The sequence below is a fragment of the Ischnura elegans genome, chromosome 6 (genome assembly GCF_921293095.1).
Source record: "Ischnura elegans chromosome 6, ioIscEleg1.1, whole genome shotgun sequence".
In the NCBI taxonomy this organism is placed as follows: Eukaryota; Metazoa; Arthropoda; class Insecta; order Odonata; family Coenagrionidae; genus Ischnura; species Ischnura elegans.
Window position 1 is genome coordinate 12344759 of NC_060251.1, and position 72089 is coordinate 12416847.

General features: G+C 37.8%; 1 long non-coding RNA gene and 1 pseudogene across 1 annotated transcript; both read left to right on the forward strand.

Moving 5' to 3' along the window:
- Positions 1 to 6870: 6870 nt before the first annotated feature.
- LOC124160259 lies at positions 6871 to 8963 on the forward strand. Its single transcript, XR_006865130.1, has 2 exons — positions 6871 to 8822; positions 8906 to 8963. It is a non-coding gene; the product is annotated as an uncharacterized LOC124160259 (long non-coding RNA).
- Positions 8964 to 15697: 6734 nt separating this feature from the next.
- LOC124160256 lies at positions 15698 to 22145 on the forward strand (annotated as a pseudogene).
- The last annotated feature ends 49944 nt before the right edge of the window (positions 22146 to 72089 follow it).

The window sequence follows — 72089 nt, forward strand, 5'->3', positions numbered from 1 at the left end:
AATTTTTGTAAACAATATTTAGTCATAATCTTCCTTTCATCTCACCGACGAAAATTATTTTCGTATTTCAAATGCAGTCAAAATACATAAGCTAAACGCAGTTGAATAATATTTTTATCTTTTTATTATTGTTTAAACTTAATATTTACATAATGCCGTTTTAACTCATAACATACTTCCATAACATATTTGCAACTCATTTTCTAAACGATCCTTTCAATAGGGGTTTGATTATATTGGTTTCGGAAAAAGAAATAGATTATTTCGACTTTTTCTCATTTACTTCGTTTGAGTTTGTTAAAGTTACTAGGCTCGAATAATTACGTCGACCTATTCGTTATTCACGGGAAATATTGAAGGTTCTAGGAAAACTTCTCTATTTATTTCATTTTGAATGAGAAATTAGAATTGGTGAAATCTTTGGGGAAAAAATGATCAAATTTCGGGGCTCACAAAAAAAGAGTCGTTTTATGTCACCGCGGAATAGACTACAAGTCACTCTGTGTCTCCTGTTATCTCTATTTTTAGAAGTATTTTTGCCATTCCTATGAGAAATGCATGCAAATGCAAAGTATTCTGTTATGTGCATGTGGTGGAGAAGGTGAGCTCTTCCTGCTCAGTTTTTTCGACTCTCGCCATTAGTACAGTCTCTACTTCGGACATCTTTCTATTGCGTGCATTTTCACTCCCCTACAGAGATTTTATTTTTTTATAATATTACCGTATAGCCTTTTTCTATTGGAAATTTCAGTATTTTACATATATTTAGCCACTTACGTGGAATATGGGAGAAACCTTTATTTTTAATTTTATTCCTATTCTCAAACCCCAAGGACCTTTTATGTATCAGCCTATGGTGAACTAGGCTTAGAATATCTCCTCGCAATTAAACTACCTCTGGCACAATTTACTTAAGTATATGCATGGAAAACTGCATTGGGTCTTCTCCGCGAAGGATTTTTTAACTTTGTAGCAATTTACATATTTAACTTCAACCAAATAGAGCTATTATAATTAGAAAAGACCGAGCATAGGGATCTTACTCGTGGGGAATGGGAGATATTTTTAATCTGGTATACCTAATGTATGATTGTATTAAGTATTACAAGATGGCCATCCATTCCAGATTATTGGAAAATGTAGGAAAATATCTTCGATGTTTCTTGTCTTCACACCACTTTTTCCAGGGACCGATTTCAACTAATTTTCCGTTGCATGCATTTTGGCAGGGACCCTGGAGTAGATGATCCGATACCAAGAGACCCCTTGCATAAAATTCGACCCCTTTTGAATTTATTCACTCAAAGAATGAAATAAATTTACTATCCGGGTAAAGAACTCTGCTTCATGAGTCCATGTTGCTTTGGCGCCACAAACACGGCATAACATTACATATGCTTTCAGGGCCTAATGGCGTCTTGCAAGATGCTATAATTTACACAGGGGCGAAGGATCCTGATGTTGGAGGCAGGGGACATGCAAACAAAGTCGTGCGAAAATTAATCGATAGATTCCATCTCTGTGGACACAGTTTATACAGTCGCGAAGCCACGATTTTGAAATGAGGGGTTTTTGCCGGAGATTTTAGGGCCCTTCCGGAGGGTGCGGGGGCCATCTTACCCGTTTTTGGCGCCTCAACGGGGGTTGTAACCCATAACCCTCCCTTCCGTGGAAACACTGCATAGTTTACGCATGGAAAATTATAATAATCCTTGAATATCTATTGAGTTACTCAAAAAAGACACACCTCTGAAACTCTAAGGACAAACAGAAAAATAATACTCCTCACGTTCTAAGAACGACTAAAAAGTGGCTCTGATGATATATGATGTGCAGAAGCTCCAGGGCTGTGTTTGAAGCCTTTTTTCAAAGAATTCCACAATTAGTTAGTTTTTATAGCATTAACGCAAAAAAAATCTCAAAAAGATAAAATAACTTTCATAAGTTTGCATGCAAATCTAAGTTACTGGTAAATTTAAAAATTTATAAATGTGAAAATTAAACTTCGAAAACTTTTATTTTCCCAAAATTTGATGCATGGAAAGTGGATGATAACTGAGAATATATTTATCTTCTTTTATAATTCCATTCCGCCATCATTTCAGAAATTATTTTAAGCTTCTTAGTTGCTACGTAAAGATTAGTTGCCCGTCGTCACCTAATTTTTGTGTAACGGGTTGCATAAACATCCGGAGCATTTTTTTCACATGGGTGCGGATGGCATCACTGTGATGCCATTAACAAATTGTTTAATAAATAGTGAAATGAATATAAAAATCTTTTTTGTATTGACATTGTTTACATATTTTCGAAAAACAAAGTGAATGAAGTGAAAAAAAATTCTCCGCCAATGTGAAACAACTCTGAGAAAATGTTACGCAATGAAAGGGTTAATAAAATATCCCACAGAAAGCCATAAAACTCACCATTATGAAGGACTTATCTTAAAATTTTTCTTGGCGAGGGCCCCCACATCTCCTGCTTATACTGGCGGGCATACTACACACATGGTCTAATTGCACCTAAAGCCCCCCCTGGCCGTGATTACTAGCAGTGCCCCTGCTGAACACACTCTCTAACAATTTTAACCCTGCACGATATGTGATCCAGACCAGTGGGGTATCCAGGAATTATGTTCGGGTAGGGGAGCATAAAAACAGAGGGGTTAATTTTGAAAAACAGAGTACATAATAATTAGAGGATTTCCAACTAGTTCTAATACTTTTCTTTTAAAAGAACTTTATTTTTGAAATAAATCTTTTGTAAATTCATGAATTTTCAATTTTTTTCTATCTTTAATTTAGGAAAGTAATTGTGTTTTTATGTTTTGGGTGTGGGGAGGCATACCCCCACAAATTCCTCCTCGCTATGTGACTCATCCATTCAATTTCCTGGCATCGACAAATTTTATATATATACATTCTTTTCTGCTTTGGTCCAGGGTGCTGCTGCTGCCCTAAGACGGAGAAGGAGGAGAAGGAGCAATTGGAGGATGAAACGGAGGGGTCCTTGAGACGCCATCCTGTAAGGTGGAAGAAGACCCGGGGGCCTAGGATGCGCATACCTGACATCCACCTTCACCCTCGCATGCCACCCATTCGTGAGGAAGGCGTGGACGAATTGGGGCGGTTGTGCGAGGGTGAAGGAGAAGACCCCGACGGTGCCAGATGGCTGAGGGCCATAGGGAGGTTGTACGAGGGAGACCAGCCAGAAATTCCTGGCTGGTTATTCTCGAGGTAATTAGTTGTTTCTATTTCTTTAGAGCCTTACTTAAAACTTTCATTCTGAATATTGGCCTTTGGTCATGATCATTTTATTACACGATAACTTAAGGCAACTAATTCACTTCACTTATCCACGAAAACACATGGTGTAATGGAATTGCACACTGAAGTATCAATGGTGATGTGTTAAGTTCTTAGATAAGGGAATGTATTTTTTTAAATATTAATCAACTATTAAAAATATTCATTGGAGGGCAACATGGAAGATTATCATTTTATCAATTTTCTGTGGAAATAACTGATAGGAAAGAGGTGGCTTCCTTCCTCCGCCAATGCTTGTATTATACTGAATACATTCATTACAAGAGAGAGAATCCAAATAGAGGAAATTCAACCAATTAATAATTGCATATCCAAAGTTCATATATTGTCAGCTAACCCTTACACACCAAATAATAATGCAACATTCAGTTTAAGCAAACATCCTCATAGTGAATTTCTGGCCTTACGCTCGATTGAACTATCTGAACTACTAATTGAATTGAGGGATCAGGCAGAAGTACACCGTCTCTTGACAGGAGTGAGTCATTACTGCCAGAATGGAATCATGCCAAACAGCTTTCCAGAATGTATAGCACGTATGTTATTGTCCTACAGCCAGTGGCGGCTGGTGAACTTTTATTTCGGGGGTTCAACCGGGAGGTGCGGGTAGTCTACCTTCCAACCATAGAGGGAGAATCCCAGGAAAATTTTATATTTTTAGAGCTTAAAAAACTATTTTAAAACTATTTTGATCCCAATTTGGTTGCTTTGAAAAATATTTAATTATTTGAAAATAAGTATCTACAATTACATTTTTATGCAATTAATTTAGTTTACTATGGATTGTCGTTTTATAAAAGTTGTACCATGGAAAAGGAAAAATAAGAATGATATTATTTTATTTAAGTTTTTGTGAATTCACTAGCATCCTACAAATGCTTGCATATTGAAATATTTTATACTTAGTTTTTAATGGTAATAGAACCCCAGCATATTTAATTTGATGTACACACGATTTAGGCAATTGCAAATTCACAAATAGCTATATGAGGCAGGCTCAATGGCGTCTCCCCCCCCCAGATTTTTCCTCGCAGGGACATCATGAAATAAAGAAGTTGCATGAAATTTGATATTTTTTAAACTCGAATCAATTCTCAAAATGACACTTTCCCATCCTCACTCTCGAAAGCTGAGCCAGGAGTTGAGATTCTTGCTGTAATCAGAATATCAAGTTGCAATTAATACTTTGGCAATTTTTTTACAATTGTATATTTTAACTAATAAAATCGTACAGCTACAGATATTCTACACAGTTAAGTTACATTCATTGTTAAAATGAGACTTAAACCACACTAATTTTAATAAGAACCTTTAAGCGACTCCTGCAGTTGTTGTATGTTTAAACATGAAGTCCATTCTTCTCTCCTTTTTTGCGGCAAAATGGTCAATCACCTTCTCATTAAAGTCCACTATATTGCGGGCCATCTCTTTTTCAATTGATATCATGGTAAGTGCTGTAAGCCGGTCTTCGTCCATTGTGCTTCTGAGGAAGGTTTTAATTCTTTTCAGACATGAAAAACAACGTTCTGCTTCTGCCGTTGTCATTGGTATTGTGATCAGTGCTTTTAGCAGTTTCACCGTTTCACTGAAACATTCTTCTAAATTGTTTTCAAGAAGGAATGACAACAAATGAGTGGCCTTCTCAACTTCTTTAAAATCTTCCCTGCTGTAAATAAGCTGAAGCTCGCATCTTAGTTTATTTTTGTCAAGAAAACCAAATGATTCTATTGTCGTGTTTAGGATATCATCAGGAAACCTTTTTCTATAGCCGGACATATTTTCGTTGTCAAACAAGTTTGCTGCAACTAGATGACCAGTGAATTCGAATCTGCGTTCTGCCTCTGCTGCTATAGCGTCACAAACTTCCTTGGCAGCTGCATTTCGCAATGTTTGCCAGTTTTCGACCTTATTTCTCTTTGGTCTAGGCTCTGCTGATTCATCTGCTGTGGCCAGGCTTTCCACACTCTCCCTTACTTTCTGTATTTCTCTTTTGAAAGAGGAAATTGCTTCCTTTGCCCAAACAGGGTTTATATTTTTCTTTTGCAGTGAGCTATACAAAATATCTACATGAGGCATAACCTTTGAAAAGAATTCGAGCCAGTATTTAAACTCTGGTTGCTGCAGTTTCAGTTTAAGTCCTTGAGCTTTATTCAAAGTAGAAGTCATTTTGCTTGTTTCTTCAATTTTTTCAAAGCATTCTATTACCCAACTAGCACAGATTTTGCCTTATCCCTAAATACGAGGATATTATACATATATGCCGCGACGAAACCTATCTGAAAGCAGAGATAAAGTATGAATAATCCACGCCGTTTTTTGGGATAAATCGGAGATGCACTTCCGCATTTTTGGAGATATGCCTATCCTTACGCCGTATAATTGCCGCTAGGTGGCAGCTGTTTCGCGTACGATCGCTGCGCTGCCACGCGAGATTCATGAGAACTACGTGAAAATAATGTAATAACCGTAATAACATAAATTGGCTTTCGATGAGGAAAGATTCAATGCATTATTTTTCATCATTGTATTTTATTATATTACGGTATCCCATATAGCATCAAATATGCCAGAGACATCTCACGAGGCATATATGACCACTCTGTCTATGAGGTCTGTATGCCTATGAGATCATATCTCGTGAGATTCCTCTGAGATATTTGATGCTACATGGGATACTGCAATACAATACTGTATAATAACATACATGATGAAATATAATGCACTGAATCATTCACCATCGAAAGCCAATACCGCACTAGTCTCCACAATGAGGTTTTTTTTCACTATGAAACACATTCACGCAAGTTTAGGAACATCCCAAAAAATCCGTTAGAAGAAGGTGGAAAATAAACAAAATTATTGCTCTAAAAACGATATATTTAATGAATGATTCATCTTGAAACGATATACAATACACTAGAACGCGGAGCAGTCTTTATACCTTCATCGGTAAAAAATAAATCTTACTGTTCAATTCCTTACATCAAATTATAGAGGAGACTGGTGAATTACCTTACGTATGGTTTCTAAAAGCACAAATTCGAAATCCATTACCGTTATACCCTAGAATTTGGCAATTGCGATCACTAATACCTCGCATTTGTTAACAAATCACAGCACTGTCGATGATTCCTTCATTAATATCCACGGCAATCCGGGATGTTTTGATGTGTCGCCACAACTGTACGTACCGGTGTAGCCCACATCGAACTCAGGCACACAAAAAGGATGCTTAGGTCGCATTATCACTTTAACTATTATTGTATACACAAAATAATCAACGATTTTTACTCACAAACACCACTATACACAACACCAAAAATGTAAACACGAAGCCACTATAATGGCTTTAACGGTAATGGAGGACTTCAGCGCTACTCTGCGGCCAATTTTGGCAATATGGTACCATGACATCCCCTCCCCAAACGCTTGAAATCGTGGAAAAAAGGGATATTACATATGGAGGATAAGCTTATCCCCACAATATCTGATTTCTCCAAGGATAAGTTCAAATCTGTGCTGGCTGGGTAATTCTTGAATATTTTGGTGAACTACTAATACGGATCTTAAATTGTAGTTCCATCTTGTTGAAGAGCCAGAAGGAAGTCGTTTTCCAACTATTTCATCCAAAATGTCAGCTCTCTGTGAGGACTGGCTAAAAAAGGTACACACCTCTTGAAGATTTGCAAAAAATACCCTCACTTCTTTGTTTTGACTTGTTGCTTGAACCATGACCAAGTTGAGCTGGTGCGCGTAGCAATGTACAAAGTGTGCATTTGGATACTCCGCCTTGACACGTGTCTGAACACCATTGAATTGGCCACTCATTACATTTGTACCATCATAGCTTTGTGAGATAAGTTTGTTTTTGGCATCTCCTAGCACTTCCACAAGAACACGTTTTATGCAGGCGAATAATGTTTCAGCATCATGATGTTTAGGGTTTAGAAATGTCCAAAATCTCTCGATAGGCAACCCACTTTTGAGAACAGAGCGAAACACTACAACCATCTGAGCTTTAGCAGACACATCTGTAGTTTCATCAGCAATCACAGACACAAAATCTGCTGAGCGAATTTCTTCAAGAATATGTAGTTTGCAGACGTGCAGCATACAATCTAACAGGTCATTTTGAATTTCCTTGGACGTACCTTTAAAAACAGTGGCAACTTCCAGGTGTGATTTCAAAATAGTGTCTAATGTAGCTGAGAAATTCACTAATCCTTTGAAAATACCGGGGTTATTGGAGTCATCTCTTTCATTATGTCCACGCAAAGCTAGTTCAAACTCTCCACAAAACCGAATACAATCAATTATTTTTGAAAGGACATACCGATTTTTCCTGACTTGGTCGTTATTTTTCTCAACATTAAGCCTAAAAGCTTCACTGAGTTGTTGCCTTATTTCAGTACGACCTAAGATGGATAAATCCAAGCAGGCATTCTTATGATACAAAGATGTTTCATGTTTTTTTATTTTCTGGGTAAGATGACTCAAGTCTGAAACTCAAGTAGTTGTCCATGTTGTGTCCTTTCCTTTATAAAATAGAAGACACGGGAAGCAAAAGAATCTATTGGTTACTTCACATCCACAAATCCACGAATTTCTATCATACAGATGGGACTTGAATATACGAGTGTAGTTTTTGCCTCGAGAACTTTGCTGTAGACGAATGTCCAAAGGCGGCGTCGGTCTGCCTAGTGCTTTGATTGCACATTTTTGTTCAAGAGTTAGGGCACAAAAGTTACTACTAAGTAATGATGCAACACTGTTCATCCTTGACACGTTTCGAAGCACTAAGCCCACACTATACAGTCGCTCACAATCAACTGAAATAATTTACAATCCACGATGACACATTCAGTACGGTGAAACACTATTCGTGATACTGACCAATACTGACTGACAGAGACGTAACTTAAATATTGTAGTAAACAAATGAGTTGCAGCGATATCGTGCGCCAGCTGTTGACAGCGCTGTGCACACTTATCCGCGCGCATTAAAATCAGCTTCAAATATCGCCACTTGCGACGCTAACGAGCAACGGTATCCAGAGTCCTCTATTTATGAAGTGAGGGAGTGGTGCTGAGAATCCAATATAGAGGACTCTGACGAAGAGTAATATAGAGAAAGAGTAGCGTCGAGAACAGCCATTCAGAGGACTCTGAATACCGTTGCTTGTCAGCGCCTCAAGTGGCGATTTTTGAAGCTGATTTTAATGCGCGCGGAGCGAAAACAACTCTAGCGGCGGACATGAGAAACCTCTTGTTGTGCAGTTTACGGGATTGGCAGACTCGTGAACCGTTCGGACACGTTCGGTTACTCTCGGGAGAAGTCGGTTGTCGCTGCACTGTCTTTGCAGCTCCGAGACCATGTTATTCCGCCGCAAGCCCCCCTCCCTCCGGCAACCCCGCGCCTAAGTCAGGAGGTTCATTCTTCCTACTGAACTCAGCACAGCTGAGCACAGCAGTCGACAATTGTAGAGCTCACGCGCGGTAACTTCAGCCCTCTTTCAACAATTTTGAAACGTATTTAATGAAATTTCCAAGATAAATCTTACAATTCCGTTTCCGTTTAGGTAAATGTCAAAGCAGCAATTTATTTTGGGGGTTCACTGAACCAGTGAACCTATAGCACGAGCCGCCACTGCCTACAGCGTACGTGTCCATCAATCCTAAATGATATGAGAGATGATGTTTCTTTAGCTATTACTCTGCATTAGAATCACACTCATGTGTGAACATTGACATTTTCATTTCAGAACCAGAACACCCGGTTCCCCTCCCTAAGGCAGTCCCTGGCACCGAGGGCAGGCCCCCACCCACCAGGACCCCTCCGAACAAGAAACGCCAGAACATCCGGCACCTCCAATGCTACCTCCTCCTCTCCCAGCAGGTTAGTTGCAATCACAAACTGAAATCTATTTTCTATTAGCTTCATATAATAATTGGAAATATAAGGGATTTAAAAGTCAAATACACTATCAATATAAAAATAAGCAATATCTATTTCACCTTTAGGGTTCAATGTTGTAATAGTGAGTGTAGTAGAATAGTGAATATTACTGGAGTGTTAGATAGAGGTAAATGGATTTGTGGAATAGAAAGTCAGAGATTGAGGGCTCAAGGGGAGCCTTTCGAGAGTAGAATACACCGGGACCCAGGAATCTCGCTGATACGCCTAATCACCCGAGGAGGGGGAGGAGAGGATGGAAAAAGGAAAGACGAACCACTGCGATAGGACCACGACGAGGCCTCTAGGGTAGGATAGAGTTGGAAGGGATGGGACGGAAAAAAACATCCTAGAAGGATTTAGGAGGGGGCAGGTGCCCCCCCAAAACACTAAAATATAGACAAACGTTTTTATACATATAACATTACTTTCATTATGTAATGTTCAATTATGGGCCTGAATCAATTAATTTCACATTGATAGCTTTCGTGTTAAAATAAAGAGAATATTTCTTACAGCGACTGTTGTATCTTGTTTTCTAATCTCAAGAATGAAAAGATTGTTTTCCTGACAGACCAATGAGCAAAGCCCCCCCCCCCCCAAACCCAGAAAAAATCCTGGGTCCGCCCCTGATTACAAATATATTCCAAGCGTCATGAGGAAGTGATTATCTCATGAGGAAGTATCTCATGGACTATATCCATGAAAAATGTAAACATATCAGATAGATGACATAAAAATAAGCCCGAGTTATAGGTTAATCATGAAAAGCTCACCCTGGCTACCTCAAGTTGATGTTGATTCAACCCAAAACCTAGTGCTTATGACATGAAATGTGAGTTTATAGTATCTGACCTGGTAATTCAAAAAAGTGAGGAAAAGGAATGTGGTAGCTCTGGAGTGAACTAGTAGGAGAGAATTTCAGGAACTCATGAAATATGTATAGTATCCCAGAGATTGGAGAAAAGTAGACTTTAGAGAAGTGTGGTGTGAAATTGAAAGTGGAATTACCAAAGCATTCAAGATGTTAATTGAATATGGTGACAGTTTGGTGATAAAAACCCATGTATAAAAAATTATGTGAATAATATCAAATATAGAGGACTTAATAAAGTGGGAGGACGTTGAGAGTGAGCAGAGAGAAAAGACTTTTAGGGAAAAAAATGAACAATTACATCCAGAAAATAATAGGACACGGTGGATCATGGAAAAAGCAGAGTACATAATGTAATGGAAATGTTCAGAAGGAAGGAGTGGTATGTGCACTATATGCCAAGGTTTTGTCACTATTGGCCATCCAAGGAGGGCAACTCAAATCAAATATTATTAAGGCTAATGATGGAAGAATGCTAACTGAGCCCCACAAGATTCAAAGTACGTAATTGGAAAGATTTTTCCCAGAATTTGCCCCACCCCAGGAGGGGGCTGAAAATGTTGAACAGAGGTGTTGAGGAGAAGGATAATTTTGGACTTGGATGATAAATAATGATGACAAGAGAGCCCTTTACAGTATGAAGACTGGGAAATAAGCAGACGTTAACAAGCTTGCATTTCACCCATGGTAAGCTTATGAAGAATCAGGGTGGCAGCAGAATGTTTTTCAAACTAGTACTCTGGATCTTTGAGGATGGGTCTTGGCCAGAGGATTTTAGGAATACAATTGTTCTTCCAATTGCAAAAAATGGAAGAAGGTGTAAAATGCAAGAGTAAGGTACTATATTTACGTAATACATACATGTACTACATGTGAGAAAGAGGCATTAAGGGTTCAAAATAGAAAGATGGAGTCAAGGGCAAAGAAGCATTTACGTTACCATATGTTAAGTTATGGACAAGCAAAGTCAACTGGATATACAGTTACAGTGATGAGAACACTTGTCATAAGATACCCAGAATAGAATCAGTACTTGTGATTACCATCTATAGCACCCATTCCATAGTTATATACTTCTGTATTTATCTGTGATCCATTCCTAATGATGAATTTCTAGACAAAATATTTCCTAATAATTTTAACCTAAAGTTTGAGTTAAAATGTTTACACTAGGGTATCTATCAAGTGTTCGCAATTAACACATCTACACATAATATGGAAGACTTTTTGATTACCCACTTCACATTTTTCACCAAAGCATTTTTGGAACAAATATAATCAATTACATATTCCATAAATAATTACTTTTAATGGTCACAGATTTACAGCAATAAATAGCCACATGCAAAAAATAAAAAAATTAATGATTTTTAAAGCATTATTGAGAAACTGATAAAATGGCATTCAGTTAGCTAAAGGATATCTTCATCGCTCACTTTCTTTTCAGCAGCAGCCCAAATGACCCAGAGGGGCCCATCCTTCCGCCATGCCGCTTTTATCCAGGAAGCTTCTTCCCTCCGTGAGGTAATTATATTCTCTATAGTCCAGGATGACATAATGGTCGGCCAAAATAGGCATTGGCCTATGGTGACATTTTGATACCAAATATCCTGTAGCTCACATTTACTTCTTTTCCATGAATTTCCCTGGCAGTTAAAGTTCAGCCATCCTAAGTACATTAATTAAGCAAGGTTAAACACTGATTAACCGACTAATTCTATTTCCTACTGTAGCAGTATGCAATATATGCATTGTCTTTTTATACTTTTTATCATAATTAGTCTTTATGTATGCCCATGAGATCTAGGTAATGTCATCTTTTCTTTCTAGACAAAAAAAATTGAACTTGACATAGGTGATGTCAATATGTGACAATGAAAAAACAACACCATGTGATATTCAAACCTAGGATTACTTCAAGGTTAGCAGGTGAAGAATCTCTTTCCAGCTTAACCTGGAATTTTTACAAAACTTCCTCCTTCTGTTTAAGTGCACATACTTAAGTTGCATTTCATTTTTTTACAATATGAAAATGCACTCAAATATTCGAAGGTGGAAAGGTCACCTCAGATTATGCTAATTTCATGCATTTAAAAAAGAGAAGCAAATTCCTGACCACTGACCACTGCACTGCACACTGGTCCACTGAAGCATTAGTTAGGATAACGAAGAAAGATGCACTTTGTTTGAATTTATGTGCATATTGGGCAAGAGAGAGAGGGGAGAATCAACGGGATGAGGGACGAGAGCGGCCTCAATCCAAAATCCATTTTGTCACAGCTCTTGGGCATTACCAGAAGAGAAGCACGTCTCAATGTTCGTACACTTCTCTGGCTACTTGAGAGGCCTCTTCATAGACCATAGACTCCTGACCTGCGTTCTCCGATCTAAAAATATTGCGAGCAATACGAAAATATGTCATTACTACTCTAAAAGTTGGAAACATCAATTTCCTTTACCCTTTCTCTGCTGTTCAATCTTCGAAAACTTTCTCCTCCCTCGCAGCGAAAAAGTTAAAATGCATTTTGTGGGGCCATGGAGCAGGTACTTCCAGGGTGGGTGTGGTACACCCTCCGAAGGGTCGCAAATCCAGGACCCTTTCCTTGACAACCTCACCCTTGCTGGTCCCTCTCTTTTACCCTGCTAACCGGAGGCCTCCCTCCCCAAAAGTGACCTCTCTGACTGCATTTTTTAATGTTTACATCACAAGAAATAAGAACCTCTTATCCTTAACCTTTTCCCTACTATACACGTATATATACGTGTGGACGTTTCCTGACCCAGGAGACAACGGCCGTATATTTACGTGTGAGATTTTCCTAGCCAGGATAATGAAAGTTGTATATATTCATTTTCTAGCTCTCCCCCTTTTAGGACAATTGCGGGTTTACGTCGTCTTTGTCTCGGGTCCCAACCCTGCGGGGTTTAGGATTTACCCTCGGAATCCGGGAGCAGATACCCGGACCCCTCGTTTTTTATCACCCCTCTTAGGGGTAAGGTCATGCAATTGTTTATCCAGTCAGGTTTCGAAGTAAATATTTGTTCATTTCTCAAGAAAAATAAACTAAGAATTGAATTCTTTGTCTTTTGAGCTCCGTTTACTTTTTTCAAATGAAATTCTACGATAAATATTAACTTATACATATCTTGAGTAATGTGTAAACATCAACATGGAAATTGTTGCTACATTAAATGCGTTAATATTGGCCTAAGAGCTTCGTTTAAAATTTGACAATGCTCAGAAAAAAATGAGGAATTCAATTCAAAGTCTGCAATTTACGTGTAAGCAACAATTATCTATTTGCTAAATACAAATAAGCAATACATAAGTTGACCGCGAACCAATGCCGCAGGTATGGTCGTAAACCTGGAAAGGAGGGAGCACAACTACTCTTGGAGTCCGAGATAATGCGGAGTCCCAGCGTGGAGGGGTCGAAAAAGGTTCAGCGAGACCCTTTTTAACGAATGCCCTCCAAAAATGCTCCGTACCACAAGGAAGAAAGCATCTAGGGACTCAGTACAGCAGTCATGCTAAGAGGAAAACTCCGCCGTCTCGAAAGGGTTAAACCAGTGTCGATTAGCAAAAACCAAATCTTCCCTTTCTAGTCTAGGCACTACGTTAGTTAACCACCTACCCATTAGAGCCAGAATGACCAGTTCGTCTACATTTAAGAGGGTGACTCACAATTGCCTTGTCTCTCATCACATATGAAATTTATTTTTATGTTAATGTAAGGTCATTGCGAGATACATTTTTCATGTATAAGTACTTATTGATAAAGAGGACTTATTCTCACGTGCAACATTCCCATCTCATTTAAATGAAGGAATTTATTTTTCACTTACTTTACCTCATGCAGTATCATGATAATTTTTAAAAAGATTTTGCACTGTGTTACTAAAATAATATATGAACTAGTCTCTTTTACCTTATCCTTTACATTTGCAATCGTCTTAATTTACTGTAGCAGATCATTTTGTTTTTTTAAGATATTCTGCCATATGAAATGAAACATTAAGTTTTAATGATGGAACGGTCTTCTTTTTAGGGTAAAAAATTACGAGAGTGGCGTGTGGATCAGCTCACACGTTAGCGTGGAGCACAAGGAAACCTGTTTCTGATGCTGGCCGGCTACCGGCTCGTGTACCCCTAGAATACGATCTTTGGAGGGACATCCCAATTCCTATCCTTCGCAATTGCCTTCTCCTGTTGCACAATTTCTCTGATCTCTTCTGTCCGAGTGTTGCCATGTTTCCTTTGGGAAGTGATGTGAATCTAGGGGCCTCAATGGATCCTGCAAGTGGACGTGGGAGGAAAAGTGGAGGTGAGGGCAGTGGAGCAAATACCTCAGAAGATGATCCCAAATCTGGAGATACAGAATGGGAAGGACCCCTTCGTGGGAACATGGATAAACTGCGTGGCATTTTTGTTTCTACTGCAAAGGAAACAACTTTTAGAAAGGTAAAGTCTAGGTGTTTTTACTTTGGCATACTGAAGAATGCCAGGGCTTTTTTGGTGAATATGTATGTTTGCACTTAATAATAATAATAATATTTATTAACTTCATTTGGATAATACATACATGAGTTTCATCAAGACAATACAGCATAAAATACTAACATATAATAATATACGATACGAACGAGCTATACAAACACACAGCTATCAGTGGGATTGAGGTCATAGGTTAAAACACAACACCAGTTAAAAATTAAAAAAAAAACTAAAAAATTTATAAATAGCCTGATGGCAAAATCCCGATTATCCGGGCCAATGATGGAGATAGTGGGCACTAATAATCAGGAAACATGGGTAATCCAAATTTTACCTTTCATTTTTTGTAATGTTTATAATTTATGCAAATCAAACAATTTTTTATCATTTATGTGCAAAGTCTGTTATTTTAGATTGCTTCCCGGAGTCATTGAGAGTTTTCTTCACCCGATCACTATCTTTTTTGTGGCAATTACCATATTTATCTGAATGTAGTGTCCTCTAAAGTAAAGGTGGGACTATATTCAAACCTTTTTTTTCCCCAAAACTTAACCCCCTAAAATTAGTGGGGGGACTATATTCAAGAGAAATATGGTATGTAATTGTACTCATATTCCCTGACCTCCTTTACCCCAGCAATTAACTGTTGACTCAGGTGAGTGCTTGGCTACGACTCATTAGGCCGGTGCTTATTTATTTTAAATGATCCGATTTAAGAATTTGTGGTCTAAAATGTTTGAATGGTGAGAAAACAATTGCCTGCCTGAGGTGCCTAAAAGCATTTTTATCTTGAGTATCTCTGATGATTTGGATTTTTTGATTGTATTGCGATAAATTTTTGTGCTTCCAACCAAAAGTTTGCTTGTTCATAACCTCATAGCTGTATTACCTCGTAAGGAAGCAGATATATTTCCACAAGTGCTGTGATATAATCAAATATGTTACACAATATTCCTCACCGTTATGTCTGGTGTAAATAAATTTTTGTGATTAATATTATGTGAATGTAATTAAACTTTGATATTTCATTCCAGGTGGTGCACGCAACAATGGTGAGAGACAGGCAGCATGGCCCTGTGATTGAACTGAATAGAATCCAAGTTCAAAAGTCAAGATCAAGTGGAGGATTGGCTTGCCCTATTGGTTTCCGCTCAGGATTTTGGTCAAATGATATCAAAGATGGAGCTCTAGTTCCGCGGAGATGCTCTTCTACTCCCTCATTGTGTGAGGAAAGTAAAATTTGTCGGTATGTATATTCCCAAAAATGAGAATTGATTCTCAACCTTCTTTGATTTTTAGTCACATCACAAGTAATATTTTTTGATACATTTAGCCAGTTGGTTCAGTTTAATGAAATATTAATGACAAGTCATCAGGCTTTCCATATAATATGCTGTGGAACTGTGCCGGAATTTTAAAATCCCTAGTACTAGAATTTATGGGTAAGCAATTATTGGAAGAGTGATAGATGTTGATTCCACTGTATTTAGGTCATGTACGAAATTCCATAGAGTTATCGTGGGGAAACATACTAACGTCAATGGTTTATGAAAGTGTAGGGGCCACTGTATCATCAATGGAATAGAAATAGTTACATAAAATGGACAATACTTGAGTGTCTTTTGTTTCCAAGTTTTGGGAACAGAATGTATTATACGATTTGAAAATGATGATTATTTTCTTGGCTGCAATGTATTTACATCACCATTGTGTTAAAACATATATGTATCATTATTTTAACATATCATGTGTAGAACCACATTTTAAGTGACATTTTGCCTGTCGTGCCCTCAGGTGAAAGTGTTGATGACTGTGGAGGAGGGTACAGTGAGATTATAGCAGAAATGTATGAGGAATTACAAGAAGGAGCCGTTGCACTTCTGGTACCTACTCCCAATGCACGTGGTGACCATGACTATGCTCCACCCCCAACCTCTGTGAATGCAGCTGCGACTAATGGCAATGCATCATCCGTTGGAAGAGATGCTTGTTTCCTTCTCAATGCACAAGCTAATACTCCCTTCCATATGAGAATGTTCAGGTTTTTAGGTATGCTATTAGGTATATGGTATCTAAGTTTGGATCTCTGGTGTCTTCTTTTCCCATTGAGATAAACTGATCTCATTTTTATCGTTCATTACTTTCTCACTAATTTGGGAAAAAATGTTTTTTGGAACAATATATGATAATTTTTAGTTAAGATATAATAAAATTTTCTGATACTATATAGTATTATTTTCTTGACTTTTATCATTGCTCGTATGGCTATTTGTTATTATCCTTTTAGGAGTCTTAATGGGTGTGGCTATAAGGACTGGAAGCCCATTAAGTCTTAACTTAGCAGAACCTGTGTGAAAGCAATTAGCAGGACTCTCCTTGACGCCTGCAGACCTATCAGAAGTTGATGGTGATTATGTTCCAGGTAAGGTTAAGCATCATTCATGGTTAATTTGGTTCTGAAGATGGTTAAAATTAGTGAAATGGTACAATGAAAATGTACTTGCAAGCCAAGGTAGATGTAGATATTGTAAATTATGAAACATTTTTACATTTTATTTAGGTTTGACGTGTATTTGTGATATGGATGGCGATGAAGCAGCATTTAGAAGTCTGGCAATGCCATTCTCAACTCCATCATCCACTGGCCACGAGATTCCTTTGTCTACCCGCCATCGCAGAATCACGTCTAGTCATCGACATGAATATGTCAAGCTTGCTTTGCATTATAGGTCAGTTGTTATTCTGTAAAGTTTGTTCCCTGTTGTATGGCATATATATTTTCCATTTTTATGATGACGGAATATATGAGCTATAATTTATCAGAAATAAAGATAAGAAGTAGCCACCCATAGTCATAATCTCCCTCATTTTTCTTACCAGACTCATATGATATCTAATTTCCTTTGTTGTCTTTCTTTCGATCTTTCCTGACTCAACAGTATTCAGACTCCATGAATTTGATGATCAAGTTGCAGCTGTTAGGGAAGGCATGGCACGAGTTGTACCAGTGACTCTCTTATCCTTATTTAGTGGCTATGAATTGGAGACTATTGTCTGTGGCTCTCCAGACATACCTTTGAGTCTTCTAAAATCTTTTGCCACCTATAAAGGTGAAAGAAACTTCTAAATATAAGATTATTTTTAATTTTAGCTGGGTTATTACTTTCTTGAATAAAAGTGGTAAAAGTTGATCAGAAACATTTGGAAAATAATCAGGCTTTCACATCATCAATTTTCCAAATTCTGGGAGAAGTTTGTTGCAATGAATGCCAATATGGAGGAAGTTAGGTGGCTCAGTTTGGCTTCCTTTCTCAGGAGTTGATGTGCCTTGTGAATTGCCTCTCTCATAATTTAAAACAGTGTAAAAAGTTAAAACGAAATCATGTAGTATTGATTGTCAAAGTAGTTTCCTAAGTGCTGTGAGAATTCAATGCTTCTGTGAGGAAGTATAAAATCTGATCACCATAACTCATGTATTAAATGGTTATGTCTTGTTGTGCTTCATTTTTGCGCTCGTATTTCATGGATATAAGGATAGGTATTAAAATTTCAGTAAATGATGAAAACTTCAGGCCTGAGTCATTAGATAAAATTTCATTGTAGGAGATGCTTAATGGGATTGTAGCTAAAGTTTTGATACTTTTATAGGTGTTGATGTAAATGCACCTCTTGGTCAGTGGTTCTGGGATGTGATGGAGGAGTTCACTAACCATGAGCGATCATTATTTCTTTGATTTGTTTGGGGAAGGACTCGACTTCCAAGGACTATTGCTGACCTCAGAGGAAGAGACTTTATATTGAAGGTTTGTACACCTATCTTTGTTAGTATCTGAGAAGTAAAGGATGTCCCAATATTTCCACCATTGCTGAGTAAACATTAATTTGTATGATGATCATATGGTTAATATTTTATTCTACACAGGTTTTGGATAAATACAACCCACCAGATCACTTCTTGCCTGAAAGTTACACATGCTTCTTTCTTCTTAAGATGCCAAGGTATTCTTGTAAGGTAAGCTATCAATGTGCCCATAAATTTTTCAAACCTCATACCTTTGTTAAAATTTCTTTTTTGTTTAGGATTTAAATTTCTTGCAACTTTGTTATCAATATTTCAATGGACTCTAATTGGATACTTAATATTGTTCCCTTGCCATTACTCTAGCGTGGTTAACTAACTACCCAGACGGCACAGGAAGTTTTCGTACCTAAATACGAGGGTGGACAATCAAGATACAAAAATCGCGCTTAGGAAGTTACTTAGAAGGTTTTGTTTCTTTATTTCCTTTAATGACGAAAAAAGATGCAAGAGGACTGGCAAATTCATATGCATCGATAAAATTGTATCTCATCGATAAAACTGTATTCGGTCTGGGACTATTTTCTTTCGCGGGTGGTGCCATCTGGTGCCATCGTGCCATATCCTCCTAGAAAGATCACATGCCTTCACAAGCCGTTGGAGATGGCATGGTTTACGTCACGTCTCACCACATTTCAGGGATTTTTGTGGTTAAGTTAGTGAAAAATAGAGTCTGGTAATGGTGAAGTTTCCCTTATTCTTTAATTTCATTCTCTGGGCTTCAGAAACGTGTTTGTGAGATATTTTTGTTAAAAATGCCTTCCGTGTGTGTAATGTCGGGATGTAATGGAAACTCCGGGACATGGCTCAAGTTTTTAGCTTTCCAAAAGATCCTGAGTTGAAGAAGAAGTGCATTTGGGCGATAAGAAGAAAAGATTTCACCCCTACGAAAAACTGTGAGGTATGTACTCTTTCTCGCTGTAATTATTTGGATGTAATTTTAAGTTAGAAGTGGCTTCGGGATGTTGATGCATCAACATCCCGAACTATTCAGTACTAAAAATGGTGATTCAAAATATTGTAGCAGCAATTCTTTTGAAAATTCTTGCATTTTAGTTGTCTTTTTTGTATTAATTCATTCGGTAAACGTGTGGTTAAAGGAGAAACTAGGAATAAGCTGCCAAGTTTATAGGATCGAGTATTGCTTCTTAGCTTGCCCTATGGCGTATTACACGTCGGCTTTCATCATTTCAAATTATCTTATGCTATAGTTTAAAACAATAAAAATATCAGGCATAAAAATATTTACTATATTTACGAGCCTAGTAATTTGATTTCTCATGCAGAAATACCAAAAATTGGAAATGATTTGACCTAATAAGTTACATGGTATTTTATTATTTATTAATTTTAGGTGTGTGAGCTTCACATCGCACCTTGTGATATCAGAAAATAATCTGTGGCCTTGGACGAGAAGACGAGGAGAAAATTCTTGCTGAATTAAAGGTGCCCAGATTGGAGGAAGGTACCATTGCTTCACTGTTACCTGTCGCCAAGAAGACAGACATTGTGGCAGAAGTGACATATTTGTGGATGTGGATTTGATTTGTGCAAGTTGGTGCAGTGATAGTGGACGTTCATCGGAGAAAGTATTGACGATAGTTTGTATGTATCGACCAGTCCTCTTTTAAATAATTTTCTATTCGAAAGAGAATAAGAGTAATTGTTTCGCTAAATTAGATGTGGGATAGAAGAGAAAATTGGAAATATTATTGTGGTTGACAATAGAAAATACATAATATATGTATTGTATTTCTGTGGGTTTTTTATCTTTCCTGCCTCTTTAAAATTTCTTGCGGTGGTGACTTCATGCAAAGTAAGTATAAAATCGGAGGTGTGATCTAAGAGATGCCATGTTTTATTTTACAAGTGTTTATGCTGGTGATTTGGCAGGACTTTCATATTTTTAATAGGTTGATACATTTACTGCAGTGACCTAGGGACTTTTACTCATACCAAATAATTTTTTAAATACTTTAGCGCCTGATATGGGTAAGTTTTAGTAGCTGAGACTGAACTATACGTTAATTTTTGCTTGCATTTTGATGAATTCGATCATACTAATAGCAGATGTGTCAGCAATCCTGTTTCATCGGCAATTTTTATTTAAAAATTTTATTTCGTCAGGCTTTAGGGTAAGCTTTTTAATGCTCGTGGGCTATGTGATGTCTTATTTAGTGTCAAAATTAATAAGAATTTACTCTCATTAACATCTCAAGGTTTCCAAGTAAGTACGAGCCACTTAACAATGCTGGATGCTGGGGGTGCGTGAATTAGCCATGAGAATCTCATTTTTCGCAGAGTTATTTAAGTGGCCGAGTAAGTTTTGTAAGTTCTCAATGGGTAAATAATACTATATCATGAATTCTAATTACCATGAAAAACTCACAACCGACAAAAACTTTGTCGGTCGTGAGTCTTTCATGGTAATTAGAATTCATGATATGGTGTTATTTACCTATTGAGAACTTACAATTCATAATGATTCGTATCAAGGTTCTCGCTACGGTCGGTAGCTATCGATTGTGTTGCGTTCGATACATTTTTCGATCGTGCGAGTTACGATATATCTAATTTCGACCTAATCGATTGAGATTAGCCTGAGTGCCGTGTTCATGCGCGCTTCGTATCCAATCGTACGTGCTTAGTAGCGGACATTCACATGCTGCGTACGCGCTTCGTCGACAGGCCGCGAACGGAAATTATCCATTGACGAAAAGCGACGGAGCGGCATAGTATCCCCTTAGTCAATGGGTACTATGTACATACGAATTAGATACGGAGGGTTCTGTGCCGTCTGGGTACAGTGGCGTACATATTTGCCCTATTTTCTTATTACCTAAATTACAGAATGTACATCATTATCAATCCGTCATGAGTTCATTCTTTATTGTTGATTTTTTGCAGACTGTTCTCCGTGAAAAACTAAAGTATGCAATCCACTTCTGCAAGTCCATTGACACGGATGAGTATGCTCGGGCAGCAATGACATCAAGTACGGCATCCACCACAGTTCCTCTTGGAGTTGGTGGTGGCAGTGGACTTCCTCCAGGCAGTGGTGCTGGAGTTGATGGTTGTGGCAGCAGTGGGATACGAGGTGGTCATGGATTGGATGACACCACCACCACTTCGAGTAATAGTGAGGAAGGTGGTGCTGTTGGAGGTGGCCAGCACATAAGCCGTGAGGGAGGGGGAGTTGCGAGTGGCTGTAGTGACAACAATCCGCTTGGAATAGTTGACATTGAAAGGGATAATGATGACCTCGATAGCAACGAAAGTGAGGGCATTCAAATGTGTTATTTGTAATCTGCTTGAGATAAACTGGAGAAAATTTCTGTGATGGAGTTGGCGCATTGCTAGGGAAATGAAAGCCTCTGAAAAGGAAATAATGGCTCCTTGGGGTAGGTGGTGCACTATTGGCCGTTTGAGTTGATTTTTTTCTTCCTCCTCTAGTCAGTTGTTCATTTGAACTATTCACTTAGCAATAACCTAAGGCAATGAAAGATTCGGTGGAATAGTACTTCAGGTTATTTATTTCAAAAAGGCTTTTGTTTATTTGAATGATGTGAATTCATTTTGTATAGTACTACTGTTTTATCATGAGTACAATGATAGTTGCCTTTTGTATTTTTATTTTAATGAAGAGTTTAGGAAATTGTTTTTCCTAAATAAACCATGCTTAAATGCAGAATATGTATGTGATTTACAAAAGAAGATCCCTAGCAATATCCTCACACTATGCTGTGAACCTGAGTAGTCTCCCAGCCTTGTGGTCCTTTAGTAGACTTTTGCCTAGCAAGGAGACATCACAGGCTTGACAATAGGGATTTTAATAGCAAATATTTTCTGATAATAGTTAATGGAATACTGAAAAAGGCGATCGCTTTTTCTCACACAGTCCCTGGTCTGTGATAAAAATGCTCTCATAAGTATCACCATCACTGGTTAAAATTTTTATAATCAGTTTGATGCAGATGTCACTGCATTTCCCTTATGACCTAACCTTTTCACACTTGCATTGGTATTCTCATTCACATACTTCCTCCCCTGTTCCTTTTTTTTATATTTTAACAGAGGTCTTCCAGTGGCATCTACCATCCCCTTGTCCTACAAAAATGGTCTTTATAAGGCTATCATATATTGTTGCATATTAAATTTCTGTTTTTCTTCAAACTCTTGAAGTTCTTATGCACAAAAATCAGCTTCAGACAAGTTTTTTCAGAGTAATCTAATCAGAGTTTAGGTCTTTTTTCTTTTTTCTTAGGTGCTAGTTAACATGAAACTACTGAATCTGCTCATCCTAAATTTAATTTTGAGCTCAATGTAGCCAAAACATTGAAGAATTGAAGAATTTGAGCTACAAGAGCTCCCTTCATCAGACACCTCGGTTTCTCCAAATAGAATATTCCTTTTCTTCCTCTGACGCAGTCTTCGTCTCCTGCATCCCTTTCACCACAGTAGTAGACATCATGTTAGGATTAGATAACACCTTCAACAGCAATTACATATACATATTATTATATAGCCCAATAAAAATGTTCATACCTTTAATATCAGCCTATAGTTGATCAGAACTCCCTAAGCCAACCATACCTCAATTAGTCTGAGAGACTGTATCATTGATCTCCACAAATTTAACGTCCGTAGTTATTTCTTCAAAAATTATTTGACTTATTCTATCGTCTGGAGATATAAAAATATGTAATTCAGGTCGCTATGATGGTAAAGTAATATCTTTTTCCCCCTCTATAGTCCCTATGGATCACACCATTATTTCCCACCTCCACACCATATTTAACACTGGATCCAGATTAATTCTTTCATAGAAACACTTTGGTATCTCTAGAGAGAATATGCTTCTCACCAGAACTCCCATTATGTATTAGGAATGATCTATAATATATACAATCTATAATATATACATCTATATTATATACAACCCGATGTGTGACACATACCTCATTGACCACTCACTGACCACTGATTCACGTATACAAATTCCCAACCACTTCCGGACGTGCTGGGATGACGAAATTTTTACCGTGGGTGGGGAAAAAATATTGATCGGGGGGAAAAATCCGAAAACTCGAAAAAGTCGATTGGTTTTCGAGATATATCGATCCGAATTAACATTGGAGCCCTACGGGACTAAAACTTTTTCCTTTTATATCCTAATTATAAATGTCACAGGAACATGAATTGTCTCTGACAGAAACTAGATTTTTTGGCTGATTTATAGTTGCAAAATTTTTTGCCATTCTTAGATTTGAAGTATTTTATACAATTATTATAAATTTCCAATGCTTTTCTTATGGGCCTATCTTTGGAATTTTTTAAAACCAACTTGCAATAGTTGTAGGAAAAGGTCCTTAACGTATAAGGTACAAGATTTTTTGGTTGATTTTTTTGTTGTGGTTTTCTTAGCAATATTTTGATTTTAAGCATTTTTTTTAACCTTAAAAAAATTTCCAATGCTTTTCTTACGGGCCTAACTTTGGAATTTATTGACCAACTTGCAATAATCGTAGGCCAAATTCCTTGAAATGCATGATACTAGATTTTTTCTCAATTTTTTGGCTATCTTTAAATATCCATACTTCGAACAAATTTCGAGTAATTAACGATTACCGATTTTCCATTAAAATTGCGACTCCTACAAGGTTTGGTAACTTACAACACATCCGCCGTGAAGTTTGCATTCCCCCAAAACACAATTTTAGATATTTCGGAATTTTTTTTTGCCACTTCCCGACGAGGTAATTGGATCTGGTGGGCTGGACCCATTGATGGCTGTAATGTTGGCATTTACTGATACTCCTTATTAATCCTAAATCCTATTTGCAAGCAGTCTTAGGAGAAAGATTGGAATGGTTGCTGCCTCCTACTCGTCAAGTCACCGAAGAAAAGAATCAAGATGAAGTAACAACAATTTTAGTTTCGAGTATTTTAGGCTGTTTTTTGGGCATCCCCAACTCCTCCAGGAATGTTGGTACCATTTCATTTGCAGATAATCCAATATTTTCATAGGTTGTCTTCTCACTATTATAACCTTGATTTGAGAATTTTCTCACACTATTTTTTGCTATGTGAGTTATTCCGAACTTTTCTTTATTTTTAAATGTATAAATGTATTTTATATCGAAAGAGATATCTTGTTCTCAGATTTTCTCATGTCGACTTTGTGCCCTTATTGAGTTCTATGTGTGAGGCATTGAATTTACTGAGTCTACCTAGGATTGATACATGTGTTTGCTCTTGATCCTGAAGAAAATTACAATATTGAGTACCTACATTTTTTCTTGTAAAATATGCTGTTCTGATGCCTACATTAGTTTATGAATAAGAATATTTTTTAAAGTAGTCATTTTTTATTTCCCCTAATGAGAATATGATGTTGATGTATTGATGGACTCATATGTCCATAATAAAACCCTACGATAATTTGTATGTCAAGTTCTAGTAAATATCTAATATATACTGCTCCTAAATAGTCAAATTTTACACCATTCCCCCATAATGACACTATCATAATGACACTATCAAGTAATCTAGTTGAAAAAATTCCTTTTCTAGATGTACATTTCCTGTAAAGTATGATCTAATGGTAGGTTTTTAATTAATGTCCAAACCATAATTAAATGTATATACACCTAAATCTCTCTAGCATCTGCTGGTTTCCGTTTTTTCAAATGTGATTGAGGGGATGGTAGATTATTTTTCAAAAATGTTTCTCTATATTTGCTAGGCTTGGAAAAATTGTTTCGGTCAATTCTCTGTCAACAGTATTTGAGAAATATTCCATCAACGTATCAACCTATCATTATTATATAAGACCACATTTTCCATTTAAAAGATTTTTTTACCAAATTATATACTCTGTAAACCATATATGTTGCCACAGCATTGCAGAAATATTTCGCAGCAACCTACTGGGAGTTCCTGCAATGTAATGACCATAGAGGCGGACGAGATCTAACTACCGAAGCTTAAGCTCAATTGAGACAAACTCCAGGAATATAAGCCCAATTGAAAATAAAATTAGCCTATGGTATTTGCTGCGGTAAATAACGTCCACGATCACGTTGGACCGTCGGAGTGTTTTCTTTCGGACTCCGTTGCGAGGTATTTCCTATCTTTAGATTCATATTTTCTCTCCTCGCGTATCTCTTACTAATACGAGGCTCCGAGGCCGAGTTAATCTACATTGCGCGCGTTTGTGGCGGAAAAGTTCTGGGACGGTTTGAATCTGTAATTATCATACTTTATTTCACTATCTAACAGAGAAATCCTGAACATTAACTAAATCAAAACAGATGACTATACAAATGTTCATGAAAAAGTTAGTTGTGAATTTTTAAAACCACTAAAGTTATTAAAATGATGACTTTATCGACGTTAGCACATTTCTAAACAGATTCATTCACGGGGAAGAAATAACAAGGGTAGGTAACAGTTGTTGCATCTTTATGTCTTTTCGGCAACTTCAAATCTCTATTGAGTGTAATTGCTATTCATAGTAATTAAAATTCTCACAAAATAATCAGATCCACTTGTATTTGAAATCACTTTGATGACCCTAGAGTTAGAAGATACCGAAAAGTAGGGAACTCTGAAAATTAAAATTTGGTTTTCTTTATGCAAAGCCAAAACTACATGAATGAAAAACATACACGTGAAATATAAGAGCTCAAGATTAACTTTTAATTGAGATAATCAGCTTTAAAAGTCCGCATAGGAGCTTCGGCCATGCCAACTACGACAAACGTATTTCTATTGGCTGATGCGGCGTGACGTGTGAACCTCATGAATGTCGCGTGAGTACAGTAGGGGAAAGAGAAAAAACTCAAGGGGGGGCACAAAATATATCTTGAGTTGTCTTTACTTTTATCGTAATAAAAAATGATCAAGTCATAGGCAGAGTAAAGGAAAATTTAATTCAAAGTGATTATATGCATGTAAAAGACAATGTCATCTTATGGTATGAAAAAGTTACAATTGTGGTTTTGCAATGTTCGGCAATACGGCTAAACCCGCAAGGGAGGGGGGGGGGCGCTTCCCCCATCTGTATCCGCCAGTGCTTGCGAGTAATGCTTGAAGAAGCAGTAAACACATTGTGTTCGTGGAAATAGTGGCCAAAAGTCTATCATCTTGGCGACACAAAACGTTAATTTTGCTCTGGCTGATTCCCGAAATGTACTGACATTATCAAACAAGAATTTGAACAATTTTACTGCCTCAAAACGAATCATTTTATTGAAATTAAACTTCTTAAAATGAAATGTTTACAGTTTTGAGAGAGATAGTAATCACGGCAATCATCGTTGATGCTTCAATTTGTGGACATACCATCGTTAAACCCTTTACTCATTACAGTTTTTTTAATTTCCGGATGCAAATAATGAAATAAATGAAAAAATTGTGCTATAGCTATATCTGTTTTCTTGCCCACTAAAGTGAGGGAATTCGGAGTTTTCTCCGTTTCTTTTAGGCGTAGCGTTCAAATTTCGTTGGAACAGCATTTTCTTAAAGCAGAGGCCGCGCTTTGATCAATTGTATCACTGATAATTCTTCAAGTCAGTTTCGTACAATAAAAAATGTTTAACACGTGTCATCAAAATAAAAGAGTAACTCAGATATGGGGATTTTTAATTGAAAATATCCGTAAGTACACTTATGCATACATCTGAGTTACTCGTACAATCGATTGTACAGTGAATAATCACTTCACATAAGTTTTAGGACAAAGTTTGTGGCACCACTTCTGCTTCTCAAGGAAATTTCAATTCTTTCGTAGTTTTATGCAGCGCTCAGCTAACATTCCGCTTGTGAGTGAACATATACACACTCAAAGGGAAAGTTTGCTTTTTAATTTGCACTTATATCATTCTGCTTCAATTTATGTTGGATTAAATGATTATTTTGTCTGCATTTACTGCATATTTGCCCTGGTATTCACTGTTTAGTAATATCTTGCGCATTTAAAGCCAACCACTGCAACGGAAAGGGTCTTCGACGCAAAGAAGAACATAAGAATCAGGGTCTTCTGAGCACATACGAATTTTTTGCGGTGTGTGGCCAAAGACAACAAAAAAAGCAATGGAAACTAATTCCCTTTGAGAAGCATAAAAGACATTTGAATGACCCTCATAAAATCTATAACAGATTATCTCTGAAGGAATGTGCTGTCTACGTGCAGCATCGTATCACTGTCTTCCTTGGTCTGGGTCGTTTGGCACCATAAAAACAAAATATTTTTCTGGTGTTTAACGAGAGGTAGATTCACATCTCGGTACACAACAATATACATAAGGTTTATTCCCACTCATTTAAAGTTCTCCGTTTTTACTATTTTTTAAACTCAAAATAACGTAAACGACAATGCACTCTAGAAAAATCTTCTCGGGAATGCGCGCGGGTTAGATTATTTAAGAGCGCCGTCGTTTCGGGTACCGACTCGCTACCCATTCTCACGGCTACTGATAGAAAATTCGAAAAGACCGTTGAAGACCAGCGTTAGGAGGAGCCGGATTGGTCGAGATCCGATTGTTGTCGCGGAAGACCGTGGACCAGCGTAGACTTAGCTCAGGCAAGCATAACTCTTTTAAGGGTTCTATTCCAAGAGCTGCTGATCGAAAATCCGGTGTCTCTATTTACTTTCTTATTTTCAAGTTTAATTTCAATCGCCTCTTTGGTTAAACGATCCCAGAAATGATCCGATCGCCATAAAACTCTGGTGTCATCCCACCGTATTTTGTGGTCCTCATCCAAGCTATGCTCGACTATGGCTGATTTTTCCGGTTGACCAAGTCGGAAATGCCTTTGATGTTCTTTGAGACGAGTAGATATTGTTCGCCCAGTCTCACCCACGTAGACATTACCACACTCACAGGGGATTTTATAAACTCCAGGAGTCATAAGGCCAATTGGATCTTTTACACAGACGAGGCGATCTCTTAAACTCGTCATAGGGCGATGGATGGTTTCGATATTATACCTCCTCAGAACCCTAGAAATCTTGCCCGAAATAGTGGAAATATAGGGTAAAAAGGCCCTGGCTGTCGGTTTAGGTTGGTCTTCCTTCATTACCGAGCTCTTTGCAGTTGCGGAGGATTTTCTGAAGGCCAAAGTGATCTGCCGCTCTCCGTACCCATTCTGGCGGAAGGTATTCTTAAGATAGTCCAATTCCGAAGGAAGACTCTCCGCGTCGGAAATTGTTCTCGCACGATGTATTAGGGTGGAAAGAACTGCTTCACGTTGGGAAGGATGATGGTGACTATGGCCATTGAGGTACAGATCCGTATGCGTGGGTTTTCGAAAGACACTATGACTCAATTTTTCCATTATCTTTCCTATGGACGAGGACATCAAGAAAGGCAATCTTATTATTCCGCTCTAACTCCATAGTGAACTTGATGTTCGGGTGTTGGTCGTTCATATGGTCCAAAAAATTGTGAAGAGCGTCCACTCCATGAGGCCATATGATGAAGGTGTCATCAACATATCTGAGGAAGCATTTAGGGCGCAACGGAGCAGATGAAAGGGCTCTCTCTTCAAAATTTTGCATATAAAAATTGGCAATGGCTGGTGACAAAGGGGATCCCATTGCAACTCCATCTGCCATTTCGTAGAAACTACCGTTGTATTTAAAAAAGGTGGATGTAAGCGTATGATGGAATAACGTTACCGTCCCACTGTCAAATTTCTCCTCCAGAAGTTTGAACGTATCAGCTAAGGGTACCCGCGTAAACAAGGAAACCACATCCAAGCTGACCATGATGTCCGTCTTCTCCAAAGTAAGGTTTTCCAAGATCCCCACAAAATGCGAAGAGTTTTTAATGTGGTGTTCACAAACACCTACAAACGGAGACAAAATACCGGTAAGATATTTAGCCAAATTATACGTGGGAGATCCAATAGCACTCACAATAGGTCTTAAAGGAACACCTTCCTTGTGTATTTTCGGTAGTCCATACAATCTGGGAGGTGCCGGAGCATGAGGATAAATACTTTTGGTCACTTCTTCAGAAATGCCTGACTTTTTTATTAGAGTTATGGTCTTCCTCGTAATTGAATCCGTGGGATCACCATTCAACTTTCGGTACGCCCGATCATTAAGGATATCTCCGATTTTTTGCTGATATTCCGAAGTTTTCATAAGAACAGTGGCGTTCCCTTTATCCGCAGGTAAAACCGTAATCAATTTGTTTTCACGCAAAGTACGAAGCGCGAAAAGCTCTTCTCTCGAGATGTTTGGCTTAGGAACGACAGCCTTCTTCAAAATAGTAGAAACTTCGTCTCTCACCTCCTCCGCCAATTCCTTGGGAAGCTTCCGAACAGCTTGTTCCACTCCACCAATAAATTCCACGAAAGGAATGGATCTAGGAGTTGGCGTGAAATTAAGACCTCTTGAAAGAACCGAAAAAGTTGGTTCATCGAAGCACTCATTGGTTAAATTGATAACAACACGATTGCGATCCAACGGAGCGACAGGAGATTTTGAATTGGAAAGTCGAATGAACTTACTTTTTTGCCTTTCGGTTACATTCCTGAGGATAACCTCTCCCATTGCAAATGTTATGCCATCGATATACTCCCAATCCTGAGGTGAGAGTAAAGAAGCGAGGTGAAGATGGAGGGCAAGCAAACTCTTGGCGTTGACATCAAGTAATCTTCGCTTGTGGTGAATACTCTCACGAATCAATGCCACACTCGTCCGTTTCAAAATCCGATTCACACCTGGTGACTTCACTGATGACTTCACTCGGGCGAAGGTAGGGATGGTATCCTCGTCCCGGCATCGTTGTAGAAATGCAAGAGAGCTGAGGAGTTTCGCCTTTTCCTTACGCAGTCCTTCAAATTTACGTACACTGCGATGCACATCCTCCCCGTAGAGGCTTGTTATGTATGATTTTACACTTTCCCGGCGAATAACTTTAGAAAAATCTTCTCGGGATTGCGCGCGGGTTAGATTATTTAAGAGCGCCGACGTTTCGGGTACCGACTCGCTACCCATTCTCACGGCTACTGATAGAAAATTCGAAAAGACCGTTGAAGCCCAGCGTTAGGAGGAGCCGGATTGGTCGAGATCCGATTGTTGTCGCGGAAGACCGTGGACCAGCGTAGACTTAGCTCTGGCAAGCATAACTCTTTTAAGGGTTCTATTCCAAGAGCTGCTGATCGAAAATCCGGTGTCTCTGTTTACTTTCTTATTTTCAAGTTTAATTTCAATCGCCTCTTTGGTTAAACGATCCCAGAAATGATCCGATCGCCATAAAACTCTGGTGTCATCCCACCGTATTTTGTGGTCCTCATCCAAGCTATGCTCGACTATGGCTGATTTTTCCGGTTGACCAAGTCGGAAATGCCTTTGATGTTCTTTGAGACGAGTAGATATTGTTCGCCCAGTCTCACCCACGTAGACATTACCACACTCACAGGGGATTTTATAAACTCCAGGAGTCATAAGGCCAATTGGATCTTTTACACAGACGAGGCGATCTCTTAAACTCGTCATAGGGCGATGGATGGTTTCGATATTATACCTCCTCAGAACCCTAGAAATCTTGCCCGAAATAGTGGAAATATAGGGTAAAAAGGCCCTGGCTGTCGGTTTAGGTTGGTCTTCCTTCATTACCGAGCTCTTTGCAGTTGCGGAGGATTTTCTGAAGGCCAAAGTGATCTGCCGCTCTCCGTACCCATTCTGGCGGAAGGTATTCTTAAGATAGTCCAATTCCTTATACACTTAGATTTTTCTAAAGTTATTCGCCGGGAAAGTGTAAAATCATACATGACAATGCACTCCTTATGCAAACAATGCAGATATCATGGTGCTCACACATCATAAACATGGCGTCGATCAAGAAATACGTTTTTGGCGCGGAATTCAAGTCGAAAGTTCAAACTGCTCAATGGGCGAAATTATTCAGCGTTCAATAGTAAAATTTGTTGAGGGGCTTTTTTACACTCATTGCTTTATAAATAAAAAATAATAATAGGTAGTGTAATCCCTTCTATTGGCTGAACTGATGCTGTTCCTTTTTGGACCAATGTTGGCAAATGGAAAAAAAACTTATTCTCCAAATAATCCTCCGCAAAATTTTCTCAATATTTAAAGTAAAATATAAGAAATAAGTCATGAGTGGAGACATTCGAAATGTCATACAATATAAGAATGATGAAGATACAATTTATTGAACAAGAAAGGAAAGAGGAAGTACCCAGTAAGAAGAGTTGGAGAAAAGAGACGTGTTCTAAAAACCCTACGAAGACAGGACAACTCAGTCGGACACAACATGAGGCATTATATCCTGATGACGACAGCTGTGAAAGGACAATTTAGGAACATCAACCAAAGTGTGTTGGCGAAAGAACATCTCGGATTTAGAAAAGAGAGGTGCTGTGAAACCCAGGAAACTATTTTTTCGTATTTGGCACCCGATAGGCGCGTCTGACAGCAGAGGTAATTTGTGCCATGAAGAAAGAGTATGGAAGGCGGAATAGAGTCCCATTCAACGGAAGGAGCATTGGACTGGAATACATAGTGTGGTTTCCTATTATTTTTTTATTGCCTAAATTGAAAGATTATTGGACGTATTTCACGCTTTTAGATTTTTAAATGATGATATCTATTTTTCGAGATAGAATGAAAAGTGAAAATTTTCAAGCGCGCGAAAACGCGTCGGCGAGGGTATGTGCTTTGCTGCGATGCAGGCTGCTAGCAGGCAACAAAGTACCCTGCTAGTGGGTAGCGCTTGGCTTCAGGGGGCGCCCTAGCGTTTGAATTTCCCAATTTAACCGCTCACGAAGGCCTCAAGCCGCAGCGCCGGGATATGGAGAGGGAAGCCGAAGCGCCGCGAGGGAGAGGAAGGGGGGGAAAGGCAACTTCCTTCCCAACTTCACCCGCGACGACTCCAAGGAGAAAATTGATACTCAGGATAAATTTGATACGGGTCGCTGGAACAGGGGTCGCAGTCGGAGTTGATATGTGACACCTAAGTGGCGGCGAGCCAATTAAAAATATTAGAAGCCAACTTCTGGTTCCTCTCTCATGCGCTGAGAAAGTAGGCCTGAATGCGAAGGTCCTTTTGAGTTAACACCTTTTCCGAAATTGTTGGCGATGATATCTTCATTATGTAAACAGGCATTTCGTCAACATCACGCCACCGACCTCGGTGGCGGCTGGGTAATGTCCTCGCCTGCCATACAAGATATCGCGGGTTCGAGTCCCGCCTGGGTAGGTTTCCCTTATCCAGAGTTTCGTTGTTCGTGTGAATAATTGTTTAACATTTTGAATACTCATTATAAAATGGCTCAATTTGAGCTGTATTCGGTGGTTTGGGAATAAAACAAATAAAATTTCAGCATTGAATGATGGTTTATGATGTTATTTTTACGGAATCCAGAGTCTTTTTACGGAATGAAGATATCATCGCTCGCAGTTTTCGATACGGAAGGAAAAAACGGGTGGCAAACGAAAAATGGAGACGTTTCTGATTTGATATATACTTAATTACGTGAAATATATCCAATTAACATAATAAATTATTAATAAAATGTAACAACATATATGTAGGTAGCTTGGTTAAAATCACACTTGGATGCGAAAAGCAATTGTTACTTAAGTTAGAGCTAGAAATATTTTTTTATTAACACCGATGAAAAGAAGCAATAAAAGAGAACATGATGAAAAAACTCTGTTGGAGAGCCGAAACCTGCATTTCAAGACAAAAGTAGTACTTAATTAATAGCTGAACTTTGTGTCATCATTTTTTCTGATATAACACTCATCAGAAATCACCTCGCAAGCATTTTATATTTTGAAAATGCAATGGAAAACATGTAAATAATTATATTTGAACCGTTATAAATTAACAAAAGCATGTAAATCATAAGAAAACATCAAGAATAAGTTCACCAGCTCCACAACTAGTTTTCATTTGCATGCAATGGAAAAGTTGACCCCGTGATCATCACTGAATCTTGGCATTGATGCTATGATGCGCGAGGCTGTGTGGTTCAGAAGCCCTTGAAGGTCCACTTGAAATTTGTTTCTTCCACTGAAGTTCCCTCTGGGTATGAAGATTTTTTTTTTCGTCCAGCCCTTTCATAACTAGGATAAAGCTGGTGGCCGCAGATCTTGGCAGTCTTACGAATAATTTTGGATAGAAATTTTGTTGAATTGCCGTCAACAATCAGCGAAATAGCTTCTTCTGGCGTCAGTTCCTTTTGAGTTGTAGGTAATTCCCTCCATTTCTGTAATATCCGTTTCCCTCGGGTGGGGGTGGTCGTGGTCATTTCCGTGATTATCTTCGCTGCCGCATCATTCCCTTGCTGGCGCAGTGTCACAGATGTGCCTAGCGATAGCTCAGCTGCTGTTGCTTTCTCAAACCAGTCACTTTTCTGCTCTTATTGTTAGACCTATCACTAGAACCTTTAAAGTCTTTCTTAGGCCTTTCTTTGCTGCTTTACCCAGAAAAACCAGGAATTAGATAGCAATAGTGATATAAAATCGCCTAGGAGGAAAGTAAAGCCAATACGAATACGTTAAACAATAATAGGTTACAAACTGTGCAAGGAGTCTCAAGGAGGTTATCATGCATGTCAGGTGGATTACCCTTCTCTAACCAACACCGACGTTTTTTTCAAACCTGTCGCTGCTTATCATCCATTCGTCCCATTTCTGTAAATACGTATTGAAAAAGTATTTGTTCATGACATTCTGCATTACTTCCTTCGTCTTCACTTCCTGCTCCCAGTTAAACTAATTGAGAAGGTACTGAACGGCAAATTTACTTTTGAGGACAACGAATTTCCACTTCCATTAACAATAACGTCATGTATTTCTTTGCGTTTTACTTTCATTCGCTCAATTTTTCTTATCCGAAATATCAACAATCTGAATCATCAAAGATGAAAATCGAAATTAGAGTATAATACCCTGCATAATACAACACCCGAAATCAGTGATATATTTATCTTGGAAAGCATAGAAACCTATTTATCGTGCGAGATATCCTGCAGTAGTGGTAGTTCGTCCTCAATGCTGAAATCTCACCCTCTAGGGAAAATAGACCTCGCTTCCGTAGCACAAGCAATGAGATCCTTTGACACTTGCTAGTAAAAGTTGAATAATTTAGTTGAACGCTAGATAAAAATCGTGAGACTGAGGCAGGGCTAACGGTCACAATAGGGGTTACCAGGGTAGGGAGGGTAGTGCCCGCCGCCACTCTTGAGCCCTTTCCAATGTTTGAGCTGATGGGAGCTATGAAAGACCTAGGTGAATGTGGTTAGCAAAATGCGGGTGCATTGCGGTAAGATATGGGTTCTCCAAGAATAAGAAACTATTTCCTTGCCGCCGCGCGCTTTCCGGGACAAGCTTCTGACTTGCCAGCGCAATCGTTGAGTCCGTTACATATATATCACGAATAAAATCGTAATTTGCACATTAAAAATAAAAAAATAACACTTATATGGAATTTATAATGTATTCAAGTGTAGAAAACTGTAATGTCGTCTCATCTTTAGAGAAATATCCTCAACTATAACTAATGCTGAACAAATTTCCGCATCTAATCACCGCGTCGGGTGGTTGGACACTCGGGCACATAACTTGATAGAAGAGGTAGGGTGGCAGGTTGGTGCAAGATTTCTCTTTTGAGAATCAAAGTTGATAATTTTTTGTTATGCAGTGTAAAATATTATGCGTAGAAATGTGAAAAAACATTATTTTTTCCCCTACCCATATTATCAAGACGTGAAAAATAAAACATTTTAATCGTTTCACAATAAAATAATAGAAACTATCAATAGAAAATAAATTTTCACTACTACGGAATCTAAACATATTCATTCTTCTTATGGCATCCTTAAAAATTACTCATTTTAAATTAAAACGCAACTGTAGACATATACTTCTGACAATTTTATCAAAAGATAAGAAAACATTATTGAGATCATTTTTTGTTAATTTGACAGAAGTTTCTGTTTGTTGGGCGTCTCAGCTCTGTGCCTCCTGCAAGCATTGGTAATCTCAGACGATGTAAAATTCCTGACTACTCGTATAGCATCTCGGACCTTGCGACGTAACGTAAAGTGGCATCGCATGGGCGCCAATCTGGCCTTTTTCAAATGCGGTTAAAATTGACCATTGCCATTCGTCTAAACTGAGATTTCTAAAACCAAATATATTGTATGTTATGAATAAACTGATGGTGAGTAACGAATCGCAATCAATGCCATTCGTTTTCTTTGGTGAAGGAAACCACCCTATTGACTTTCACAACCCACGCAAGCAGGAATCGGGCAGTCTCTGATAATTCTCCGCAACCGATGGGATTCCAACCCGAGTCCACGGAGTAGAAAGTAAACACACAGGCCACCGTAAAACCCTATGCCCATGTTCATGATAAATTAGCCGAGGGTGACAGGTATGGTCAATTTGACGCTATATTTCTAGACTTTGAAAGTCCTTGTCGCTCCGCAATCAAAGCCGATTCTAAAGTTGGAAGCATACGATATAGGTTAACACGTGTTTGGTTTGTTCAAGAATATCATAAACGATCGCAAGCAGAGGTTTGTTATGGATAGAATTAGTTCGGACACTGTACAAATTGCATCAGTTATACCGGAAGGAAGTGATATGGGTTCTCTTTTGTTCCTTCTTTACATTAATGACATTACCACCGCGGTCACGAGCAAAATCCACCTCTTCGCAGATTATGTGATTGTATATGTAGAGAAATTGATGGCCATTGCAATTAGGAGAAGGATCTAGCTGCCACGATTGAATGGCTCAGTGCTTGGAATTTATAATTAAATCTTGTTAAGCTTATGGTGATGAATTTTTGGGAGAAGGATACCTCTTCAGGAAGATGTTACTCTGATAATGGTTTCCTACCATGGAATGCTGAATTCGCAATATACTAAGGGGTCAAAATTACTCGGGATGTTTCGTGGAGTGGTCACGTACGTGAATGATGCGGGAAAGCCAACCTTAAATAGGATTTGTAAGGAGAATACTTGGAAAATGTCACAGATAGGTGACAGTGATCACCTTGGTAGCTCACTACAGTGAGACCCTACTGGGAATGTGCTCCTGGCGTCAGGGGCCATAATGAAATAAGTAAATTTAGAGCTGATTTCGGGTGAATTGTAGTTGGAACCCCTTATTCGCCGATTGTTAGTTTCCTTTATCAAAGAAAACGAAAGGCATTGACTGCGATTCGTTACCCACCATTCGTGTATTCATGAAATACAATATAATTATTTGGTTTATGAAATCTCAGTTTAGACGAATGGTAATGGGCGATTTTATCCTTATTTGAAAGAGGCCAGATTGGCGACCATGCGATGCCACTCCACATGACGTCACAGCGACCTAGTTTCCATAGGAGTAGATAGGAATTTTACATCGTCATTGATTACCAATGCCACTATTTAAGCCAAGCGCTACCTGCTAGCAGGGTACTCTGCCACCTTCTAGCATCCTGCGTCGTATTATCGCTCAAAGCCTCGCCCCAAGGTCACATCACCTGCGGCAGCGGAAACCAGAACGACGTCACACGGGGTTTTCCCAGCATTCATACTTAGCCGTTGCGTTATCGCGCGCTTGAAATTTTTCACTTTTCATTTAATCGCGGAAAATAGATATCGTCATTTAAAAATCTAATGGCGTGAAATGCGTACTCCAGGAGTAATAATCTTTCCATTTAGGCAATAAAAAATCATAGGAAACCACCCTATTGGCGGCGGTGTCTAGAACTATTTTCTGAATAGTTTCTTCTATGTGATTGGCTAATTTTAAAGCTTCAGATTCCGCGCGTTACCGTCACTTCATTTCTGCTTTTCGATTCACGGTGACTGCACCTGTTCAAGCACATCATCCAATGTTCAGTTTATACCGCTTGGGACAGAGGTCGTGAAGTGGATGATGACATTCGTCCAAAATCGAAGGCAAATTAATTGTTTTTTTTCAGCGATTTTTTTGGTGTAACTACAGATAAAATTCTGTATTACAATTGCATTTTCGCTGTAATTTCATATATTTTTCAAAAAGTTTACCTTGCGCCGACCAGCACCCTGATTATGTAACTGTGAGAAGGGTGAGAGTGAAGTCGTTGCCAGGGGTAACGCGATTCCCACGACGGAAGGTGATAGCAGCGATTATGAAACCGTGATCGCTCTCTTTATCACGCTGCGAGCGTCATCGGCCTATCACGTTTGAAACCCATGGTGACAAGCATATGCTGACATGAAAACGAGCACGAAATGCATATATTAGCAAACAATTATTGTTTATTTAATTTAAAAATGCCCTATAATCGATTAAAAACCAATATAATTCTTAATTATTTCAACTGGAGTGCTCTGTTGACTTTATAGTTGTCCACGTTGTTCAATTGTTACATGCGCATGGTGGTGAATTTGATTGAGCAGCTTTATTTTCACACAGCAAATTGGAAAGTACTGCTAATTGAAGTACATCAGTGATTCAAACGTCAATTACTTTATATCGAAGTTAAATTATCAACATTTGCCAAGTACGTTCTCCAACATATCAACATCGTTAAACTCATTTTCGATTTTTAATCATCATAAATCAACTATTAACTACTTACATTCAAATCGCTAGCGCGATTACACTTCCATTATTATTTCAACATTAATTAGTTTCAATCCAAGGTCACGACTTTTCGACCATTCTCTACGATATAGCAAGTAATTTTCAGCATCTCCCGGCGAGCATTTGCATAATAGATTACGTTATCACACATCGAAAAGTAATACTACACTTTCCCCATAACTTTACCATAATACGAGTACTTAATTATAATATTATCTATTGGCGAAGCGAAGTAATTGGCTTTGAACTGCCTCCATTTTATGTTTTAGTTGTTTGTTATTGTTATTTCAAACTCTCCGCAGACGACGTATTCTCGGACAGAGATGTGTCGAAGGATTTCATTGGCTCTTCAGATTTCTCAATGATACCAACCTCACGCGCTCGTACCTGTATGATACGCGCGATGACGGTGGTTTACATGATCGCGTGATACAGCAGAACGTGATAGGAGAACGTGATGGTCATCTATCGCCGTCGTTGCTGTCACATTTACATAATCGAGGTGCAGGGTGTCCAACCACGATCGAACCCAGATTTTTTCTCAGAAACGTGGAAAATAATCTTCGTTTACCGTAGCATTAGTTTGGACGTGATCACGATAATAAGAAAAGGAAATCAACTTCAAAAGTGAGATATTAAAAATGCCATCCTTTCCTCGAACCAGAAGTATACCAACGTTGTCTCGATGATGAAATGAATGGCGTCACATGCTAGCCACGCCACGCCACGCCGATTTTTCACAGATTATGAGTAGACTCAAGCTCCCAGCTATTGTGACGTTGCGTCGTAAATCTAGTTGATTTTTCACGTAGGCCGAGACAAGGGAAATACTCCAACCGTCGGTCACAAGCTGGATCAGGGAAAGACTCCACAAGCAAGAAAAACAGCTCACAAGAAAAAGGTAGCCAAAAATAATTTACGAGTTATTACCGTTCGATATCTATTCAAAGTAGAGTATTCAAAAATCAGAAGTATTACAGAAAAAAATGATAGTAATTCATGATCCCAGAGGAAACATTACCAGCTAAATACCACCAGAATAATTGCTCTAAGAATTCTATTCTCCCGCTAAGGACTTTTCGCGCTAAGTTCTGCGGATAAGTTCGGAGGAAGTTCGAGGAAGTTCGAGGAATTTCTGGGGGGAGGGGTACCAGAAATTGGGGGGGGGAAACTAAAAAATGCCACATCCTCTGTGGGAAAATGACCACAAAAATTGCTTGAACTTGTGGACAAAGACACGTCCACCAAGAACTGATTAATGCCTGGAAAACTTATCGAGGCATCACAGGTCCACTGGTTTTCACTGGATGAACCCCCACTGTTTAACCCCCATGAATTTTACAAAAAACCATTATTCAGTGGTTAGAATTGAACTGAATATATAAAAAGTTTATTGATTGAGACAACAGTTTTCAAGAAATATCACTCAAAAAATAGTTTTGAGAAGAATATACATTTTTATCACTCCGTAAATGATAACTTCAAGAGTGATGTTTGGAATTCAACAGAATTCTTAAGTGAGTAACATGGCATAATTACAAGAGTGAGACAAGAAATATTGCTGATTGATATAGAGTAAAATATTTAGTATTACATAGCAACAAAATAAAATTAATAATCAATATCTCATAATGTGATGCTTGTTTCGGTGTACAGTGAATCAAAATTACAAATAATTACCATCAGCGACAAGAAGGAACTGGGAAGATTATTATTGGTATAACACCAGGATATCTTTACCAAACTCAAATGTTCCTTCTCTCATCAGAGATATTTTGTGGTTTTTAAAACCAAGTAAAGCAATACAATAACCAACCACTTAGTAAATGGGCAAAATTGGGTTGGCAAAACAGTTGGGTTCATGAGAACCCTGGGTTGACCATCGAGTTGGGTTCAACCACCTAAACAGAAAACAACGAATGACAAAAATGGGTTTTTAACTTCTACCCATATTCATATTGCAACCCAAGAGAAAGTTAGGGTCGACCAACAAAATATATACCCCATTATTATAATCATTAAGTACAAGTTTATTCAAATATACGGTTATTCACTAAATAATTATTAGTTATCAAAATAGCAGCAAAAATATTCAGCATAATATGTGTCTCACTCAATTGATATACATTGGCATTATTAATTCTCCCTTTAAACCATCCATGTTTGTGAATATTATCAGTCCATAATTAATCATCATTAAAGAATCCTCCAAAATTCAACAAGATTTACATAAATAACAATAGATTGCACTAATTTCCTTGATTTTCCAATAATTATTAACAATTTACAAGGCATATGGTATTCATGTCAGATATTGATCAAGTACTGACTAAATGTAATCAAGATGTGTATATATATCTCTCAGTATTAATTAAACAAGTCAAAAAAGAATCAAAGGCGATGCTAACAAAATGAGAACTGCATATTGCATCAACAAAAAAAAATCACTCTAAATTTCACTCTTCAATTTAACAATAGAAATAGCTTGAAGAGCTACGTGCTGTTTGCGACAGTATGAAAGTTCATACTTGTCGGGCGATGAAGGTCGCAACTCAACGCCATAAGCCACACTTAAACACAGTAGGCAGTCTTAAGATCAGCTGATCAATTCAATCACTCAGCCATCGATAGAATATCGAACACAGAAAAATCACGACACTTATCACTGTCAAGAATCACTAATTGTGAGAATGTCCATAAAGTCTTGGTGGAGGAAAGGTGACACAAAACACAATTTAATCTTAATAACTGGGGCCACCTCCACAGCTTATCTGGAAACGAGCCATCTCGGGGATTTTCCCCAAGTTATTCTCCCGTCCTCTCCCTCCAAACACCCATAAATCCTCCACCTTACCCTATCTCACAACCACAGTAGACCAACACTAAATAACATGAGTGATTTAAGCAGTGAGAATAAGCATGTACAATACAATATTTCAGAAAAAAAATCAATTACAAGCATAGAAATAGACTTATTATTCATTATTCAAAACAATATTATTAGGAATCAATAGAAATACAACACCAAATCAAGCATCAATTAATATTTGAGAAAGCAAACATTAGCATTCATTGAGAAAAAAAAATAAAAAAAAATCAATGATATTTCTCTCCTTTTAGTTACTGGGATTAGCAATGTCACCATGATATGCCTTTAAATGAGAAACATGACAGATTTTCTCTTTCCCAGGAGAAACCTCCAGAATAACTGTTACAGGAGAGAGATACTTTTTAAGGACAAAAGGTCCGTTCCACAGAGGTTCCAGTTTTGCCATTTTCTGTTCACCTTTAGAACTAACAGGATGGTTTTTGCAGAGAACAAGACCTCCCACACAGAAAGTGATTTGGGAGTGAGATTTATCATAGGATTCTTTATTCCTATTTCTGGCCTTTTTTAAATTAGCAATAACATGATTCAGGCAGGCTTGTCTATCAATATCGTTGAGATCATTCTCGAATAAAGATTTTGGAATGTCCCACTGATTAATTAAAGGATGCATAAGTTCTCTGCCGAAAATTATTTTGGCAGGAGAATATCCACTGCTCTCATGTGAGGCAGTGTTCAGGGCAAAATTTAAGTCAGCCAGCATAGTGTCCCACATATGGTGAGCATTATTGCACAAAATAGCAAGTGCAGATTTTAGATTTCTATGCAATCTCTCTACCTGATTAGAACAGGGATAGTATGGAGAAACAAAAATTTGCTTAACCCCCAGTTGCAAACACATCTCCTTAACGGCATGAGATTTAAAAACTTGTGCATTATCAGACACCAAATATTTAGGAAAACCGAATTTAGGGAACACTCTTTGAGTGAGTATTGAAACGACCGAACCAGCAGTAGCCTTACGAACTGGCCCAAGAAAACAGAATTTAGAAAAACCATCAATAAGAGAAAGTACATATTGGTGTCCACCTTTAGTCAAAGGTAAAGGTCCCACAAAGTCAATATAAAGTCTTTCCCAAACTTCAGAAGGATTTTGCGACGATAGCATGCCAGGAGGTGGAGCATATCTGGGTTTACAAGTTGGACACCGATGGCATTTTCTGACCATGTCATAAACCTCTCTTTTCATATCCTTCCACCAAAAATGTCTGCTAATCTTATCATAAGTTTTAGCCATGCCCAAGTGAGCAGACAGACTAGAGCAGTGAAAATATTGAAAAATCATAGACCTCAAGACCGTAGGCAAAACAGCTCTTCCTCGCTTAATTTTAGAATTTCCATAACATAATAGCTGTCCCTTCAGAAAATAGTTTAAAAAATGCCACACTATGAAGCTGTCTACTGAGGGATTCTTGTCAATAAATGGGTTCAGGAAAATTTAAATTCACGTACTGATCATGGTATTTCGTTGATTTGATTTGATTAAGTGGGGGTGGGGATACGGGAAGGGATAAGGGCAGTTTTTGGGATATTGTGCTTGGCGAGTTCGGATGGGGTATAATCCCAAAAGGTTTGCAAAAGAACATTTTGCGTAGCTGCAAAAGATTTTTCAAATTTCGGTATGTAAGACTTTAAGGTGGTGAGAAGGGGAGTAATCCTCAGGTCTTTCCTTATGTTACTGTTTGAGACGAACCACGGAGCCCCGAAGATTTTTCTTACAATAGCATTTTCGGCAGATTGTATCCGCTTCAGATGGGTTGATGCAGCGTATAGCCAGGCCGGGGATGCGTACGATAGGAGAGGTTTTATACAGCTGTTGTACAGGAGCAGTTTAGTTTTTCAACTCAATGCTGAGGTGGATTTAGTTTTTCGACGTCTAAGCCATGGGTAATCAGTACGAATACATTAGAGTTACCGTTCATGCAAGATATTCCCAAATATTTTCTGTGGAGTGAGCCGACTCATGGATGTGAGAATGGACGCAAAGGAAGAGCGAAATAACCACATTTAAAGATGCAGAAATGTGGCTGTGGATGAGGGTTACGAGAAGTAGGTGGATCGACAGGAAAAGGCAATTTAGCAATTACCACATGAAGTCCAACAGTAGCGTAATTAGGGATAGGCTCTGGGGGGGGGGGGGGGGATGACCGGGGGTGGCGACCCCCACCCCCTAGGCAACGGGGTAGGGAAAATTTTTGAAACGAAGAAAACTATCCGATCTTAGCCAGTTTTAATAAGTGATTATTAAGACATGTTTCCCTGACCTCTGCGCCTCATGCATGCATTGGTAACCTCAGACGACATATAACTCCTATCTTCCCGTATAGAAACTAGGTCCCTGTGACGTCACGTGGAGTGGCATCGCATGGGCGCCAATCTGGCCCTTTTCAAATGAGGATAAAAATTGACCATTGCCATTCGTCTAAACCGGTATTTCTAAAACGAAATAATTTGTATATTATGATTACACTAAAGGTGGGTAACGAATCGCAATCAATGACTTTCGTTTTCTTTGATGTAGGAAACTACCCTATTATTATCAGTCCATCTTTGGAAGTTCTCACGAGATAAGCAGATGAATTCGAATTGCTAGCGAGGAGAAACCAAATATCCTGAGAAAATATCCCTTCGACTGAGACAATAGAGATTTATAGCATAACTCATATTTTGTAACTTCATATAAGTTTTCGAAAAAAAATACCACATCAACTTCCGAGAACTTCAGTTGCGAGGATATCGAGTTTCGCCAGAATGCTAAGTCTCCGTCGTATTTTGTCATTTATTTCTTTGCGTAAAATGCTTAGATGAACTCTGAAATACGTCGTGTTTGGTCTTATTCTTTTTGAAATTACGCGAAAATTACCAATATTTCAATCCAATAAAGGTGTAGTATCAACTGACGAAAGTCATTGTTAGACACGTTTGTGCTATTAGATGACTCATGCAGCGGTTGACCTCACAGAAATGGGGAACTTTGAAGCTGGTCAAAAGGGGGAAGCTGAAAAAAAAGGTCAGTGGGGGACAAAAGAGGGGAGGGCGTGAAACACGTTTTTATTGTTCCCGTAACTCGATATTTTTTTCGAAGCTAAGGTCTTCGTAATACGATCCCTGCGCGAGCTGGGACCTTCTGTTTGATTTGGGAGAAGTGGAACGCGTCAGAGTGGGTGAGGCGAGTGCTGAATGGAGGGGGATAGCGGATCGTGGGAAATGCCCTAAGCCCCTAGGGTTGCTATCCCACGGCACTGAGGTTCTCCTGGTGGGAGGAATCGGGGATTTTCGGATTTTTTCACCCGACCATTTTCGGTTCCCCTCGTCGAACTCTTTTCACCGCTCGAATCCACGAATTTGATGTAATTCGTCAACTTGCGTAAAACGGCGCTGCGAGCACTAAACGACTACAGTTCTCTACATTTTTCAGTGTCAACTACCAACGACGTGCGTGCGAGAGTGTATGACGCGAAATTCAAAGTATTCGAGGTATTCGAGACGGTATCTTTAGCATAACTATTCGAGCCCTCGAATATCGAATACTTTCTAGTATTCGAGTATTCGCGGATACTATTCGCTCATCTCTAGTAAAAACCATAGTGGCGAAAGAAATAGACCCATGGTTGGGGCTTCTTGCATACCGTGCTTCACCCTTGGAGTCGGGGTATTCCCCAGCGGAACAGCTAATGGGACGTAAGCTGAGAACGACTTTTCCATTTCATACCAGGAGGTTGAATCCCAAATGGCCCAGCCTTACGAGGTCAGAATAAGGTCATCGTGGGGAGACAGAAGGGGAACTACGACCGACGACAACGGACAAAAGAACTACCCCTATTGCCTGCGGGAGCCACCGTTTGGGTGAGAGATCGTCGGTTGTCGGAGAGGCCATCCCCGGTCTTATCTCATTCAGACGAATAGCGGAGTCATCAGGAGGAATTGGGTGGCGCTGACCTTAGCAGAACGGCAGCCGAATACTTCGGTTCATTACGAGTCATTGTTCTCAGACCTCGATACCACATCGGAGAGCCACAACCCACCAGAGACGGGATTAGTCAGGACGAGATACGGACGACTTGTGCGTCTCTCGAAGAGATCATGACCCCCTAGACCTGTTTCCCCTTCCCTGTTTTTATTTGGCATTTCTTCAGAAGGAGAGATGTGGCGGGTTCGCGCGGTGACCCTATTTAACACTTTCGCTGCGGCGGACGCACCGGTGCGTCCTGCGCAAACTATAACGCTGAGCGGAGGACGCACCCGTGCGTCCTGCTTCGACCCGTTTTTAAATGCCCATAGAATCAGCCGAGAACGTCTTGGGCGCTCCAAATTACCTCTCGCTGCTCTATTACATTCCGTACTATTCCGTATTGGCCGTCGTTTGTAGGAATCAACTGTAATTTTTTAGGTAACTACTTTTTCATCCTTTTTCCATTTTTTCGTGATTTTTATGATATATTAATTTTTCTGAACTTAATCGTCTCGGAAACGGAGATAAATGGGTCTCGTATGCATCAAAAACTCTTCTAAATATTATTTATGTCAAATATAGTTTTATATTCAGTTTATTCGAATATGTGGAAATGTATCGATATACCTGAAGATAGCAAAAATATGTGAACACATTGGTTTGAACAATTGTCATGGTTGCTTCTTTTGAACATAATAGATATTACGTTTAGCGATGATAAATCCCTTGAAAACGTAATACGCGTAGTTGACCCAGGTTCGATGCCAGAATTTTCTACAGATGTACCTTTATCGTGCATAACGCGGAAAAAGTTAGCTCTAAGAAGTTATTACCATAAGGCATATCGAGGGGCATTATGTAATCCCCTTTGATAATAATGAATTATAATCCATTGCACTCTTCTTTTATTCTTCCATATAGCAGATTGATTATGTAAACATGCCGTAATGTTGCCGAATTTTTCTTAAATATAATGAAAAATGTTGCTGAACATCACTTGTCCCACAAAACCCCGAATCACAATATTATAGACAAGTGTCTCATTATATTACGGGTCAATTGCAAAGGTTATATACTTTGTTAAACTGACAGATAGGAATATAATTACCACACTCTGCGTATACATTACAAACGAAACTGAAATCGACCACCATATCAAGATAAAATATTTTACACAGGATAGATTAGCATTGACCTTGAGAATGAAATTCAATGCCGATATGACGGAAATATAATATCGGGAATTCCAAGACGATCACAATAATGTGTGAAATAAAAGGGTAATATTTCGTCTCATTTCATGCGGATATCGTTTCGTCTGGCCTATAAAAACAGTGTCGTCGAGGCATGCCTTTCACTCTCATCCCTCCACGCCCTCTCGCCAAAATATCATATCAAGTACGACGTTGCCACAGGAAAGTACTAGGTGCTTGGGGCCTTCGGAATACATTGATATGCTCGATTTTCGGAGATATCTATCCTCTGAAGTATCATCGGAGGTGTCACCTGTTACCTGAATATCTTGATTTTTTCCCATTACATTTGATGGCTGAGGAGCCAGTAGCATCAAAACCTGGTTCAGCGGGAACGTTATGAAAAAAGAGATGAATATCCTTAGAGAATTTTGAAGAAAAAGACTAATTAAGAGTTGATGGATATCCTCATGTAGTTTGATGAGGAGATGGACACCAAGGAAGATAATGCATCCCAGGAAGGAATTCCAGAGGAGTCGTCCGAAGAGAGTCAGGAAGAAAACGCCCATGCACCATCATCAAAACTGTTCCGAAAGCACTCAAATAACTTCGATTTATGGTACAAAGCTGAACTCTAAGTAACAGATATCCTTTTTTCTGGCACCTCAGGACAAAAATTAAATGTTCCCAGCAGGAATCCTTACGACTTACGACTCATTGCCAATGATGTTTTTTGAGTTGTAACAGAAACGTATATCAATGCTGAATATGTGGTTCGAAATAATACTTCTCCAAATGCGAATAACGTCTTGGAATAAGTCTTGAGTCGAAGATAATTGGAAACTTTTTTGACCTTCTATTTCCGATGGGTTTTATTTCTCTTAGTAGATTATAATATTATTGGAAAAAATCTGAAAAATATTATCTCCCTGTTTTTTCCACATACAGGTCTCGAGATAGCTTTTGCAAATATTTCTCGCTCTGCACTTAGATAGAAATGTGGTTGAAGGCTAACACTTACCCAGTGATCTATTTTACAAAATACGGCCCTTGCATGATACATTCCAAGCAAGTATGAGTGAAGTGTACTTCTTGTTTGCAATACGGTTTGGTTTTGGATTGCTTGATATATTGTGGCACCGAGGGTAAAAAAGTGGGGGGAGCAGGGAACGCAGAGAAAGTGACTCATAAATTGTTGGCAAATTTAAAAAATACGGGGCATGCTGTGTACAGGGATAATTTTACGACAGTGTGAGCCTTTTCCATTGTCTGCAAAAACATACTGTACAGAGAAAACATACTGTACAGTCATTCTGCTAATGAAAAGGAAAAATAACCCGGATATATTTTTTTAAAATTAGAGAAGGGTGAATGTGCGGCTTGCTACGATATAATGAGGGGTGCGTTTTGAAATGGAGGGATAAAAGGGATGTGAAGATGATTTCGTCTGAGTATGGACACGATTTTGCGGGCAGGAGGGAAAGGGTTTCAACTTAGCCCAGTATGGTGGACGCTTACAATAAACATATTGGAGGCAAAGACAAGACCGATAAATTGTTGTCATATTGTCTTTGCGAATCAAACATTCTCCGTAGATACCTAAAGTTGATAACATGCTTTATTCAGATAATAATGATTCATTCTTTCATTCTATACCAAAGATTTAGTGGGAAACGTGTAAATTTGTTAGAATACCGCGATGAATCAATAAACTCATTGCTAAATGTCCAACCTGAGGTAATGTCTTCAATGAGTTCCCCTAAACATGTTCACTCACCACATAATTTGGAAATGAAAAAAAAAGGAAGAAAGAAGTGCAGAGTATGTGCCAAAAATAGAGTGAGAAAATATGTTAGCACTTACGATCCAGATTGCCCGTAAAAAACGGTTTTATGCTTTAGGATATTTTCTTAGGTCTTATATTTATTGCTGACTTAAATAGCACTCTTCATTCTAGTGTTTTTTCAGTGTGATTCTTGAAAGTTATCCCAAAACCACGAGTAAATTATGAGTCTGTAATTATTTACGAGAAAAATATTATTTAATTAAAAATAAATAAAATTTTATAATTTTCGAATACTCCAAATTTTTATATGTATCTATTTATTTGCAAAATAAGTTGAAATATATGAACGTTAGATGAGAATTAAGGGAGATAAAAATATTTGTATAGCGGGTTGCATAACAATGTGACACGGGTTGCATAGCTTTCACAATGCTGTGAGCGGCAGACGCACCGGTGCGTCCTTCGTTTTATTTGTTTAAAACAATCATTGGATATTTATTATTATTTTTTAAGGTATCCATAGAGACATATCTACTTGGTTATGCAGAAAAACCACTGCCGCTCACAGCGATATTTTTCATCAAAATGGCCAGCAGTGAAAGTGTTAACTACAATGACAGAAAGGCAGCGGTCGCAGAGGACGCGGAGCTGCGAGAGCGACACCGAATCGTGTATAGAAGGCATCGTGTCTTGCGGCATATGGGGAGTTATTGCTATTAAACCACCAGACTGTACGGTCGCTTGTGCGCTTTACAATGAAGAGGCCAAATCTGGACATTGTCGGCATTGGTTATTTTACGGCGACAACGCCTTTACGGCAGCATTAGTTATTTTACGAGATTCAGATCCCATTAAGTTGTCGCATTCACTTCTGAAGGTTTTCAGAAGACGCTCTCCCCCTATTCTCATTGTCAGCACTTTTCCCCTCATTACTTACCTGGGCGATCCGTTATATTATCATCATAGATTTAGCCATGCTGATATTTCACGGATAGATAACGGGAGTAAACTTTATTAATTCCTTTTTCGGGGGGAAATAAACACTGCTTAGGTACTTCATGAAATACCTGAATTTCTGTAGGTTCCAGATTACTTCAACAATGTCGTGTTAACTAGTGGCGAATCAAGGATAGGGACAAGGGGGGAGGGGGCTGAGATTACTATAGGGTGGTTTCCTATTTTTCTTTTAGGCCCAAATCGAAAGATTATTATTTACTGGAGTACGTATTTCACGCTTATAGATTTACGATTACGATATCTACTTTTCGCGATTAAATGAAACGTGAAAATTTTGAAGCGCAACGAAAACGCTACGGCTAAGTATGAATGATGGGAAAACTCCGTGTGACGTATTTCTAGTTCCCGTTGCCGCAAGTGAGGCGACCATGGGGCCTATTACGTAACTTTTACTCGGAGCTAGAGCTATCTGTAACTCCGCCCGGATTTGTTTTGATTTGTAGCTCCAACCCTATTACGTACCGGCAGGAGTTACGAGAAGTATCCGAAAGAATGCGGAGCTACAGTGGCTATGGAAAATTCGGAAAGCAAATCTCCAGAAATGAGTCAACCAATAGTAGCTTAGGTATCCGATAGTAAATGTTTCAGAGCAGACAGGTTTAACGTGAATTTCGGAATGGAGTCCCAAACTTGTATTTCGTAAGTTAACGTGAAATAATTAATATAAACTACATTGTTGAAATGTTTATACTTTAAAGCTTATTCATATTCAGTTATATGTCATCCATTGCATACAGTCATTCATTTATCGTCGAATCCAAACCTATTCTCTGCCCATGTTGCTATTATGGCAATGAATACAATTTTAGATACCGGCAAAGGTCGGAGAAAATGAGCAGGAAGCAGTGTGTGGTGCTCACTAATTTTATGAGTGACCACAGAAGCTTTGCCCTTGGCGTATTCCAAGGAATAAACGGGGAGGCAACAATAAATAAAATGTGGGATGACAAACCTTAATATTTCATCGACAATTAACAAAAATGTGCTACTGAGATTGACAGATGCCTACAAAGAACGAAGATATTTGCACACACACCGACATATTTTTTTAATACCAATAATGAAAATAAAAATGCCTTATGAAAACTCCAGCCCGATTTCCTTCGCTTCTCAACTGTCATTTGTTGATGTCTGCGGTCGGAATCTGAAGGATAAGGCAATGGATCGACCAATAAACATATATTGGGGAAGGATGATGAGGGTGTTTGCGGAGTATTTAAGAAGGAGGCATCTGACATTAGAAATGAGACGAACCCTAACAACACATGAACATCCTACGGATGTCCGTCGGATATCCAAGGCGGACGTTACGGATGGGCCATGGATATCCGATGAAAATCCGGCGATATCCCTCGGACATCCGTCGGATATCCATAAGTCCCAAAATCCGATATCCATAGGACGTCCCCTTCCGGATATTAATACAATTTTTTGCATATTGTTGCAAGAATATACACCAAAAAGATTCCTGCACATGATAGACAACCTTATCAAGGTGGAAGGAGTCTTCAGGTCCCAAATCCGATAGTTAATGTCCCAAAATCCGATATCCATAGGACGTCCCCTTCCGGATCTTAATACCATTTTTTGCATATTGTTGCAAGAATATACACCAAATAGATTCCTTCATTCGAATGATTAATGCTTTAACTAGTGACTACTGATTAAATAAAAAGAAACAAAATTGCATTAAAAAACTATTTAATATTTCTTATTTTGTCATTTTTAAGGCCTTTTTACATGATTTGAGTTATTGCATTCAAGCAAACTGACTTTCAAAATTAATGTTACCTCTTGGAAATTGGATCAATTTAAATTTAGAGTTCGAATGGAACAGGTCATACCCTGAAAGTTCCGAAAAATGATTTCCAAGGAAGATCGTAACATCTCTTGCTTTGAGATTTCAATGGTTTGAAGAATCACATCAACAATGGCATTGTTTATAGGTAAATTGTATATACCCAAGCTTCCAACTATGCCTACTAATAAATCTGAGATGATACAATTTCTGGGTTTGCATTTCCGTATCAATGAATAAATTCAACCTTGTAAAGTGACCTTAATGAAAAATTGTAGCAAACAATAGTTAAGAATGATTACCACTTGGTTACAGGTGAATATTGACAAGAACCAGATAAAACAATCTTTTGATTCATCATATAAATTTCAGCTTATAAAATTAACAAAAATGGCACTTCTCTGAGAACAAATACAACATGCATGGCTTTAAAAGACAAAATTATTAAACATACATAAGTTATAACATGGAAACAAATGTCATGCTTACATTGGCACAAAATAAACTTTCCATATAGATAAGACCAATGAATTCACTTAATCTCTGAACTCCAAAACACTTATCACTAAGTAAATACAGTGCGAAAACATGTGAGCAGAGCAATGCTTTGTAGATTATTTTCACGGAATGCACAATAGTCTAAAATGAGATAAACAACGAAATAATAAACACCTGAGTAAGAGGAATGACCCCAGATAACACGGCATTTGTATTACATCAATAATACACAAAAAATACGTGACCAAATACATATGTATAAGATGGAATACGATCGTATTACATCGGTATATTTCACGTAGAAGTGGTTCAAAAGTCCCTATGGATGTATGTATTCGTGCGTATTACAAATTGGAAATCTGAATACCCATACATGAATTATACATATGTATACAATGGAATACAATCGTATTACGTCTGTATATTTCACGTAAAAGTGGCTCAAAAGTCCCTCAGGATGTATGTATACATGCGTATTACAAATTGGAAATCTGAATATCCTTACATGTAATATACATATGTATCTGCAGGCCCTCGTACACGAATTATACATATTGATTTTCTGACCCACATCCACTTAATATCAATATGGATCAAACGGATGAATAAATATAAGGAAACCAGAACATACAGATAATAAAACATTTATTCAAAGAGAAAAATAAAATAATACACACAAATAACAAGTGTGGCCATGAATATTGCTAACAAGCATTAAGGGCCAGCAAACAGTAGGTGAAACTTAGTTTAAAAAAAATGGCACAAAGATAAATCAAGTACAAACAATGGTTTGAGTTGGAAAATAGAAAAAAATGTTAGCACGGAACAAGCGTTGTAACCCATTGCACAAGAAGAAACCTGAATTCAGGAAACCAACTCTGCACAATTAGCCACTTTCTGAAAGGAGAAAAGAAGAAGTCAAGTTTAAAAGTCATGCAAAAATATATCTTTTTGTAAGATCTTAATAGGAGCTCAAGGCCTTTCAATTTTATTTTTATCAATTCATATAGGCAGTCAGTATTCTGTGAAGTCTGTAATTTTAGTACTAATTCTGTATTCTGAATGCAAATGAAAGTTTGGCTTCTCTGATAGATTCCAGACATAAGTTTTAAATTTTTTCATTTACCAGTTATGTCGAGGTCCCAACTAGCACAGATTTGACCTTGTCCTTTGAGAAATCATATATTTTGGGGATATGCTTTCATTTTACAAAATTAATAGCCTTTCTCTTAAGAAGAATGAGAAATATGAGAAAAGATCATATGACTACTTTTAAATATAAATTAACTAGGAAAACGTGAATCCATTGGTATGCTTATTTATTACATGATACTAATACATTACTACCATGATTTAGTAGCGGATGATTCACACAGAAAAAATATAAACTTGTGATATCAAATTTTCAAACAAATAAATTTCATACATAACCGATAATTTCAGGCTTAACTTTAAGAAACCTCTCCATTATGGTAAAAAAAAAATTTCCCTCAAAGCTTACCTCGGTATTAACAATTCCACCTGGTCTTCTGGCTTTGCTTCGTCGTCTTTTCCGTAATCCATTCTCCTCTTGTCCAGGCCAAGCTATTTACATCGTCGTCTGCTGGGTATGCGCGAAAGAGCATGAAAAGAAAATTATAATTAATTAATTTGGCCCGTACGCACCTTTTTCTTACATATAATGACAAACTTTCGCATGAAAATTACGTATTTATCTTGTGTTAATAATAATGACGAAATGCACCTTGATTGACTGCATTTCAAGATGAAAGAAATATTACATTTTGCTTAAAGGGAACCGATATTACACGACCAATACTTCTTGTTCGTTAAATAATTAGAAGTAGAGGGCAAAACCGCTCGGAACCTCGAGGAATCTATTAGTGACAAGGCTACGCTGATAAGTCTACAGTCAAAGATGTTATGACTAAAGCATAGGATAACTAGGAATGCAAGAACTACAATACAGTAGGTTGTGGTAATAAACAGCGATAAAACAACTTACACGTGAACGAAAACATTCCTTAAACAATTTTTTCTGCTCTTAATTAAGAGAAGAAAAAAATTAACTTCAGCCGCGAAGCACGGAATTACTATACGACGCATAATCTATTAATTTATACGTACAAGATTGACATTACTATGTTTTACCATATAACTTCAATGGAGACCAGTCTCCTCGATACATAACTCAACAAAAAAGGAAAACAATAGCCAAACATAAACAAAATAATTACCTCTATTGGAGCAATGTGGTCAACACATTGCGCCAATAGTTGTATCCAAATATACTCAAATAACATAATTAATGTAGTCTATGTAGGCGTACAATACAATAAAAGATAAATCATACCTTACCTTAATAATCCAGTGACAGGAAACTGCTGGAGCTGGCTTGCACGAATCGCAATAACGTGTGGGATTGAAGCACATTTCCAGCAAAACATAGCTTCGGGTTGAGCACTAGGGTGGTGCGAAAAAACTCAAGTTCCAAATTTCGTGTCGTAATAGTGCGGAAAAGTTGCAATACGTTAGTACAAGAAAAACAAAAAAAGAATTATTAAAATCGGACGTCATCTTCCGATCCCGCAAAGCACCTGAAAAAATGACAAAAATGAAAAAAATTGTTTTTTTTTCGTAGTAAAAAAATTAAATTAAATTAATATCTTTTAACGCTGTAGCAAAAAATGATTACAAATAGCATAGGTTATTATTTATATATGCATATTTATGGCTTTTAACTGTTATTACCGATCGCACAAGATCATTAAAAATGTATAAATGTTGCAATTTAGCCGGTTTTTCAGAGTTGTGTCATAATAGCTTAAGGTAATATTTTAGTCTAAAATACATGTTTGATTATGCAGCTCTTCCTTTGTTTATATATGATTTAATAATATTTAAACAACCCAGAACTCACCGCGGAGAGGTGGCTGCACTTAAAGTACTACCCACACCCTCCATCCATCCAACCAATGAGGGTTACTGCTTCTACAATATTTAAATTTTTTGTCCTTCTTTTAAATTTTAACTTTTGAAAACTACTTTGTACTGCGATTTAGTGATAAGGTTTGGCATAATGGACCTTGATTTGAATTAGCCCTAATAAATCCATCTCTGGATCGATAGCCACAAAGCTTAAGGGATGCCTCCGTTACCAATTTCACACACGGCTCCATTGCTTGCGCGTGAGATGGGAAGTTATAATATCCCAATCTTGTTTATCGCCAGATTCAATGAAGGAAGCTATTTCTTCATTAGTAATTATTCTCATAAGAAGAGGTGGAGTAGATAGTTTGACTACATTCCAGTCAATCAATTCTATATGGTCAGTTATTTCGAAGTTCGTGGTAGGAGTAATGAAGTTTACGATAGGTTTGCCTCTTGGTTAAGTCTGTCTGGCTTTAAATACTCTTTTTAGCCCTAGCTCTCTAATGTGCCTTCTGTAATAAAAAACCATCGCCATTAATACATTGTCTTCGTGATCAAAGTTAGAGTTCCGTTCAATAACATGGAAAACTATACTTTCTTTTAATATCCAGGTATGTATCGAGAGGTTTCCTTTGCTCTGTTCACACGAGCCATCTAGCATGTGAAAATGGTCCAGTATCCGGTTTGCTAAGTCATTTGGAAAGTCGCCACTTGTGATTGCTTGACTAATGTCAATAAGGTATCTTTGGTCCATGCTCAAAATTTATCTATCAGCTTGTAGAATTTCACATTCAATTGTTTGGAAATGCAGTTTGGAAGCTTTCCATAACCATTCATATTAGTCCAATTGGCCCAATAAATGATTTTTGGCCACTTGTTTCACCATCTAAATACTGAAAAATATGACAAAAGTAATTCAATGAAATGAAGTAACCCAACTGCCCACTGCAGCGGGTGTCATTGGTGTTTTATGAGCTTTCTAATAGTGCAACCTTTCCACCTAATGTTGATGTTCGTGCCATCACAGCAAACTAACTCTAAGAACTCTAATGATACTCCTTGATCAGAGAGATAAGATAGTATGGAGACCACTATATCTTTAGCAGACCCGGAGCTTGGAGAAACATAACTCAAATACATAAAATCCGGTTCTTTTATTAGAGAATGGTGTTCCGCTATAACTGTCCGACAGTACTCCTTCGATTCAATCATTTCTATGACTATGGTATTGTCTACCCTTCCGTCAAAGTATAACCGTGTAGCTCACCTAAATCAAGATGGATTTGCTGTAAATCGCTAATAATATTTTTCTTTTCCCTTTTAATTCTACATCGGTCAATGAACTTAGAAGCATATTCTTCAGTTATAACTCCAATGTCTACAAGTGCACTTGATGCTATAGCAGCAGCTGTACGGTGAGACGGTATTGATCACAATGAAAAGTTGTGTTTTGGAATTTTACCCTCATTTGCCATTATGATTTACATATTTTTGGATGTACTAGGCATGTAATCTTCCTAGTCAACAAATTTCTCCTTGATTGTTGAACTTTGCGTTGCGTCATTTAAAACCTCAACATCTTCACTTTCGGTTTCAATAGGGTTAACATGCAGCCTTTTTAAAGCTTAATTTTGCCTTTCAATTCTAGTGGTCAGTTTTATTGTCATTTTTGATCTAAAGAGCTAATTAAAACTTCTCAAAAATTATCCTCAAGTAATTATAACAAAACTCTGAAAAATAGGCGAAATTGCAAACTTTATACATTTTTAATGATCTTGTGTGATCGGTAATAACAGTTAAAAGCCATAAATATGCATATATAAATAATAACCTATGCTATTTGTAATCATTTTTTGCTACAGCGTTAAAAGATATTAATTTAATTTAATTTTTTTACTACGAAAAAAAAACAATTTTTTTCATTTTTGTCATTTTTTCAGGTGCTTTGCGGGATCGGAAGATGACGTCCGATTTTAATAATTCTTTTTTTGTTTTTCTTGTACTAACGTATCGCAACTTTTCCGCACTATTACGACACGAAATTTGGAACTTGAGTTTTTTCGCACCACCCTATTGAGCACACCATCCACACGCACCGGTTATCGAGGATTAAAACACTATGTCAATTCTTCCAATAAGTATAATAATACAAACAAATATAAAATTAACTATACATCAGTAGCTAGTTAATAACGGATTTCCTTTTGTTTATTAGCGTAGATGCCGGAGTTCCTCCTACAGCACGTTCTCGTAGTCTCGAACGAAATGCCGAGGCCGAGGTTTACTGTCAACGAGATTATAACTGTATCACTCCCACTCACTTCCCTATAGCGACAGTGAGCCGCGGAATTGAGAATTTAATTTTTTGTCTAAACAGTTACATTAAAATATTGTTTAAAAAATCAAACTTCGCTTTTACTTTTGATCTGTGCAAGTACTATGTTTTGTATTTTTCATGTATTGTGAACCATTTTTCCATGTGTATATTTCGCGGATAGAAACTGAATTTTACATATGTAATACGTCTGTATTTCGCGTGCATTTACAAATTAACATAAATAGCCGCCATATTTACTACCCTTGCTCACATCGACCAGTATATGATTTATTTTTAAGCTTTCTGGGTATAAATTCGAATGGATGAATGATCATTAAAATAGGGAAATCTGGCGTTTGCTGTGAACATATTATTTCTGGAAAAAATGTTTATGAACGTTTCGCAAGACGCCACGAAAATCTACCTCCCAAGTATTACAGGAAATATACATAATGTATATTTTGTGTATTTTTGACCACATTTACATATGTATTTCCTCTGTATTCATACATATGTAAAAGTGGTACGTGTTACACGATAAATACATTTGTATTTTTGTGTATTTTTGACCACATTTGCATAAGTATCCAAATTTCAAAATACACAAAAAATACAAATGTATTTATCGTGTAACAAGTGCCACTTTTACATATGTATGAATACAAAGGAAATACATTCAATAATACATATTTACTACAGATGTAATACATAACAAAAATATATATGTATGTGACCCATGAAAATACAATATATATACATATGTATATCCAAATGTGTGTTGTTGGGGGACAAAGTATTTCTATTCCAACGTTAACTTTTTTTAACACACAATGGTTAGGCACACAACTTCACACAAGTTGGGTGCCTATAACATGGTGCATTTTCGTGTAAATTGATGCATTCATACATTTAGACAATGACTCCTACGAGTTAATGTACAGTGTAAACATGCCTTCAGGAAGAATGTGGATCAATAGATACGAATTATCTTCATCAACCTCCTCGTTACCATTTCCGGGGATTACATGGTACATTTGCACCTCCTTGGGCTCTTCGTGCTCCTGCAGTAGCTATAGAATTTTTCTCTTCCTAGTTACGGGGCGGTCTGGAGAGACTGGAATGTTCTGATCCCGGCATTTACACTGTTTTTTTTATCCTCGAAGGACCTCACGTCATTTTCCAGAAGATGTATTTTTCTGCATCCTCTTCTAACTGTAAGGCATTAGCGAATATTTTACTAAAGACACAAATCAATACCTAAATGATAATGATCGGAGAGAGTTAATTGATGGCTATATCCTGAACTGCTCAATAATTACTATCAATCTCAATAGTTATTCATTTGTGAGAAAAACCCTTCATATACGAGTTCATTGAGATAGAGAATAATACTTAAATGCCATAAAGAACAGCTAAAAAATGGATTCTACTGCGAGAACTGATATTTAAACTTAATCGGTCTGAATGGATTGTATTTTATCACGCAATGATCATACAAAATATTAATTACACTGAGAAATAAATTAGTCCTGAAAGGCTAGATACATACAAGTTCGGTGGTTTACTATCGAATAGAGAAAAATTTTCCGTTTACTTACATTTAAATGGTCAGTAAACAGTAGATGGGTCAAAGCTGATAAACTGTATTCTTCTAATCCCCCTTTGCCAGTCTCCACTGCAAAAAAGGGATCATTTTCCTCTTCCATGGCGTACGTCAACGTAAATTTGCTTGTAAAATAAGATTTTACAGCACAGCTAAATTCACAAAGCCAAAAATACAGTATCTACGAATGTGTACATCACGGTCCTAGAATGTGTACATACAAATCTTTAGTGGCGATGGCTGTGGGCGCTGTAAGTCACATGTTATATAAGATGGCCGCCGCGGCGGCCATCGGTCGTTATGGCGCAAGTTTCGAAATACGATTTTCCAAGTCCAAGTATATATTTCTCGTTGTTGTTTTCCGCAGTTCCCAGATTTGCAGCTGTCTCCTGGGCGTTTCGTTTAGTAATAATGCAGGCAGATTAGTTTATCACGTTTTACAGATTAAAAGAGTCATGGCATAATAATACTTGACAGGGAATTAGGGGATAGGGATATGGGAAGGGTTGAGGGCACATTTGGGGAGGCGGTGTTTTGGTTTCAGCGGAGGTTCGTAGTCCCAAAGATTTTTTAACAGTGCATTATTTGTTTTATCAAATGTAAGGTCAAATTTCTCTAGAGCAGATTTTAGTTTCGCTAGAATAGAAATACGATTTTTAATCCATTAGTATTAGATAAGTACGTAATATAATGGTTCCAACGAAAAATATAATAATTATCATTGTGGAGGAAATTTGTAAATGCTATAATCACCAATTCCAAACTATAGGTGCTTGTATTCGACAGTAAACCCATATTAAAAATGAGCGAAAACAAAAACTTGCAGGAAAAACTTCGAATGCCAATTCGAATAATTTTTGCATTCAGAGTTGCTATTTGTATTCAGTTAGTTTTCATCAATGAATTTACTGTAACTGCATTGGTATTGTGCAAATCTGAATGCAATAATGGTTACAATTGTATATTATTGTTATTAAAGCTCTGTAACAGAATATCCTATGATCATCCCATTCGGACATTTTTCGGATCATCCGACTTCGGATATCCGTGGGAGATCCGACGGATATCCTGATTGCCGGCAGACCTAGATAGGACATAGCGGACCTGAAACGGATATCTTGCTTGCATTGCTATATTGATATATGCTTGCATTCGACAGAAAACCCGTATTAAAAATGAGCGAAAACTAAAAATTGCAGGAAAAACTTTAAATGTTAACTCGAATATTTTTTTGCAGTCAGAGTTGTTATTTGTATTCAGCTAGTTTTCATCAATGGATATGGTGTAACTGCATTGGTATTGTGCAAATCTGAATGCAATAATGGTAAAAATTGTATATTATTGTTATTATAGCTCTGTAACAGAATATCCTATGATCATCCCATTCGTACATTTTTCGGATCATCCGGCTTCGGATATCCGTGGGAGATCCGACGGATATCCTGATTGCCGGCGGACCTAGATAGGATATAGCGGACCTGAAACGGATATCCGTAGGATATCCGCTGTTGTTAGGGAATAAGGGTTTCCCACAATCCGATCGAATTAGATGAAGACCATTTTCGAATGTTTTTCAGAGTGTCGAAACACATTTTTCAATATCTCTGCCGGTCTCTAGGACCCACACTAAGGAAACGCAGAATATCTCAGACGCAGAATAAGAAGATTCAACATTACACACGCCCATAGTGATATAATGAAAACTCTTCAATAATATTTATCTGTTTTTCCACGCTTAGTGATATTCTGCGTTTCCTTAGTGTGGGTCCCAGAGACCGGCAGAGATATTGAAAAGTGTTTTTCGACACTCTGAAAAACATTCGAAAATGGTCTTCATCTAATTCGATCGGATTGTGGGAACCCCTTATTCGTCTCATTTCTAATGTCAGATGCCTCCTTCTTCTTACATATATGTATACTCCGCAAACACCCTCGTCATCCTTCGCCAAATATATGTTTATTGGTCCATCCATTGCCAAATCCTTCAGATTCCGACCTTCCGACGGCAGAAATAAACAAATGACAGTTGAGAACCGAAGGAAATCGGGCTGGAGTTATCATAAGGACCGGTCAGAAGCCTGCGTAATTCCAGCCCCGAGAGAGCTCCAGTTCGCAACTCCTATCGGAGTTATTTTGACTACTGTAATCGCAAATTGAGCTATGGCAGCCATCATAACTCTAATAGCTCCATAGCTCCGGAGTTATGACTTACGTAATAAACCCCCATGAGGCGAGGCATTGAGCGCTAATACGACGACGATGCTAGCAGGCAGCTTTGTACCCTGCTATCTGGTAGCGCTTGGCTTAAATAAGGATTATTAATACCTTATGAAACGAAGAAAACTTTCCCACCTTAGCCAGTTTTAATAGGTGATTATTAAGGCATGTTTCCCCGAGCTCTGTGGCTCATGCATGCACTGGTAATCTCAAACGATGTAAAACTCCTATCTACTCGTATAGAAGCTAGATCCCTGTGACGTCACATGAAGTGGCATCACATGGGCGCCAATCTGGCTCGTTTCAAATGAAGATAAAAATTGACCATTGCCATTCGTCTAAACCGGTATTTCTAGAACCAAATAGTTTGTATATTATGAATGCACTAATGGTGGGTAACGAATCGCTATCAATTCCTTTCGTTTTCTTTGATGAAGGAAACTACCCTATTCCATCTGCAGTAAATTGGATACACAAGGGGGGTGGGGCTAAACCCCCCCCCCCCCACAGCCCCTCTCTGGATCTACTACTGGATTATAACATACCGAAAGCGTGTAAAATATGCCCTAAGTTTGGTAATAATAGGGTGGTTTCCTATTTTTTACATTGCCTAAATCGATACACTATTACACCTGGAGTACGTATTTCACGATTTTAAAATTTTAAATGATAATATCTATTTTTAGCGATTAAATGAAAGGAGAAAAATTTCAAGCGCGCGAAAATGCGACGGGTAAGCATGTATGCTGTGAAAAGCCCGTGTGACTTCATTCTGGATCCGGCTGCCGTCGGGTGAATCCAACTTGGTACGAGGCTATGAACGCCGCGACGATAAGGCTTCTGGCAGGTAGCAGAGTACCATTCTAGCAGGTATCGCTTGGCTTAGATAGGAATTATTAATATCCTATCAAACGAAGGAAACTTTCTAAACATAGGGTTAAAATAGGTGATTGTAAAGAGATGTTTCTCTGGGCTCTGTGCCACATGCATGAATTGGTAATCTCAGACGATGTAAAATTCCTGACTACTCGTATAGCATCTCGGACCTAGCGTAACGTAACGTGGCATAGTATGGCTGCAATCTGGCTTTTTTCATATGAAATTAAAATTGACAATTAACATTTGGCTAAACTGGGAATTCTAAAACCAAATAACATGTATATGTAATTTAAGTTATTAAACGCCTAAATTTTTGCATGCTTTTTTTTTCTTCCGCGTTATAAATCTTACTTAGACTATTTAAATTGTAAACTAAATTGAGGGTATGGACAAATAAATTAAAAGTTGGTAAATAATTGAAGCCGAATATGCAGCGCACAAAATATATTACGATAAATCAACAAGGATAGAAATAAATTCATTCTAATCCGTGGCATTTTTAGCCAAAAGCATTTTAAAGGAAAAAATCTTCTGACACCGCCCATTCATGTAGTATGATGCAGTGAAAATACATGTACTAACTTAAGAATACAACACTTTATTAATTCTATGCCCTAAAAGTAAATTCGCGATGAAATTCTTCGAATAAAAATGCATAGTCCTAAGCATTACCTCACAACAATGCTCTCAGAAGCCGATAGCCGCGCGTTGCTAGGTATGCAGAATTTACACTGCTATCACCGCTTCATAGAGAAGACGAAAGCAGACGCTTACGAGGATAAAACGAAGGATAAGAAGATAAGACGAGGATAAAATGGGAAACGCTCTACGTAAGTACCAGAACAACTTCTGAACATTATCATACCGTGAAATACGCCTTTGAGAATGAGTAATTTTTTCATTTTTTGATAAAATAAAGTAAAATCCATTTAAGTAAAATGGATTAAACTTTTAAAAAATTTCTGAGCCCCGGGGCGTTTTATCCCCCAAAACCCACCCCCTCGCTGCGCCACTGCAATGGTGGATATATTTTAGATCCTTTGTGACTATAGCCCGCCACCCTCAGGTCGACACATACACTAGATAAAATGAAAACTTTTGAAAATAACCTCTTTCTAAGAAATTATTTAGTTATCTTTCCTGCTAATTTAACCTACTAAAACGAATTGATACACAAAAAAAACATATTTTTAATGGCAAGAACGTATTTCTGTGAACAGCTTATGAAAATCCTTAATGACAAATGTAATTACAGTCAACGCACATATTATTAGTTTTTGAGTGACATTTTCTTTAATGTTAATATATGATAGAGTTTTAACTTAAATCAGTAAATGAGGTCTATCTTCAATCATGTATATTCACTACTTCAGGGCCATAACACCTGGGCCAACTCCCTGCTACATGGGCGGCCAACCACCCAAAGGTAAGAGAACCTTACTCTCTTCTCATTTTTAATTGTTGCAGCTTTTTTCTAACAAAAAGTATTCATCCCTCTCTTTTAGAGCACTAGGATATGTACTTCCAGCTATTATAATAAGGATTATACCACGCCAATTAAACAGTGTAACCTTCTTTTTTGCCGCCTCCCCTCCCCTCTCTCACTTGTACTGACGAAAGGGCCTCGACCAGCATAACCAAGAGCAAAGTGGAAGGGCATGCGACAAAAAGAGGACATTATTTCTAAATGTCCCTGCTCATTCCTCAATATCTATTTTGGCATGTATTCTGCTGTAATCCTTACTTGGTACATTTAAAACCCTAGCAAAGATGACAACTGCAGGCAGACGGAACCCACATAGTATTATGTGTAGGGATGGTCGAATCGGATACAAATATCCGCAGATATTGCCCTTCATCGGATACATCGGATCCAAAGTCGCAGAAGACAGAGGATCTAGATGCAAAATATTAAATAATAGCTTCAGTGAATTCAACTCCCAACAAGGCTGGAAAGAGTTCCGAATCTCTCTTCGACTGCAACGTCGCATGCAATTCTTGTGTTACTCATGAACCGTTTTGCTTGAAAACTCTCGCAGAGGCTACGTAGGAGAATTTCAGCCATGGAAAGATACGAATAAAGGAAAGATACGAATGGCACATATTGTGACTCTTCCCAAGAGATCGAACATTCATCGGGGGAATCTCAGCGTAGGTAATTTGAAAACGCATCTGGATTCGAAAATTTCCGATCAGAAAGATCCAGCTCCGAAAATCAAGGATCCGAAAAAAATCCTGGATTGGCCCATCCCTAATTATGTGGGTTCCATAATGCTGTTTACTGTTAATATGGGGTATTAATAATCCTGCTCAAGGCAGTGCCCTGCGAGGTGCCTCCAGTATACATCTATGCTTCTTGCCTGAGAGAAGGCTTTGCCGCTTTGACTGCGATGCCCCTAAGCACGTGCCTATATATGTATCCTTAAGGTTGAACAGCCCCAGCATGCAAAAAACATTCACTCAAAGTGCCTATCAATTTCCAAGGGTATATATGTCTTATCATCATTAAAAAGGCCAATATGACATGCATTTTATCATTCTACTTGAAAAAATAACCAGGAGCAATAGCATGTGTTATAAGTAGAGCAGATGATCCAATATTCATCTTAAGCTGGCTCATGATGAATATCATTTAAATTGTTTTTTTTTTCAGCCATAACACCTGCGGCCACTCATCCCGCTGCGACATTAGGGGAATGACTCCTGCCCCAGGCCTGCAGCACATCATCAAAACGGTATGAGATTTGTTCGTATTGTCATTTTTCCACATACACATATATATATTCCATATTCCAAAATCCCAAAAACTATACACTGGCTCAGGGACTATAATTTGGAACTCACTCCGGATTAACTTAAGCCTTTGCATCAGCACTCAATGTATTCAAGCACAGGCATTTGAATATGTATTCAAATGACTAACTAATTCAGGACTATGTGGATGGAATCAAAGAATTACATAGTCTAAGGTATATTTTCATCACTGATGGACCCATTCAGTTTTTCAATCTCAGTCCTAACAGTTCCTTCCTCACAATGAGAACTTTTATGTTGCATGGGCATACCCAGTGGAGGGCAAGGGGGGCAACTGCCCCCCTCCCCGCCCCAGAAGCGAAAATTTAGTTTAAAAAAAAGTTATGAACAAATTTTCCTTTTGAAGAAAAATAATATTAGCTGGAGTCATGAAAATAAAATAAACATCATTATTCTTTCTAACAAATAAGTATAAAAACTAATAAATTGCTGTCATAATTTCCTTAAAACTTTGGCTTCATTAGCCTTTTCTCTTCACAAAAGTTACAACTTGAATAACCAAAGCTAGTTTCCCCCCCACCTAGATTTGATTCTGGGTACAAGCATGGAAAGTTGTAATAATTTGGTACCAAAGTAATTACGAAAGGAATACAATAAGGAACATTTACATCTGGAAGAAAGTTTTGTGTCAAATAGTTCAATACCCACACCAATGTTCATGGCAGATGATGTGGTATACTTTTTTCTCCCTGTAGCCTTGCTGTTTCCTGCTGAGAACAATTTCCTCATGTGATACGTGTATGTACCCACTACAGATGAACTTTACCTCTGATTTCCTTCATGCATTTTACCACCTTCTGATGGAAATAGCAAGTAATTATCCATCCCCATGAAGGAAATGGAGTGGTTATTGATTTTTTCATATTTTTTAATTCCATCGTGTGCATGATCATATCAAATTTCCAAAATATTATGACACCGGTGGTAAAAGTGCCATGCCAAAAATGTTTACCCTTTTGCAGGGACCTATCGCCTACCCTCTGGGAATCTACCTGTGTCACATGCCGCAATAGCACTGAGCACATGGCAGGGAAAGAAAAGAATGAAATGAAACTCCCTTTCTCAGCTCTGCTTACATGTTTCACTGAAAATCTTCTCTGCTACCAGCGTTTGAGATAGCCAATATATGTAAAGCCATCTAATAGTCATTGCTTATTTTGGGGTAATCTGCTGATGACATCTTAGTCATTGATAGTTAAATACGGATAACATCCTTACGGAATTATGTATTTCATTCAAAAGAATTAACAAGTAAATAGAAGAAATAGCAAAAGAGGAATAACCTCTTGAAATTTGATGTATCTTTCCAGACACTGGATCACGTCTATCGTGGAAAACTGAATGTAAAAAGTCAATACTTAATTGCCCATTTGAAAATTTGGTTGATAAGGTAATCTTGACCGGACCAATTAATTTGCCTAATTGTATGATTCTTGATGTATGATGAATTTCAATAATACATTACGCATGTTATCCTTTTTTCTCATTGCATGTGCAAGGCACGTAGCCAGGTAATATATGATCAAAATGACCTACTGAATCTAAATATGACATCTGTTTCCCTCCATCAACCACCATTTTTGGGGGAAGTCCTTCCTCCAACTTTCATCATTTTGCTATCATTTGGTGGAATGAAAAGGATTCTTTAGCATTTATATTTCTTATTAGGGTTTTGAGAGGTACAAAGTTCTAAAACATGATCATTTATGCTAAGGAGATAGAATTGGGGGGGATTAGTAAACAGTCTCCATTTTTCAGGGTCACATGGCATCATTAGTTCTATCAACATCTAGTTCTATTGATTTAATTACAGTAAAATACCAAGCCTTCATCTTCTGTAAAAATTTCAGTGTTGACTGTCATGTACTTGTAGGAAAAAATTTTTATGCCCTTTACAAAGAGATTGGCATCCATTCACATGTAACTTTGTGCCATATGTTACAGCAGTTTGACCAAATACCAAATATTTGGTCAAACTACTGTAACAAGTGGTGCAGCAAACACTTGGAGCCCAATCCTAGAGCTCACGGCCAACTTGGCAGCCAGAGTAAAATTTATAAGCAGTTTGAAGAATTAAACGCTTAATTTGCTAGTCATTTCACCAAAAAAGCATAGCAAAAAATAACAACAATGAATCTTCACAAACTTCAGACCATCTCGGTGGGAGTGGGTTAAAGTCCTCGCCTGCCAAACCAAAGGTCGTGGGTTTGAGTCCTGCCCGGGTAGGTTGCCCCTACCCTGGGCATGGTTGCATGTGAAAGTCATCGTTTCATGTTACGTATTTCCCCCGTTGTGAAAGGCCTGAAATGAGCTGTTTTTTGGGCGATGTAAACAAATAAAATAAATTAATATAACAACCTTTGTCATATTGTTTTGAGAAACTTTATGTGCAAAAAATCTTAGGCTCAAAAATAGTAATTCATCAAAACTTGAGGAAGTAGAACAATTTTACTATCGGGCAAAAACTATAAAGAAATACAGATTCAGCTGTAACAATGTCAGGGAAGGAATAGAATTTGCAAATGACAATATTATATCCTTCTTTCACTTCCGTCTCGTAGCAACCACTACAATGTTGTCTTACTTCTAAAACTCTCTCTTCTTTTTTCTCTTAGTTTACGGCAGGATTTATTTTATTTTTCTTGTTACTTCCATTTTTTAATTAGCTTCATACCCAATTTCAGGTCCCATATATTCTGTTTGATAGAAGTACCTATTGTTGTAAATCATCCATTCAAAATTGTTTGTATTTGTTTTTTTTTTACATTCAAACTGTTTTTTTTGTATTGAAAGCAATGGTATATTATTTCTCCATTACATTTTCTCTTAGATTGGTAGACATCCGAAGGAATGATCCATTTTCTCCATTGATAATGGATCATACGCCTGTGAACCAGTTGGATGTATTCCTGCCTGAATCAATGAAGATTGCCTCTACTTGCAATAATTTACATCCAACGAGAATGATTTTTGTGAATGACATTGCAGCTCTTTTCTTCTGAAGGTTAAGGTGAAGATGATGAGTTGCAAGTAGCCTCCATCCCAGGCTCCAGTCTGGCACAGAAAAAGATTGTTTATGGTGGTTTATCAACCGTTGATCTCAGAGGTATTAATACCTACGTTTCATATTATTCTACCGGTGCCAATTACTGTACGTTATTTTTATTAGAGTAGTATGTACGTGATTTCCTTCAATATTCAACCACATCATTTTTTACTTTCATTCAGGGGTGTACTTAATGATATTGAATCGAACCATTGCCACCTCTTAATATGAAATAATTTGCTCAGCTGCCATTAATTTATGAATGATCACTGCCTTTTAAGCAACAATTACCTGAACGAAATATTTTGCAAAAACATATACTTTATCTCTAGTACCAAATAGGGTAGTTTCCGATTTTTATTTTATTTCCCAAATGGAAAGATTATTACTCCTGGAGTACGAATTTCACACTTTTAGATTTTTAAATGACGATATCTATTTTTCGAGATAAAATGAAGAGTGAAAATTTTCAAGTGCGTGAAAATGCGACGGCTAAGTAGGAATGATGGGAAAAAGTCCGTGTGACGTATTTCTGGTTCTCCTGCCGCCTTGTAAGGTGACCTTGGGGTGAGGCTTGAGCGCTGATACGACGCAGGCTGCTAGCATGTAGCCGAGTACCCTGCTAGCAGGTAGCGCTTGGCTTTAATAAGGATTATTATTCCCCTATCAAACGACGGAAATTTTCCGAACTTAGGTATTTTTAATGTGTGATTATTAAGAGATGTTTCCCTGAACTCTGTGCCTTATCAATGCATTAGTAATCTCAGACGATGTAAAACTCCTATCTACTCGTATAGAAACTAGGTCCCTGTGACGTCACGTGGAGCAGAATCGCATTGGCACCAATCTGACCTTTCCAAATGAGGTTAAAATTGACCGTTTCCATTGGTCTAAACTGTGATTTCTAAAACCAAATAATTTGTACATTATGAATACAGTAATGGTGGGCAAGGAATCACAATCGATGCATTTCGTTTTCTTTGATGAAGGAAACTACCCTATTGACGCAAGTAAAAATTTAATTATTGTAATCAGAGATAATAGGTACTTATCACGCCTTTCAATGATACTTTAGGTCATCATAATAATTTACATTGCTGTTCTTCCCTGTCGCCTGTTCATTTCCTTGCAGTACATCAGACTAAACATGTATATGTTGTGTAATGAGATACAAAATTTCTTGCTGTGTTGAAAGAGTTGAATACAAAATTATTTTTCTATTTAAAGAGCTACTAGCTAGATGTATTAGCTATAGCAAAATTACTACTGACATGATACTGCTACTGGGACTTGATTCCTGGTAACAGGTTTCATGGAACAGGTAATTCAATGGTTCACCATTTCCTCCTGAAAAACTTTAATACATATGAGTCAAGGTTTTTGGGCATTCCTCCGCGTTGTGTTGTTCAAGACAGTTTCTCCAGTCATCTAGCTGTCGTCTTCAGGTCGGAAGTAGTGATGCATAAATTTCGCCGTCTTATATAGGAAATTTAGGGATATTAGGTCGGTTCTGATTGGTTGGATCTCAGGTGGGCTCTGATTGGTCATTGATGTAGAAGACCCTTTTCCATGTGTTTGCTAATGTGTAGCCGTCTTCTCTGTTGCAGTTCTCAGGATGCTTAGCTATCTTTATAGCTTCTGGGATTAGCCTAGGATAGTAACGGCATTCGTTACGCAGGGTTTAAGCTCATCGAAATCCACAGTGTGGCAGGGTTCTGACCACACGTGCTCCGAGACGGCGGAACTGCTTCCTCTCCGTGGCGCGTTCATGTTCCCTTTCTGCTGATTTAGATAGGTCGGCACCTCTGACCCGAAGGCGCCAGCAGGATGGCTGGAGAAACTGTTGTCCCCTATGTACAACTCAATATGGAGGAACGTCTGAAAGCTGAGACTGATATGACCAAATGCCATGCAAACCTCGCACATAAATGGAATACACGTGTCTAAAATGCACTAATAGAAAAGCAGGTAAAGAGTGTTTCTGATAGCAATAACCTCATACATACTTGAATGAATCGATGATTGAATGGGAAATAGTTTTCAGGTCAATAATATCAGGTTTTATCAATTTTGGTACACCATTCCTCTATAAAGTTTTTAAGGATTCTGTCATAATAATATCCTCTTTTTCATTTCTCTCTCATGTCATTTTAGATACTCTGCAGGTGTGTGCAGATTCTTATCCTCCTCACTTCTGAAGGACCACCCCCTTGCAGAATTGTTGAAGCTGTCTCCCCTCCAGTAGCAGCTGAATTTTTTTCTTCATCATTCCTTTCCTCGCTGCAATCCCAATGGAAGTAGCTGATTCGGTGGCCTGGCTGTAATTTTGTCATTTTTTTGTGTTCCTGAGCAAATCCAAAATCCAATTTCCTGGTAGACTTAGGCGAAACATTGGAATCATTGCTTCGTCCTCCTCATCGCATCACTGCGGAAGAGAATTGACCTAAATAGCCAAACATTCTATGATTCATCATGAAAGGCTGTTTTTTGAATGCTAATTAGTTTTCTGGTCAGTAAAAAGATTCATCCAATATGCTGTATTTTTTCTTTCTCTTGTTGCTTCTTTCAACGCAATCTGAAGGAAATAAGTGAATCTGGTGGGCTGGACTCATTGATGGCTGTAATTTTGGCATTTACTGATACTCCTAATGAATCCTAAATCCCATTTGGGAGCAGTATTAGGAGAAAGATTGGAATGGTTGCTGCCTCCTACTCGTCAAGTCATCAAAGAAAAGAATCAAGATGACGTAACAGCAATTTTAGTTTCGAGTATTTTAGGCCCTTTTTATGGCATCCCCACCTCCTCCAGGAATGTTGGTACTATTTCATTTGCAGATAATCCAATACTTTCATAGGTTGTCTTCTCACTATTATAACCTTGAGTTGAGAATTTTCTCACACTATTGTTTGATATGTGAGTTATTCCAAACTTTTCCTCATTTTTAAATGTAAAAATGTATTTTATATCAGAATATATAACTTGTTCTCAGATAGTCTTATGTCGACTTTGTGCCCTTATTGTGAGTTCTATGTGTGAGGCATTGAATTTACTGAGTCTACCTAGGATTGATATATGTGTTTGCTCTTGATCCTGAAGAAAATTACAATATTGAGTACCTACATTTTTTCTTGTAAAATATGCTGTTCTGATGCCTACATTAGTTGATGAATAAGAATATTTTTCAAATTAGTCATTTGTTATTTCCCCTAATGAGAATGTAATGCCGGTGTATTGATGGATTCATATGTCCATAATAAAACCCAATGATAATTTGGGTGTCAAGTTCTAGTAAATATCTAATATGTAACGTTCTTAAATAATCTGATTTTACACCATCCCCCCGTGATGACAATATCATGCGTTAAAGTTATCTATTTGAAAGAAAAATCCTTTTCCGGATGTGCGTTTCCTTTAAAGTATGATCTAATGGTAGGTTTTTAATTAATGTCCAAACCATAATTAAATGCATATACACCTAAATCTCTCTAGCATCTGCTGGTTTCCGTTTGTTGAAATGTGATTGAGGGGCTGGTAGACTATTTTTTAAAAAATTTTCTCTATATATGATAGACTTGGAAAAATGCTTTCAATCAAATCTCTATCAACAATATTTGTGAAATATTCCACTATCGTATCAACCTCTCATTAATATAAGACCGCATTTCCCATTGAAAAGATATTTTCCCAAATTATATATTCTGTAAACCATGTATGTTGACCATAGACATATAGAATGAGACCTAGCAACCAAAGCTGCATGACTCAAACTCCAGGAATATAAGCCCAATCGGAAATGAGATTACCCGATGGTATGTACTGAGATAAATAACGTCCACGATCACATTGGACCGTGGGAGCTAGTGTTTTCTATCGGACTCCGTGGCGATCGGTATTTCCTATCTTAAGATTTTCAATCGTCCCGTATCTCAATTTTTCCGCGTTTTTCCCGTATCTTGGAACGGAAAAAGATCGTAGCTCATCTTACATATAAAAGTTATTTTCAAAATTCCCGGCAATGTACAAATATATTTCTATCGCGAAGTCTATATGAAAGGCGTAGTACAAAAAGACCCAGATTACCCTGAACCGAAGTTTTTAGCAATTTCAAAATTTTACGTTTATATAGGCTTCACGATAGGCTTGAGTGTTGCGGGGTGCCCTCTAAGCTCATGGCCCTCGGCGATTGCCGACCTGCCGCCAGACCCCGGGTAAAACGGATTCTGTGTACCATATGCCATCACTCCTTCCTCGTAAGCTCAACAAAATTATGGAATTCCCTCCCCATCGACTCAAAGAATATTTCAAATTTGCAACCTTCAAATCAAAACTTCTTTCTCACCTTTCCCGCAAAACATAATTCAATAATTCATAGTCATGTAATCCAAACTTTAATACCAAATAGGAATAGAGACGGTTTTCCTCTTTTTTTCTTAACCATTTTTTTGGTTTGTTATTCATTGAATGTTATAAAATGTTATGAAGTGTCAATTTTTTTAATTATTATTATGTTAAAAATGCCTTATTAAATGACAAATAATTACGTTTTCATGTTTCGATTAAATTCAAATTGATAAACCGAAACTGAATTATCTTCTGTAATATGCTTTTTATTTATTTTTATATGCAATTCACTTATAATTAATAATATGTTATCAATTGTATTATGTAATATGTACTTTGTTCACCACTAATGTAAAATTTGTGCTCTTCTGTGTATTGTAACCATAGCAAATAAATATAATTATTATTATGCTGCAGGGAGGAACAGGTAGCCAATGACCAAATCGAACTTACCTATTGGTACATAGAGTCTTGGCTATGTAAATTAGGTAGGAGCATTATTGAGAAATATTGAATATCGTGACATTGACTATCGGGAGGACGAAAAAACCCTGAAAATATCGGTTTTTGCTGATATGGATATACTGAGGTGAGAAATTCACATTTATACACCGACATTCGTATTAATTATCAGCTACATATATTTATACATTGCCGGAAATTCTGTAAATAACATTTATG